Consider the following 72,089-nt stretch of genomic DNA (forward strand, 5'->3'; position numbering starts at 1 on the left):
TACCTTTTTAGTTATCAGGTATAGGTAGACTTGAGAGCACACTTTGATGGAAAGAATTACTAAAGATATGGAGGTGAATGGAAAAAACATTAAAATGCTGCATGGAGTTACTCAAGGTACACTGTACCTCATTAACCCAATATCTTTATTTGATAAGACTAATTACTGCCTGTACAAAAGAAGTGACATTTAATCTATCTGGGCATCAAGACAGTACATGATAGAGAATCACCATGGAAATTACTAATTAAATGGAAGAAGATGGAGATTAATGCAGAAATCACAAAGTGGGTATTGAATTGACTAAGTCAAAAATGGCAATGGGTGGAGCTGAAAGGCTAAGAATTAGCCATGAGGGATTTTACTAGTGGAGTTCTTCAAGGATGATATTTGGGATTGCTTTCTTTAATATTTTGGTTCATAACCTGGGCACACAGTATTTGAAATGCAAGAGTAAACCCCTTTACAAAGTGGAGAGTGATTGCTGACGTAAAGGAGGAACAGAAAACAGGAGGTATAGGATAGCACTGGGCATTATTTTCTCAGTTTGAGGAGGATTGTGAGTGTCAGGCCTTTCCCCACTGCTCCGTTACATAGCAGTGAGGGTCTGCCTGATACTGCTTCTTGGAGAAGTCTTTCTTTCTTGGGCATCTGTGTTAGCACCTTCCAAAACAGTCCGTGCAACTTCACAGTGAAAAATCTCTGCATACTTCTGGAGGGACTCCTGGTGCAGTGTGGAAGTAGAGTGCTAAGGATTCAGGCAAAGCTCGCTATTTAAGACCACAGCTTCTTGAAGAAAAGAAATTCTTTGGTTCATCAGCCATCATGAAATTTCTTTTAACACTACAAAAACTCTGAATGAGAGTTACATGACTTTAATATACTAAAATGCAAATCTGAAGAAATCAGCTTCTGCACTTGAAGACAGATGCTGGAAAATGAAATGTAAGGTGCTTTAAAGCAACCTGTAGTCTGGTACAACTTCAAGGTTGCTTGTTCCCCACTGTTAGCAGACCTCAATATCTAACTTCCAAGGGAATTCATACACCCTCCATTGCTGGATCCGTTTTTTGATGTCCCATACTTACCCTTGCCTCCCTGAGGTTGACACCGGTAACACATGAAGATGCCATTTACTCAAAGAGCTTTGGATGAGTTTCTACAGGCATATTTCTCAGCAGCAAAAACCTTATCCTAACCCTAAATGCTATCCCCTACATTGTACTCATAAAAATGTTTGTAGCGACACAAGGGGAAATGGATCAGAGCCTATTTCTTCATTCTGTCAAATCCTCTTCCCTGGGTGCTGAAGTTTTTCGGCGAATAAAACCTATTGTACATTGAAGAATCTGCTTTTTTATTTCTGAATATTGGTGCTGCCCACTCACAATAAAATGTGATTCTTTTCATTGGAAAACTCATTGGACCTATACAAAGAGTGACTGATGATGAGGGGTGTAACTTCATGACCTAGTCAAAGAAAGAGTAGAATTTGGGGTCCCATTCCAAAATGAAATGAAGGCAAGTGATTGTTACTTGGTAAGTCTTTGAAGGATCAGCTCATCTGGGTATATTCAGTACTTTTCTCCATACCACTAATATATATCACTAATATACTAATGTACATTGATAAATCCAGGTTACCTAAAATTTTTGGTCAAAGTTAGGACAAACAATGAAATGTTTAATATTTCCATGGGGGCATGACTTGTCTTTTATGCTCGGTGAGAAAAACTACAGAGAACAATCTCTGCTGACCTATGCTGATGTAATATAAAGCTGACATATTAGTCTATTAATTTCCACTATGCAAATCTCTAGAGAGTGATCCATTACGTTAGTGGCACACAGCTGTGTGCCAGCCTTCAGCTGTTCTCCACGCTGTAGTTTGTTTCCCAGCATCATTTCTGACATCCAGAACTTATGTGACAGTAGGAAAGTTGGTGCTATTTTGGTGTGAGACTAGGAAAGAAGATTAATCTCCTTCAGCCCTTAGAAGGATGGCATTATATAAGCATCTGCATTATTACTACTTTAATGTGGTTTTACACTTCTACAAATACTAGCTCTTTGTAAGAACAAAATGTTTCACAACACTTTTTGGCCATTTGGATGATGCTTCCATGTTAAAAATGAGTATGTTGAGTTCAGATATAGAAATGATATAGATATAGAAAAGATCCAGCTATAAAAAAGCTATAAGATTCAAAAAATCCAGGGTACATATGTGAAAATTCAAAGGACTGTAATATTACTTTATAGGTAATTATTTCAACACCAAAAATAATTATTCAGCACAGTCTAAGTAGTAGAAGCCTGAAATAGTAACAAACAATGCACAAAGAGTAAATTCCTAGAAATGTGTGCATACTGAGGCAAGATGGAATTTCCCCCAAATGACCAAAAAAATGGGATTCCATCAGAAAATTTGAGATTTGAAGGTTTTTTGTATCCCATTTTTCATTTAGTAGTAACTAAAGCTAGAACCTCTTTTGTGGCAGATTTTCTTTCTTTAATGAAATACCCAAACTTTTTTTGTGGGAAGAAAGGAATAATTTTCTTAGCAACTCTTATATTCCCTTCTGATTTCCTAACTATATTCTTATAAATTGCATAGGGCATAATCTTACACTCAGCTCTATTAGTAATGCTACTTACACACTCAAATGTTTTAAGAAGTGGACCTGACAGGACATATTTAATACAAGCCATAATTTACTATTTTTTGAAATAAAAATCATTCTAAATATTTATGAAGTACAGTAGGAGATGTTAAAGGATAAATATAAACAATTTTGTTTATGAATGGTCTTATACAGAAGAAAGCTAAAACCATTTCATTATTATAGGTTTATTCTTCCCACTTTTATGCCTTTCTTGCTATTGTTGTTTCAAACAAAATGTAAAAGATTAAAMTATCAGGAGCTGAATCTATACGATTTCCTTGAAATCTTTTCCCTTCTAGCAATATGTGACATCATAAGTAACACAGGAAGAGCAAAACCTTTTTCATTTTCCTTTAAGGAATTTTCACAGACGGAAAACTCCCATGGCATAATTCAGAACATAAACTCTCCAAGTCATGGCTGATTGCTTTTCCAGCTCTTGAGCCAGGTGGTAACTCAAAATTCTTCCTGGAAGCCAGTAACTTGCATGAATAAAGCCAGCAGCACAGCTCTCTCGGTGGCATCCAGATGCAGATATAAACTCTTCCTGGCATTTGGTGCCTGATGAGCTTCACATTGCTGGTGGACTTACTTTCATGAGTAGTGATTCAATAACTTAAATCAGTGCTGGTTTACATCATTTTCATTGGTTCTGTACACATTCAGTACTAACCAGTAGGGACATAGGCCTCAAATACTCTTTCAAATCTACTGGGGTATGCTGAGAGTGATCACAGTGTGTTTAGTGTGCAGCTTCTCACCTGTGAAGTATATGAAAAAAGCTTCATTCTGTGTCCCTGTCTGCTGTCCCCTGATACCTTAGAATGGGAGGAAACATCAGCACAGCTTACGTAACCTGTCTGGCTCACTGAAGCCTGAGAGAGTGAGAAGGAAACTTGTCATCTTTAGTTGGTGAGAAACGAACCAGTGCCATTTCCCTGGAACGGGGATTAATTCCTAGTGGAAAAAGTCATAGGCTAATGGTGACACAGTCCTTGAACTAGCAAACACATGAGCAAGCACAGTAGCAACCAGTATCCTCGTTAATCAGGGATTTAAAGAGCTTGGAAGACTATAAAATACTTTAATATTTTTTTTCTCAAGGAAACTTTCTCTTGTGCTCTGAAGGAAATTATTGTCATCTGGCTATAGGAAGAAATAAATATTTTTGAAAACAATTTGAATTTGCACAAAAAGGAAGATTGCATTAGCACAAGCAGTGGCTGTTTTGCATTTTGTCCAAAATGGCCTTTCCTCTTTCTAATGCACTTCTTGGAGTGCAGGTTTGCTATAGTGAGCAGATGGCCCTGAAATCCATTTCCTTGTTAATTTGGATTATGTTGACAAGACTGCTGAGAACTGGTTATTTCTTAAAACGAAATATATGCTCTGCAAACCTCACCCTTTCTTCTCAAGCTAGTGCACACAAGGGGTTTAATTCTGAACTAATATTGGGCCAATTTCTCTGCAGAATCACCTACTGCTCCCACGGAAGAGCACAGAAAGCAGCAGTATTGGACTTGTTGGCTGTCCATGGTTCAACCTTGACAGTGTAGCCAAAGCAGACACCTTTTGCATTCATTAAATAGGAACATGCTAAGCAGAGTTTAGTTAATATTTGCTTGCTTTGAACTCAGACGTAAGTACACTAATATAGTATATAACTGGTAACCAATGTATAAATATTTTTGTACCTAGTGGCCCAGTAAAAATAGTATTGCTGTTGCTAGTATGTTGTGTCTTACACTAATTGTGCCTTATGCAAACTGTGCAAGCTTGTTACCAACTTGTTAAGAAAGCTTGCTGTGTGAACTGGAACCGGGTGCCCAGTGTCTCCTGTCAGGATGTACAGATGAAACATGGGATAACGGCAAAGGCCTTGAAAGTGTGGGCAGGTTGAAAAGAGGCTCAGGGACTACCAACAACTAGCTGATGGTCACCTGATGGTCATTGAAGAAGGGCAACCTTAAGAGCTGGGAAGAGACTGCTTTTGCTTTAAGATAAGCAGATGCAGCTAAGCAAGAAAGAAAAACAGCCGAGCAGCATGATAAGGCACCTGCCACAGCCTGGAAAATATCCCCTCTAAGCATCCTGCAGCATGTAGTTCAGGGGCAGGGGCCACAGGCTAAGAATTACCCGGAGAGTGAAACCTCTTATGGAAGGAGGCGATCTCAGAGGGGAGGGGGCAGGACAGAAGGCTGGTTGCCCTTGTCAAAGAGCTCTCAGGCCTGACTACCTCTGCCTGGGGGACTCAGACCATCGAGGACCAGAGCCACCAGCACTGGGTACATAGCACTGGCTTCATGGACTGTATGCTTGCAGCTAATTCAGGATAAGACTGTTAAAGACTAATTGCTTTGATATGTAGTGGTAATGATTGATAATGAGTAAGAACTAATCATTAGCAATGTGTATTGTTAATGAATGTCAATCTAGTAACTGTTTTGTTTTGAAGTTTAAAGTTGGCTTGATTTATTAGTCTTCTGAATACTTCTGTTACAGTGATCCCCAGTTTGCTGATATATGCATATATTCAGTTGCAACAACAGGCATACAATGAAGACACATTTGGCAGATATTATTATCTATGGACTTTCTTGTAGAAGTGTTAAGATTTCCCTGACTATGATCCTAACTCTTTAAGGTTATATAAGATGACTATAATGACTTGCCGTGACCTCTGCATGACATCGACCAAAGTACTTCTCCCATTATTGTTCCATGTCACTTGTTCGTCTATAGATGGAGCAGGCATGTGTTACAGAGGTGAGCTTCAACTTCTCTTTGCTCTATCTTGGAAATGAAGAAATGTATCCATTTTACTTCTCCATTATCAGGGTTTTGCAGAACAGATGATTCTTATGCTGATCTGGTTGAACTTTATCTTCACTTGTCTTGGATCTTACCTTGCTTTTGATGAACTGCATTCACATCTAACTCTTTTGCAATATTTTAATAACACAGAAACCTGAATGTTCCTTCCCACATATACACACATATTATCAGGATCGCATGTAGTCTTCTCTGTTTCTTGTCTGCTTTTGAAGAAGGTGCTGATAGTGTTCGCCTGTATTTTATGACAACATTTCTACTTGCATAATTTTACATTGTCTGTAGTACCACAACTAATGATGACTTGCTCAGCAATAACAATAAACCTGATTTTCTTAAGATTGAGAAATAACATAAAGAACATTAATGGTAAAAACAATTCTCAACCACTTTATACTCCTCTTCCCTTTCCCTTTTCCCTTCCTCTTCCCCTTCCCCACTCTGTTTTTATTTTTCTTTCACCCTCAGAGGCTATGTATGCCATCAGCTACAGATCCTGCTAAGAAATATTCATGCATGTGAACTTGGCTCAGCATCCTTTGAGCAGCATCATATTTGTCTTTTTTTCTGTCAGGATATCTGTACTACACGTGTATGTACTCATACACACACACACACACACACACACACACACACAAATACGCACACATACTCACCCCCATGATTAGCTGGTTCTTACTAACGTTTCTGATTACATCTTCTATAAGACAGTTTTCCCAGGATACCTTTCTAGGACTGACTCTTTATATACAGGACTGTCAAGAAACTGGAACCCCAAAATAGCCTTTTTATTGCTGATTACCTTGCTCTACTTTTCCAAATCGTAAGTAGACTTTAGTTCTATATGTTTGCCCCAGATCCTTTCTTGAAGAGTATAGTGCATTGTAATACCTATGCACTTAAAAGCCACTGCCGGGGAAGAAAACGCATCTTTTTAGGAAACATCTAAGGACTGGCATTATTTTTCATTGTTAACCAAAAAGTATATTCTCAGTCTGAGAAAGAACATTAAGGATCTTAGAGAAGAGCAGCCAGAGAGTTCACAGTTAGAAACAAAAAGTTTAGAAACCTATCATGAAAGACAAATCTCCTCTAAGCCACTAAATACGCCCTCTTTCCATGATGCCTATAATATTTTTCCTTTGGTAAGCAATATGAAAATGTCTATGGAATTCCAAAGAATCCTTTGTTTTCAATACATTCAAGTTATTTCCTAGATGTTACGAGCTGAAACCTGTATTTTTGATGCAGACATAATTCACAGAACATCTGAATTACATAGTGGGAGGCAGTAGAGGTTGCAGTTAGACAGGGCTCAGCCAAATGATCAGTCATCAGGGATGGAAAAGCTCCATCCAAGCTTGAGCCTTTAAGACTCTTCCAAATAGGGAAAGTATAATGTTACAATAAAACCACTGGCAGCAAAAAATTTTCAGCATATTTATTCCTAACAGTGAATTTAAGAATTTTAGAGGGATGTCCTGTCTTTCAGAGGAGAGAGGTACTGTTCAAAGTATTAGTGAAAACTTATTAAATAGAACTACTGACCTGCAGTGCTCAATATTATTATTTCTGAGTGGATAATGGGGAAAGAGGAATGGACAGATTGTGCTGCAGGAATAAAAAAGCAGCTTGTTGTTCCCAGACAAAGGAATTCCTTATGAATGTGTTGGTTAAATACCATCTTAACTTTGGCCTGTACCTCTCAAATACGCATCTGCACAGAGTCTTGTCCCTGACAGCTCTGAAAGGTGACAGGAATCAGGACTTTCCCAGTTTTGCCAGTGCTGTGCTTTAGTCATATGACCTTTTTGTACTTCAATTTTCCTAGCTATAACTTATTTCCTAAAGGTCTGTGAGGATTTATGTGTTTGTCTCAGTGCTTTGAGATCTTCAGCTGAGAAATACTGTAGGCTGTTGTTTTATTACTGTTATTAACTCATCTCAGCTGGAAATTACTTGCTTCATATTTTACAACTCTTTCAAAACATTCTACACTAAAAGCTGCCTTTAGTATCCTGAGAATCAGATGTTGGACATAAGGTAGGAAAAAAGATGCAAAAGAAGAAATGTGGAAATATAGAGAGAACTTAATTTAATTTAGCCTCTGATTTTCTATGCACTCATATTTCATATCCAGAATTTTTGGTGTAAATAATTGACAACAAAAATTAATATATTCATTCACTTATTATATGTGGAAGAAGTAATTTGTGTCTGCTGGATACTAAAAAGCCATAAAGTCRGAGCACTTGTACCTTAAAGTGCTGTTCCATTACAGGTACTCCTTGATGTGTCTCAGCTTATTAAAGCCCCATTCCTAGGAAGCTGAAGAGTGCATAACTCAGATGTTTACTCATTATTTGAAGAAGAGGAGGGCTGGTGAGAGTTTGTTTGCACTTAAATTATTTGTCTCACTTGAATTATATAAGCAAATCTGAAGTAGTAATCTTCCCTCACCTGGAAATGCTATATCTCTCTGTAAAAGCATTTTATAGTGGAACAGTAACACCTATAGCAAAACAATATAGGGCTGTAGAGGTATGTCTCTTCAGCAAGTAGCTTTACTGACTGATGACACATCTGTCCTTCCAATAAGGTTATGGCCCCTACGGCTCTTCCTGAAGAGTGGTTTATCTCAGTGCACTGCAATTTGCTTCAAGCAAAACTTTTAAAAACAGTTAAATAGAGGGTTTGAATCATTCTGATTGAATAGATTGGGGAAAGCACCCACCTGAGCCATTGAGAAATGGAAGCTGTAGGGACAGTTACCTTCAGCGGGCAGGGGATGACCGCAACCAGGACACAACCAAACCTTCAGTGTCACAGCTGGAGCCAGGAGAGGATGCAGTAAAGCTCTGTGGCTGCGCTGCCCTCTTTATCTCACACCAGTACAAAACATATCTGACAACCCACCTGCATTAGTCTGAATGGGATCTTTCCAAGAGTGGATTCTTACAAGTGGTTGAATTAGCTCTGTAATTAAAGGTGAATTGATTTAAGGATGAGAAGAAACTTGGCGAAATGCTGTGAGTTGCTATTCAATGTTATTGTGTCACTTCACTTCTTAGCTGCTTCAGCTACTAGACTGACTCTCTGAAGTCAGCATTACTGTTGCTGCGCATCTCAATGCCCAAACACCAAAATCTTCCCTTCTGGTATGGGGTCTTATCATTTGTCTTCATCTTCATCTTTTAACACCAACAGAAAGTGAATTGACTGCTGCATGAACTGGAGATTGGTGTGCAGTAAATCTGTAGCCTTGAATAAACTGGCAAACTGCAAATATAATCATGATCAACTTTATTTAAAATAACAAGCCTGAAATAATGCCTTGGGCTTACCAGTTGCTATTTCCTCTATGGTAATTTAACATACTAAACCTGTTATCAGGCATTCATTCCAAAGAGCTTTAGCTGCATTAATGGTTACAAGCACAAGCGTATTGGCTCACTATTTACTGTCAGTGTGTCTAATGGGAGTCATAGGGGGTGTGCATGAAATCTCATTGTTGCTAATGAGGGCGATAATGCTATGTTGAGTTTTGGTGTCCCCAGAGTGTAGTGATTGTCTAGGCTATAAGTGGTATTGTAGGAGTAGTGCTATAGCATTACTGCCAGTACTAGGTACATTAGCAAATGCATTGTATCTACTTTGTGTTCTCTCATATTTTTCCTGATAATGAACTGAGCACAGCCTCCGCTGATGTAAATTAAGATAACTTTCATTACTTTTGGTGAGAGCTGGCCCTTAATGACTGTGTTCATATGTGTATGCATCTAGCATTTATTGCTAGGTTCGGCAGTAAAAAGGGGTGTCAGTGGGCAGCTGGAACGTTTCTGCTTCGTGTTAGTGCTGCTGACGTGAGATCTTGGCATCAGAGGCCAAGAAAGATTCCAGAGGTCCCGTGGTCAAAGTTGAGATGGTGACAGTATGTGGGGGTATACTGTAGCAAACTCAGGCAGTATTCTCTCTTTATTCTCTCAAAACAAATGTCCAAGATAAATTGCTTTGTACAGTTGCATATCTTCTGCCTCCTGATGTGTGTGCATGCATGAGGGGAGTGCTGAGACACAGCCCGAGTGCATTACAGCTCAGCAGCTCCCACCACAGAAGAGGAGCGCTTACAGCCATTACAGTCATTCTCAGTGTGAACTTTGTCTGGAGCTGAACCCGACCTGTGCCCCTCGGGCTTGAGAGGCCTGGAGGATATCTTCATCAGGGAGTGCAGTCCGGGCTTGGTGCAGGCTCTCCCTGGTGCCAGTGGGATGGAAGCGTAATGTGCAGAGACCCAAGCTGGCTTAGCACGAGCTGGTACAGACCGGGTGTAGCATAGCTGCAATCATGCAGCATTACCTTAATATTGCAACTGAGCTGAACACATATGCCAAGAGTCTGTATAAATAGTACAGTGATCCATGGGCAAAGCAGGCTATAGCTGGATCTTAGCTGACTGCCAGTCCTCCTGGCAGTGCTGTGCTATTTGAAGGGTAGCTACCACAGGCTGCTTTTGCAGGGAAAATAGACTTCTAACCTTCTCCTTCACCCTCTATGCTCTGATGATGTATCTGCAGTATTCAGTTCCCTGTGTTTCTGTTTAGAGAAGAGGCACTATATAGCTTTTTAAAATGATTTTCAGTTAAGGTATCTGGGAAGCCAAAACTAACTGACATCTTTTAATCAAGCACTTGCAACTTCCAGTTGACAGCCAGCAGCTGAAATATGCAAGAGAGAGCGCCCTGCTTTCTCTGAAAGTTAATTTAGTTCATTTGATGGTACAGTAAGAAAGTGAAAGCCAGCTTTTTCTAGCAGGCTGAGCTGTCAGAGGAGGATTTAAATTCTAAATGGTAATAGCAAGTGATGGCCATCACTACCAAACAGTGCTTGGAAACTGGCTTCCAAAGTAGAGGTAACACAGGAAAGGGAAAGAAAGTAGGACACAGTCATTAGATTGTTTCAAACACTTACTGGCTGCATGGTGATGATGAACTCTAAAAGCTTCTGATAACCACCTAGATGAGTTATTTTTGTTGTTATCATCTTGTTTCTGCCAAATGGTCTGTGCCTGGCCTATGAAGAATATAATCCACTGGTTCTCAGTGTGTAAGGTCAGGAGGGATCACTGTGACTAGCTAATGTCAGAGTCTAAAAAAGTAAGCCAGATGATTCTGATTAAAGCATATCTGTCTTGTGGCCAAAGACAACTGGTTCTTGATAAACTTCTGTGAGCGCCTTATTATCAGATTTCTGATCTCTGCATATGACTAATTTCATGCTGATTGACTCTATGTCTTTGAATTAATAATGTTATATTAGGCACCAAGTCTCTCTCCAATGCAGATGTGTAAGGCACCTTAGGGTGCTTCTACTTTAGCATCTTAGTTGAGGTTGGGAGTGCACTTTAGAAGTGAATCCTGGTCATCACCACTGACTGTGCTTCAGTTTGCTTTGTGTTTTGGCCTCAGAGCACACAAACTCAATTCCTTCTGGAAAAACTAAACAAAGATGTGCTCCAAGATCTCATCTGACACCCTGTGCCCACTAAGGGGTACTCAGTTCCCAGGGCCAGACTAGTGCCAGTCTGAAGTTAAACCTTCCAGTGTGCAGTTATTGTGCACACTGGGTCTTCAGCACCAGATGTTCATGCCTACCGACCCACTTCCACTGCACTGCACTTCTTTTTAATGTCAGTGAACTCTTAGGATAGGATCCAGAAGAGCCAGCACCCAAAGCAACCCCTGGTCCCCATGCCCACCAGGGAGAAGCACAGGGCTTAATGGAGAAATAGTACTGAGGGCAGGAGTATGTATGGAACTGTACTTGTCCCAAGAACCTCTGTCTGTCTGAGAACTACAGGCCAAGACCTCCTCCAGAAATCAGTGCCTACATCTTTTCTTTTAAAAATGAGAGAAAGGGTCAGTTTTCATAAAAGAAGATAAAACATAAACTGGGTGATGGGGGCTTTGCTGTTGCCCTCTTTCTTCAGTAGTTAGGAAGTTAGAAAACATGCTTGTCATTCAGAACTTTTTTAAGGTAGGATCTGAAGTTTTCCTTGTTGGACCTCTTGCATTTGAAAGTCAGATTTTTTGTGTGTACTTTTGTATTAAGGCTCAGTGGACAGGCCACTAGTTTTCCTGACTTTGTGCCTGGATCACATGTTTCTTTTGTGTCTGCTGAATCATTCAGCAGAGATATTAGACATATTAAATGTATTAAAATTAGTAATGTGACACAAATTCATTTTATACCATTACTACTAATTTATTACTTTAACACTGTAACTTCCATTACTTGAAAATGTACTTAGGGACACCTTCATTTTGATAAAAGCCTAAAAATAAAATCTGAACAGCTGGGTGACTCATTAGATGGGAACATAGTTTTTGCTTCCCATGACCCATCTCCATATTACATCGAACTTGGAGGGTCTCCCTCCAAATTTTCTAATTATTTTTCTGGATGCTCCATTATAGAAACTGAAAATACAAAACCAGTTTTGGTCTGATCCCAAAAAATGCTGGAGAATTGTTCTGAAAATGGAAAAGCAGCATTTTGACCTTGCAGAATACAGGGTGCACAGAGAAGGGCACAGTTGCATGTTGCTTCATGCTCTGTTTATGAGATTGTTTGTTCTGCAGTAACCCAGGTACAGGGTTCTTTGAAATTACATTTTGAAATCTTTTGAATAAACAGACTGTTTGCAATTTCAAGGCAAAAAGAAACCTCCTTCCAAGGTACAAAATCTTAAAGCAATAACAGGCTTGTGTGCTAAGTTCTCCTTGGTATTCTTCTGGTCAGATTTTTTTCTCACACACAGTAATTATACATCAGAACATTAAAGACAGCAGAGTTACAATTATATTATATTGCTTTAGCTAGAAAGTGAGTGAGCCATTTTTTCTTCTTTTTTTATGCAAAGAACAGGGCAAAACTCTCTCTCCAGATAGGTTTTATAGTAAAACTCAAAATCTAGAACTGAGTTTCTCATATCAGTTTAATCCTTAATTCTACTGTATGGAAGAAAAATATATCAGTGGCATCACGATGCTTTTTATGTTTCTTGCACAGAGATGGAACTAAAGTTTGTCTAAACCAAAAGATCTGGGTAATTCCAAGCTGATATACACAATGCTTAAAGAATCTTGTTTTACAGGTGTGTATACCTTTATTTTAAACCAGATTAGACCTGTTCACTACTGACTAGTCTAATGTTTGAAAATCCTTAAGTTAAGTTAGCTTGAATTTAAATTCAAATGTGAACTTCAGCCAATAAAAGATGTTAATAAGAACCTCTGCACTGTTTTTCACAGCCATGGTGCTGACTACCACCAGCTGCTGTGATTTCAAATACTATAATATTGCTAAAGCAGCTTTAAATGAGTTACTGCAACTTAGTGTGTGATGAAACCACTTCCATGTAACTCACTATAGCATGGCCGGGAGGGAAGCCTGATTTTGACCTTATTTATAGTAATAAAGTCAATGGTTACCTTTACAGAAATGTAAATGAAAACAAACCAGCTCCATTCTTAAGTACTTGCTTTCAAATCATCTGTTACAAAAAGTGACATGAAAATAAAATATTATTACAGTTATGCAGCATGAATAATATGAATCAGGGTACATATTAAGATAGGGAGGAAATTACTTTCCTATCTCACAACAAATTTTGACACATTGAAAAGTTTCCTATCTGAAACTATCCTAAAAATTCTTAATGTTTTCATTAGCTAGACTTAAAAATGTAATTAGCTTGAGACAGTAGAAATATTTGCTTTGAATTTAACACTTCTTTTAAAAATATAACCTTTTTAGCTTAAAGTATACTCAATTTTGGAATGAAAATAATTTGACTTAAAAGCAGAATTTTCATATGGAAAATAGGATACTGTGGCAATTATGAAACAATTAGGAGACAGAAGCACAATATTTTATTTCCATCGATTTTTCCATAAGATTCATGCCTAAGATAAAGAGATATTTTTTGACAAAAAACAGTCATTGAAAAATTCCTGATCAATTCTGGTAGATATATTCCACTTTCAGAATACCATTCATTTGGTGAGTCAGTTTGAATCACAGAAACAGTTATTTTCCAGAATCTCATTTCATATTCTGTATTTTTCTCATGTTGCTTCTACTCTTCTGAAGTATTTAACTTGTATGATGTACATTATCGTTCTAAAGACATGAACAACTGCTGTGAATTACCATATCAATGTGTTCTTCATGCACAGGCAATTCTGTTGGGAGAGCAAAAGCATAGCCAGTCAGAGCATTTTGTCCTCTGTTAAAAGAGACTAGCAGCAATGTGCAAGTCCACAGTCTGTTTTTTTTTTTTTTTTTTTAAATCAGAATCAAGTGTTGACATTTGATATTTTGGGCTGATTTTCCACTCACTCTTTGCCTCTTTTAGTTAGTATAATTTGGCCTGCCTTGAGCTCAGGTGCTAGATGTGAAGTGTTCAGTGTAAAGCTGTGGAGCAATCACACAACATAGATGCTGAGAGTTGGGGGATATAAACTTGTTCACTTGTATTAATAATACTGCTTGTACTTGTGGAAACTCTTAACTGTTCCTCAGCAAAATATTGCATACGTAAGTGTTACAGTTTTTGGAGTCTCAGTGTTAAATAGAAACTACAATGCTCATTTTGAGCTTATCTCTGGAAGGGAAATATATGAGTGCAGAGACTGAAGTGACCAACCATATCAGTATTGACAGGTTATTTCCAGAGATCCCTGTAATCAATAGCAAAACTCCTGAGGGTTTAGTAAGACTAGGATGTAGCCCAGCAAGAATCAATACTATCCCTAAAGCACTGAAGAAAATGTTCACGGTCTTTGGAGGCAAGTGGCCTGGAAACCTGAAATGTCTTTTTTATATGGGTGTAAGAGCCAAAAACAGATCAGCATAAAAGCTTTTTATAAATAAGCATTTCCTCTGACCCCTCATCCTGTTTCCTATGTAAATTATGACTGAATCATTAAATCTCCCACTGTTCCCACTCTACAGCTAAATGTGAATTTGAAGATAGGCATGGTGTTCCCACCACTCAATATATGTTTATTTTTTCAAATGCAGAATTTTGGTTTGTCATGTTCCATTTAAGTGGATGAGATTCCTTTTCCTCTGATTTCATTCCAGCTTGACTTAGGGGGAATAATATTCTATGATATGATATAATGGATTCTCATGTAACAGAAAATAGATGCTACTGCCTCTCTGTGAAAACATCACTGGTTTGGGAAAAGGTCAGAGAAGGATTTCTGTCAAAAACAAGTCTTTACCAATCTTTAGAGAATATAGCAAGAGTGGGTTAGTGACCAGCGTGGACATAAACCCTGTATCTTTCTAGATATGTCAGTGTCAACTGTTTGGTTTTAATGATTTGTATGTAATTTGTTAAATGATGGCTTCTCTATTAATCACTGTACCATCTTGATTATCCATCTTAGATCCTCCATAAATAGCAAATAAAGAGATGGAGGTGTTGTAATTCAAAAGGCAAAATATTGGCCTCCTGAATTTCCTAACGTTTTTTGTAATGTGAAATCAGTGTGACCAGGAGTTAGGCTTTGACACTAAGGCAGGATTGACAAGCCTTACCACATGCCCCATGATGAAACTCAGTTCTGTTGCTTAGCTTGTTACATTTTAGATTAGAAGAGCTCATACTACCTTTCATTTGATCATGGACCAAATGTAATTTGGTCACTTTAGTCATTCTTTGCCTCTTTTAGTTAGTATAATTTGGCCTGCCTTGAGCTCAGGTGCTAGTTGTGAAGTGTCCAGTGTAAAGTTGTGGAGCAATCACACAACATAGATGCTGAGAGTTGGGGGATATAAACTTGTTCACTTGTATTAATAATACTGCTTGTACTTGTGGAAACTCTTAACTGTTCCTCAGCAAAAAAATTGCATACACAAGTGTTATAGTTTTTGGAGTCTGGGTGTTGCATAGAAATCACAGTGCTCATTTTGAACTTATCTCTTGCATTAGCATGTGTCTTTCCAAGATGGGGAGTATAAACATGATTCATGACTGTGGTTCAACTGATGAAGAGCAATTTATGAAACTGCAGAAATCATTCCTGCATCCCAGGTCTGAGATAGGAGGTAACTAGTGCTGAGGGTTCTTCAAGATGAGGTGTCTAACCAGTGCTCTCTGCCCTTCCTCTCATATTTGGGGTTAAAAGAGAGAAATCTAAGTTCGTCCTGAGGGAGAGGATTTGCCTTATTTCAATGCTGAATCTGACTGAATATGCTGAAGCAATATTTAGGAGTTTTCTTGCACTTCAAGTTGCCAGCACTATGGTGGCTTTGGGGCAGTGGTCTGTTCCATGGCCTCCTAAGTTCCTGGCTTAAAAGTAGCTATGGGAGGTGAAGAGACTGTAAAAGGTAGAAGTATTCTCTAGAAGAAACTCTGGGTTTGAAAGTAGACAAGTACAAGTCCTGTCTGGTACAGTTCATCCAGATAGAAGCGTTGCCTTAGTTAAGAAGGTGCTAGACTCTGTTTAACAGTTATCGTGTATCTTAGTCCCTGGATATATGGAGCACTGTTATCTGGGCCATTTTTTAAACTTCAAGTAAACGTAAAAAGGTCAGGAGAACTTTTTGAATTTATACTGGCATGCTTTCAGAGCAGGTGGAGAGGATGTTCTTTGGAAGTGACTTGTTCAAATGACTCCATTTCAGGATCATTAATCCTATGCCATAGGCACAGAAAATTTCAAGGGAATTTGAGTAAAGCTCTGAATTTTAAACCCCTCAGACAAGTCACTCTTTGATAGTGACCTTTTTAATCACTTTATGAATTAGAAATAGCAGTGTTTCGCATAGAAAGGAAATGTACAGTACTCTTGAAGAAGATCGCAGTAGGTCGTGGAAACAGATTCTATTACCCAAGGGAACAATTCCCCTCTGGCTCATAGTCTCCATTTGTAAACGCCATGTGGCCTGGATGTCAAAACACTTGCCATCTCTGCTCTAAATGATTTGTCATGATTGCTCTTAAAGCTTGGAGCAATTGTTCATGGCCTCCCTTGAAAGCCTACAATAAATATTATCATTGCAGATAAACTTGATGGTCTTTGAAGTTGTTTTGATGGTAATAAAAAATGGTAATAGAGCCTATGTGCAATATTTCATTTTCCAAAATTATCTTGTATATTTACAGCACAAAAAACATGTACAATTGCTTTTTTTCACCTGAGATTCATTACTCAAGAAGTACTGCAGTAGGCTGCACTCTACCATCACTTTGCATTCCAGTGCAATTTTGCACAGGGAATTTCATCCTGAACAGCAAACAAGACCGAGGGCCTGATTCAGCATCAGTAAAACCAGAAACCTTTACAGCTAGGCTCAGTAGAAGCAGTATCGAAGTATTACAGCTAAACACTGGATAGTCCTTTGGTGGCAGGGCCACTAATACTCCACAGGGAAATCAGCAGAGAGCTTGTAGTGACCAGTTTCTGAGGGATGAAAGCTAGGAAACAGATCTTAATTTTTTTTTCCTTGTGTGAAAAGTAACCTCAAGAGTCATTGTAGAGTAAAACAGTTTGTCAGCAGAAGGACTAACTGTGGGATGAGAACTGCTGGAATGAAAAATGCAGTTATCACTTTTTGGCAAATAACAAAGCATCCATGAAAAGGAGTCTGAGATTCTAACCCACAAAAGGCTTTTTTTTTTTCTTTTTCCTTTCAAACCAGCAGAAATAAAGATCTAAGCCTGGAAAGCAGAACAGTGGGAAGAGTGATTAGAAAAGCCTCAGTTATTAAAAGGAAGTTTCACCTATAGCTGTTTCGTGTATTGTGATTACCAATATTTCCAGCCCCAAATATTACACAATGATAAAACAGGACCTTAGTCACGAGAGTGGCTTAAAAGTTACATTTAATGTATGTATGAGAACACTCAGAACAAAGTTTAAGCTTATCAAGCTTAAACAAAAACGACCTACACAAAGTCACAGGAGCTTGGCAACACTACATTCTCTTGAGATGTCTAAATTTTGCTTTATCCTTCCTAGTTTTCTTTTATCCAATTTGTTTTGCCATACGGCAGCTAGAATTTCAAATAGTGTCTGAAAAAAAAGTCTTGAGGCTGTAGTCTCATTTTGCTAAGTAAATTAAAGTGAAATATTGGTGCTACGATTGTCTAGATGCATTTTTTGCTTTTTGCTTGTTTTGAATTACCTACCAAGGTTTCTTGTTTCTTCCTGTTCTTAATTTGTTTTGATTCTTTCTTAGAATTCTTTGCTTTGTTTATTCCATATTTAGTTTTGTTTTTTAATTATGATTTTGTTGGGTTTCATTAAGAGGAACCATTCTATCATTTTCTCTTGTTTTTTGAAGCAATATGTGCTTTATTTTGCATGAAGGACACTGTATAGAATGAAGCTGCTGCTCTGTACAATTTCCCAGCTGGAAGCACTAGTCAGTCTCAGTCTGATCTAATCTCCTGTCAGATATGTTTAAATAGTAAAAAAAGCTAGGTTCAACTTTTAAGGATCTCCACTAAAAAACTTAAACAACTTCAGCTTGTGCTCCATCCCCAACAGCAAATTACATCTTCTGAGTGCCTCAGGGAAAACAGCACCCACATACAGGTTATGTTTTTAAAGAAAGGTCTTTGGAAAGATAAAGGCCCCCTTTATTTTGGGGAAGGAAAGCAGAGTTATATTATAGTTTTGGAAAAACAACTGATTGCACTAGAACTGGGAAGGAATGGTGATAACTGTCATCAAATGAGTACTCCTCCAGATGAGATTTACTGATGAGGTTAAAGCCACAGCCTTTCTTGCCTGATTAGGGTGTACTAGGTATTCATTGCCCAGCTCCTAGACAGTTCAATATCTTATTCCAAAAGTACTACCTGTTTTGCCTGCTTGCTCTCTTGCTGCTCCTTTTACTGCCTCTGGCCACTCTTCCTATTGCTGCTTCTCATCACTGCCACAGTCCTGCTTTGCTGTTGTTTCTCCCACTCTGCTGAGCACATCTCAGCACTGCTCCCTTGGGATGCGGCTGCATCCTGTATCAGGTGTGGGTCACAACACAGATCTGAGCTCTAGCCTGTACCTCTTCACATTAAAACCCTACAGCCAGGTTTGACTACAGGCATTCTGAATGGAATTTCAAATAAGTGTCTCTGTAAGAGACAGAAGTTATGCCTGAGCTAATCTTTCTTGGTTCCCTCTATAGTAACAGGAGAACTAAATACTACTAGAGCATGATTCAGCCCATCCTGACTGATAGCAACGTCCAAAGTAGGTGAGAAAAATTTCGCCGAATACCATTTTCTCTTTGTTGACTATGATGGGGTTCCCAAAATGACTAGCTCAGATATAGACATCTTTGTTTTGTATGCCTAAATTTAAATGAGAACAGAATCAGGAGAATATTGCAATGAAATATTGCTGGGACCTTGCGGGGCGGCCGGTGGGCGGCTGCGAGCGGTGGCGGGGAGGCAGGAGCTGCGCAGCGTCCCCGCGGCACGGCGCGTCCTCTGCTGCGCAYGAGCCCTGGGGCGCGGGCAGGGCCGTGCGGGGAGGAAAGGCCGGTGCTGGCCAGGGCTGGCGGGAGCRAGGGGGAGCCGGGAAGGGGCGAGAGGGACCGGGAGAGGCRAGGGGAAGGCGAGGGCAGGTCGCGCGTGGGAAGCCTGGAGGCCGGGGCAGGAGGCTCCTTTGGGTCAGCGTGGGGCTGTCGGGGCATCGTGGGGCAGCAGTCAGYGCCAGGAGGGCRTTTGGGCAGGTGGGAGAGAGCAGGCCCTTGCGGGGGAAGGCCTCCAGGACCCTTTCCCAGGCCCCAGCGAGGCGCTCAGTGGTTGTGGCCTTTGCTCTCCCCTCCGCAGCCTGCGTGCTGTGTCGCCGGGCCGATTCCAACCCGGATGTGTMTGGGGAGAAACGTTGGAAAGATGGTGTCTGCGCCCATGAGAACTGCCTGGTGAGTCTCGCTGGGGCTGCCTCCAGCTTCCTGCTGGTGCCCCAGCCCAGCAGCCTGCGATCTCCATGCCCAGCCGGGCAGGACAGCACGTGGGGATGCGCCTGGGTCTGGGGCTGTGGGCAATGCCATCCCAAGAGCTCTGTGGGTGTCGACTCCTCCTCGACACCTCCCGGAGACCCTTTGCTGCGCTCTGCTCGGGCTCTCCTCGTCCGCCCCAGCACGGTGTRTGCTCCGCTCAGCAAGGCCCAGCAGGCCAGCGCTGCCTGCAGCAGTGTCCCCCAGGCCCTGGCCAGGGCACTCTCTGCCGGTGCCTTCCCAGCCCACAGCGCAGCGCAGCCTGCCACCTCTCCAGGCCTCTGCGCTGCTTCTTGCCGAGCAGCGCAAAGGCCCAGGAGCATGGCAGCTCGCCTAGCACCAGGGAACTGAGCCTGGCCCGGCCCGGCCCTCTCGCCAGGCTCTCAGCACCGTGCACCAGCAATGTGCCAGGCATCCCTGACCTAACGAGCTCTGGCACTTTTCTGGTTTTCAGTATCTTGCCAGCGGGCTCCCGGTGAGACACGCCAACGAGACGGGAGCCGACGAGTTCCTTCCCGCGGATATCAGGCGGGCAGTGAAGCGGGCAAGTCGGAAGGTGAAGAGCTAGCAGGGGTGTGGGGAGGTTTGTGGCAGGATGGGTTTGTGGGAGCTCAGCGTGTGCCATGGGAAGGAAATGCGGGGGTTTCCCGTCGGCTCGAGGCAACAGTGCCACAAGTGCCAGGGGCTGCAGCGAGGCTCCAGCAGAGGCGAGAAGCCCAGTCCGTGAGGTGGAGCTGCAGGATGTGAGGCAGCAGTGCCCGCATCATGCCTGCAGCCTTGCCAAAGGTGTGGGGCAGGCCTTGGGGGTCCCGAGCATGTCTCTGATGGGGGGGCTGCTGTGCTCGTTGCAGCTCTGCTATGTCTGTGGTGAGCGCGGGGCCACTGTTACATGCCGGCAGAAGGGCTGCAAGCGCAGCTTCCACTTCCCATGCAGCTGCAAAGATGGCTGTGTGTCGCAGTTCTTTGGGCAGTACAGGTAAGAGCTGAGGAGCCTGGTGCTGGGCCACCTCTGCCTTCATCGCCCTGCAGGCAGCGCTGGCCAAGAGGGCAAAGAAGCTGCTTGCTCTGCCCAGCGGTGAGCCCGCAAGAGCCCTGCTGGAGCCAGAGGCAGGGTGTGGAGGGCTCCTTTATGCACCCCTTTTGCCTCCTCTGGGTGCTRGAGCAGAGTGGGAGGGTCTGCCCTCAGCCCTCAGCCCTCAGCCGTCAGCTGGCAATCCCTTGTTCTTGGCTCCTGGGGAGCAGGGACTGCGGGCTGGAAAGCCAGTGTCTTGCTCAGGCCTCCTCTCTGCAGCCCAGGTGCCCTGCTCGGCGCAAGTGCGCCAGAGCCCACCTCAGAGGGCTGATGCCCGGGCCTCAGCTAGAACGTGCCGGGACCCTTGGGTGGGAGATCCATGGGCAGGAAAGTGATGGGAAGAGCGCCATGCGCACATTGCCTGGGGAGCAGCCAGCCTCCGCAGCCTGTGGGGTAGTCTTGCCCAGAAAGGTGGGAGCACCTTGCCCACCTCTTCCATGTGCCACCCAGGTCCTTCTGCCAGGAACATCGCCCGGAGCAAACAGTGGAGGCGCAGCAGGATGGGGAGACCTCCTGCCTCATTTGTCTGGAGCCCGTGGAGGAAAAGCTCTCCCACCACACTCTGGTGTGCCCCGTGTGTACGCACACGTGGTTCCACCAGGGCTGCATCCAGGTAGGAGGCCCTTGCCGCACCCCTTGGTCATGGCAGGTGGCTGGCAGCAGGCAGTGCCCCGCTCACACTGCTTGCGCCTCTCTTGCAGCAACAGGCTCTGGGTGCTGGCTTCTTCTGCTTCCAGTGCCCACAGTGCAAAGACAGGGAGACATTCCTGTGGGAAATGTCTTCCGTGGGCATCCGAGTGCCCCTCAGGTAGGTTCTCATCTGCCCTTGCCCTGTGCCCACGAGACAGAGGAAGGGCACGAGCCTAAGGGGCAGGGGAGGCTCATGCCCTTGCTTTGCTTCGACCCGACAGACAACCCACGTGGGAGGCAGAGGGTGCCTTTGCCGAGTTGTATGAGAGGCACCGTGGATGTGATGCCAGCCGGTGTCTTTGTGCACAAGGCAGAGAAGAGGCAGCAGAAGAGGGGTAAGTCAGCAAAGCAGCAGTTTCCCCATGGCCCATGTGCCTTAGTGGCCGTCTCGCGCGCTCTCTGAAGGTCTTTGGGAGGTGGATGGACCCCCTCCGGGGGAGGGAGAACAGGCAAAGGCACAGCCCTTTTGCATGGGGACGCTGTGCTGCTGGGGCAGGAGGCATGCCCCTGCTAGCACTGGCCAAGCGGTGTGCCAAGGAGTGGAGGGTTGGCCTGGGGCTGTGCCCAGGCTCTTCACCTCCCCAAGAGCTCTGGGAGCAAGGGCTCTTGGCACTCAGGTGGGGCCAGCTCGGGGAGCTCTGCCGGGTACCCTCTTGCTTGCGCCCCTTTGTCCTTGGCTGCCTCCCTGGCGTCACTGCCAGCGCTGCCTGCCACTTTGGCTACCAACCCGTTGGCTCTCCCAGGCCGTGGCAACTGCTGCTTTGCTCCTCCTGTGCTGCCAAAGGCACGCACCGATGCTGCTCTGCCTTGAGGCCCACCACAGCCACGTGGGAGTGTGACGACTGTGCGGGCCTGGGCACCGGTAAAAGGAGAAGCTGGGTGCCCCCAGGTGCCCCCATGCCACAGCCAGGGCCAGGCACAGCCTTACTATGGCTGCTCAGGCTGGGCTTGGTAGAGTCTCTCTACTGCCTGGGGGCCAGTGCTCTGGCCTCTCCTGCCCTGGGGGCATGGGGCCACGCTGCTGACCTTCCTGCCTCTCCTTGCAGCCTCCAGCGCACAGTCGGGGACAGCCAGCTCCAGCACCAGCAGCCAAGCGGCAGCAACGCCCAGCTCCCGGGCTCCTGAGAGCAGCAGCCGGTCAGGCCAGACCAGGCCAGAGCGAAGGCCGGGCCGCTCGCGCTTAAGGCGCCACTCACAACATCCTTACGGCCGGCCCTGAAGAGCCAGCGCTGCCCCAGCCCACACGGGCTCCTTCTTCTTGGCAGCTCTGCGGGTCTTGTGGCAGGCCTTGTGGCAGTTCCCGGCGATGCCGCCGGTCCCCAGCCCCTGCCAGAGGGAGTGCGGTGGGGCCTGTGTCTGCAGCCCGGATGCCCTGCCTCCCCCAAGAGGGACACTGTCTTGCAGCCACGGGGAACCCCCCAGTCTCTGACTGTCAGTAAAGAGAACTGTATTTGAGCACTGTAGCAAGAGCTGTGGCATTCTTTAAGTTACGAGTGAGCTAGAGGGATGAAAGCCAGCTTTGTGCGAGAGTTCAAATTGCTGTAGAGCTGCGACAGGCACACTGGCCGCCCAGGGAGCTGAAGTCCGGAATTGCCGGGGTGGCCCAGGAGCTGGCCAGCTGGTGTCTGCACTGATGAGCCAATGGGCCAGTTTGTGACAATGGACCAAGGGGAGACAAGGTCACCGACTGCAGAGGCTGAGAGAGCTGGGACTGTTTAGCTTGGAGAAGGGAAGGCTCCGGGGGGATCCCATTGATGTTGCGAAGTATCTGATGGGAGGGTGTAAAGAAGATGGAGGTGGGCTATTCTCAGGGGTGCCCTGTGACAGGATGAGAAGCAATGGGCACAAACTGGCATGTATTATTATTCTGTGAGGATCATGATTGACGCTTTGGTCTAGATGGACCAATGCTCGGCCACAGAAGGCCTTCACACTGCACTATGGGGAGAGCGCACTTGACGTGGGCCCACCTGTCTTCCTCGTTCCAAATGGGCCAGCCTCAGCTTGAACCCTCCGATGTAACAAGACAGAATTCGAGGAACACAGCAGTTGATTCAGGAAACCAGAGTAATTCCTGTAACCAGAACAACGAGGGGACAGCATGTCTGGAATACCTAGGCAGGATATTTTGGGGAAACATCCACCCGAAAAGAAAGCAAGCACATGAGGTGCGCAGGCAAAAACCGTAGCGTCCTTTGGGCAGGCACAATGACGATAATGACTTTGTGCTCTGTTGATTTAAGGGGTTGTCCTCAGTCTGGGACGAGATCTGATGGCAACCCAACTGTTTCAGCTGCCTGCTTCTCATCAGGAATTTCTTGACTGGCAAGGTGTGGGCATGAGGCTTGTCAAGCAGCCCCTAGGTGTGTGTTGCCTTTCAGGAAGAGGGCGCAAAAGGGTGCTTTGTCACACTTCTCTTTTAACAGTGTAAGGACAGGGTTGACCCAAGGGAAGAAGTGGCAGGTACCTGCCCCCTGGGTAGCCAAGGGCTTTGGTTCCTGCCTTTTATCCTCACTGGTGGTTGTGGTGGTGTGTAACAGTGGGGGTCTGTGTCACCCCTGCTGGTAGTAGCATGTCACAGTGGCAGTTTATTGGAGCAGTACATCTATAAAGGGCCCTGATTTTCCCCACTGTCTCTCACCAAGACTAAATTGCATGAAGAAATGCGGGTAGTGTTGTCACTGAGAAGCTGACAGTTTACATGCTTTTATGTCTACTACATTCAATGTTTTCTTCTTTCTGAAGAACAGTTAATTATAGCGAATCTATTTTCTATTACACTTGACCATGGAAAAATCAAAAAGCTGGAGGAAACAGAACTGTGTTCCAAAGAACTGTTGAATTACATTCTATCAATGTTTGGTAGATGGAGAATATATATAGAACTGATTACTCAGGCAGAGGGCTTTTTTAGTAACTCTATTAGTTGGTCTGTTTTGCAGAAAATAATTTTTGATCTGCTCTTGTAATATTTAGCATCTTTAAAATGTTCTTTCTTGTAAGTTATAGCACTTTCCTTTGAAGATGTTTTTCTGTAAACATTATAGGAATTTAGAATAATCATATTATGAATGGATATATTTTGAATGTTATGAATTCACCAGTAATGCTGTCAGGGGAGACCTGGAAAGTATCAGTTGTGACTACATGGCTCTGGGAGCAAGGGCTCAGGTGGACAAGGGCATGGGCGCCCAGGCAATTTTCTGCTCAGTTCTTCCAGTGAGGGGGAAGGGCTTGAGGAGGCATGGACAGAACCTGTGAGTCATCAACTTGTTGTGCAATTGGTGTCAGCAATAGCTTTTTGGTGTCTATGACCACAGAATCCCCTTTGAGGACCAGTGTCTGCTTGGAATAGATGGGATCCATCTGAGGAAGTGGGGCAAGAGCATCTTTACCAATAGTCTTGCCAATCTGCTATGGAGGGCTTTAAACTAGGAATGGAGGGAGAAGGAGAGAATGACCAATGATCAAGTGAGGAAGTAGTGGATGGACTTAGCAAGAAAAGGGTGCGGGTTGATGTGAACAGAAGGGACCTCTTAATCAACAAAACAGGGCATCATCATGGGACCCTCTCTGAGAACTGAGGACTTCGAGGAAGAGACAGGATCCACCTGATAAGGCTGGGCAAGAATATCTTTGCCAACACACTGGCCAGACTGGTGGGGAGAGTTTTAAGCTAGACATGGCAGGGGAGGAAGATGGCATTCCACAATCAAGTGAGAAACGGTGGACTGGGGTGGTGAGCAAAGGGTAGAAGGTCTTGTGTACACGAGAGACCTCATAATCAACAAAACAGGTCTCTGTGGGGCCCACCTCAAGCATATGCACACAAATAAGGAAGTGGTGAGAGGACAGCATGATGGTGGAAGCTCTCAAATCCTTTCTGGGATATCAGCACAGCAGGGTGCCTCTCTGAAGTGCTTGTACAATAACATATACAGTATGGAGAAAAAAAAACAAGAGGAATTAGAAGTCTGTGTGAAGCTGCAGGGCTACAGTCTCATTGGGATCATGGCGACATGGTGGGACAGCTCACGTCTGGAGTGCTGCAATGGATGGATACAGGCTTTTCAGGAAGGACAGGCTGGGAAGGTGAGGAAGGAGAGTCACCCTTCATGTGAGAGAGCAGCAGGAATGCATGGAGCTCTGCCTAGTGACAGGTAAGGGGCCAGCTGAGAGCTTGTGGGTCAGGCCTAGCGGGTAGCCCAAGGTGGGTGATGTTGTAGTGGGTGTTTGCTATGGACTGCTTGATCAGGAAGAAGAAACAGATGAGGCCTTCTTCAGACAAATGGAAGAAGACTCATGTTCGCAGGCCCTAGTCCTCATGGGGGACTTTAACCGCTCTGATATCTGCTGGAGGGACAACATAGCAGGGTACATGCAATCCAGGAGGCTTCTGGAGTGCACTGATGACAACTTACTAACACAGGTGATCGAGGAGCTGATGAGGGCTAGCTTATTCAACAGGACTAATAGTTAAAACCCTGCTCAGCAAAGTATTCTGGCACATGTAAATGGACTTGCGGGCTTGATTCATGCTTTTAGTTATACATATAGTCACTTATTTTTCAATTCAGATCACATATTCTGGGTTCCTCTCCCCTGTATGAAACCCTCTGTAAGAGGGTTTTGTTTGTATGTCATAGCAATGCACTTCAGACATGTCTCTTTGTGAGTATCAACAACATATTCCCAGAGATTTCCAAAATATGACTACTGTGGGTCAAGGTCACTTGAATCATATCTCCCCAGGAGACACGTTTTGAATATTTGTCACTAAGCACCTCACAGATGTTGTTTATTATGCATCCCTCATTTTTTGGCATTATCATTTATTTCTTTGTAACAACTGCAAAAAAAAAAAAAAAGTCATCATTTCTGGCAGTAGTTGGAAAGTTACACAATGAAAGACCCATTACCAGATTGTCCTGCAATTCATCATGCCTAAAGTTATTATCACATAGTTCCTCCCCACCCTATATCGTGGCGGAACCCCAACTCTGCGTCTTGGGTTTCCCGTCTCCCCATCCCCCAATCTCAGTGGGTACCTAAAACTCCTCCCATTTGGACTGCCTTCCCTGTCCCATAGGTGCCCTGGTCATCCCATGCAGGAGTGTCACCTACCTGCAGGTTTGTGAATGCAAACTAAAATCTATTGTATTTCCCTTAGTTGGTAGGAGGTCTGGGAGAAAAGCCTAAGGGGGTAAATTTGCATGTATCTTTGAAAATCAGCAATAATATAAATAAGAATCTCACTGTATTTCGATAGAAGTCAAAAGCTAATGAGCTTATTTACCCTTGTACAGAGTTGTACACTTGGAATAAACAGAAGTTCAGAGAAGAGTTAAAAACTCTCCTAAATTTGAGATCAGCTCATCTGCAGTCAGAAGAAGATGCCAACTACTCAAAGTGCCTCACAGGCATACTCAGGTGCTGAAAAATACCCCACTTGGCTGCTGCCGGAGCCAGCAACTTCCATTATGAAGTATGACAGTGTGATGATCTTTATGTGACTGTGTCTGATAAACTGAGAACAATAGTGACATTAGTCATGAGGCAACTGAGTGACTGGTGATGCCCAATGATTTTTTTCAGGTAACTTGATTCTTGCATTAAGAGTCAGATTTTCAAAAAAGTTCATAGCTCAGTAGCACCATCTGCAGCTCCCACAGCTAGGGCCAAGCTTGGAAAACTATCTCCCTGTGGGCACCTTCTCCCAAAGGCTTGGAAAAATTCACTAATACTGCACTCATGCTAATTAGTCTTCCTGCGGATACAAGAATACTTTTTGTGAAAAGAACAATACTAACCTGGTGGAGAACTGAGTTAGTATCTTAGCTTTCTTATGGCTGGTTTGGGAATATCTAATCCAGCATTGTCCTGGACTGTGTAGAGAGGACTTTAAATTTTGCATAATACAGTTTGGCTTCTAAAGAGGTTCTAGAAGAGAAAAAGCAATTATGTAATTCAAAATTGAAGTGCATTGACAGATTTATGTGGGAAGTTTTCACAGTGCCTTTGCTCTGTGCCTATATTAAACCAAGTCTATTAATAGGGTGGAAATGTTTTGGATAACTCCCATGAACTTTCACATCAAACTCAAACTGAAACTGTTTTAAGGTTAAAAAAACCTTTCTGTGTACTTTCTGAGATTTGTTTTCTTACCTCTGTGCTTCCTGCTTACTAGACAAAACAAGAAATGGAAGGTTAAAAATGCAACTTGAGAAGCTATTCTCATGGTGTGCCTGACCTATCTGGCAGCCAGCACCATCAGAAATGGCCAAAGGACCTAGTTCTTCTTTGCAGAAGAAAGGGCTCAGCACGTTCCTGATTAGAACTGATAATCATAACAAATAATTAATGCAGTAAATATAGCCCTATTTTTGTTGGTAATTTTCTGAGATGTGTTGATTTCTCGAAATTCAGTGAATATCCTAGCCAAAGTGTTTCAGTCAGAAGTTTGACTTCTGCCAATGATTTACTGGTTATGATTGCATGTATTGCTTCAAGTGTTTGACACTCTAAAGTTAAATTGAATAGGAGGATTAGGATAAGTGGTGAAGCCCCTCCTGTGAAAACCTGTCATTTTAAACCTGAAATTTGCTTTACACCATGCTGATCCATCAGTTTTTCAGGCTGATCCATTATCATGAAAAATCTTCTTCAGGTACTAAGGTATATGCTATATGTGTAAATTTAGTGCTAAACATTTATTCAGTGAAGTTCTTCATCCACAAAGAATTCTTCACACAGCAGTTCAGCAAGTACATTAATGCTTGGACTACACTTTGTTGACATTTGGCTCCCAGGTGTCATCCAGGAAGACACTAATAGATTTTCCAAAATGGGTGAATTTTCTGAGATTAAAAACTGTCGATTGCTGTGATCTTATGCCAACTAATCAGCAGAGTTAAAATAATGTTACTCAAAAGATGTATGACTTTGCACACAATGAAAGTTCTCAAGCTGCCATTTCAATCTGCAAACATGTTTATTCATTTTTCCAACACATAATCCCAAGTTACACTTAGAACTCTGCTTACCTTGGTCATGCACATACATATCAACACACTTGAACATGCACGCACAGTTTTACAGAGGGTCAGTTATCTATTGTTTGTTCCCCTTGGCTTTTGCATGAGGGATGGTTAGCATTCTGTTTCAGACATTTCTAGCTGGATATTCCTTATACTCATTAATTTCTTTCACTTATGTACTTGATTAATGAATCACTCTGCTAATTCAAATAATCAATTTAAAGTGTATCACTGTGAAGCAAATGCTGTTGAAAACATTCTCTGGTCTCCTCTGTGTGGAGAGACTGTAGGATCCTGTTTACAGAGAGCCTTCTATGTGTCATGTGATGTATATAAAGCAGCATCATTCAGATTTTCAAATCTGGCCATTGTTGCATCCTTCCTTCTCATCCACACTTCTATTTTTAAAGTTGGGCTGACTTGTAAGTCCCACTTTGTCCATACTCCTCAAGTTAATTTCTAATACCTTTTCTCTTGCATTTTATCCACTCACCCAAAGAAGGTGTTGGCATCATCCAAGAGCTTCTGCAGACATGCCATTCTTGATCTTTTTCTCTCATATTCCCATCTTTACACCTATACAGTCTGTCTTATAGACTTCATTACCAGCACAGAAAAGATGAAAAGACTGTCAAAGAAAAAGAAAAAAAAAAAGATAGAACTGATGCTAGCAGATTGAACAGAATGATGGTTTAGAAATGTTTTATTTTTATTATTGTGGTTTTGCTTTTTAATCATTTTTTCTACCTTTCGGATTGTCTGGATTTGGCTTAAAATTTCTTATGTTTGTTTTTTAATTTGAGATGAAACTTGATAAAATGATTTGTTTGGGTTACCTCAAAATCACTCAATTTGTTCTGTTTCCAGATAGAAATTGTCTATTCTAATTTAGATGGTTCTTTGAAGCTAGCAAAATTGAACTTACTATTAGTGAGTGGCAGAATTAAGGACTAAATGTTTCAGGTAAAGTGGATCAAATCAAAGTGATCTTTTGTAATTCTGATTTAGATTATCGTGAGCAACTGACTGCTCAGTATAGGTAATGACACAAAAAATGTTTATGATGATGCTTTGTAAAAATGCAACATTTCAGGAAATCACAACATGTATAGTAAAGCAGCATTTTGAATTCTCAGGTAAACAAGAAAACAACACAAAGCCAAGAAAGACTTGAAAACCATAGCATTGATTCAAATCTTGATTCAAAAGTCTTAACTCTTGTTTTGGAGCATATTTCACATATGTCTTGAGGCATAATTGACAGAAAACATAGCACAAGGTTTTGTAATGTCTTTTTTCAGATATAGTATCCTAGAACCCTGCTCTCAGCTGTGCTATAATGTTAGCTGTCCCTCCAAGAGGTGGTAAAATCTCAGAAGGAAAACTGCCTCAATTCAGCACTGTGCCTAGCTTTGGCAGTTGGCATAATTGTCCGTATACCCACAGAGAATTCAGGTTACCAAACGCTTCCAAGAGAATGCCTAGAGGCCTGCAGGTCCAATTTGACAGTTCATAGACAGGACTAAAATAGACAATATTACTTGCATTCATGAATCTAGTTGACTTCCAGTAGATGTTTTTTTAAGGGATGCTATGAATGCTTGGCATCGACATTATGCTTTAGCTTGCCTATCAATAAATAGGAAGCAGGAAATTAATATTGTTTTGTTAATTAAATACACTGTCCTTAGCTCAGTACCCAAATAGCAACCCAGCTGCATACAGTAACTCTCATATGTTACTAAGTTTCCTGAAATAAGGCTACGTGCTGGATGACTCTTGCCTTTGCAACAATTTCCCTGTTTGTTGATATTAAAATCCTCTTGTAGATTCCCAGGAACATAAGTATTATGCATTTCAGAATGGCATGTACTAAGCAGAAATCCATGCTGACTTTTGAAGAATCTTCAACACAGCGAAGATAGCCCCAAAAGTAATTTTCCCATTTTTTATGTAGAATTACACTGTTATAAACACAAGAAAAGCATTTATTAAACAAAGCTTCTTTTACCCCAGTCTCAAGTACAATTCCATGCAACTTGAATTTCAGCTGTAAAAACTTTTCATTACTAAAGACTACATCTTCTCTGGAAATCAATGTAGTGTCTGAATAATGTGTTGTAAGAACCCATACCAATAATGCATGTCTTAACAGAAGCGTGCAGTGTTTAAAGGGCTGGGCGTCTGACTGGGTCTTTGTTAAAAGTGATGGTGTTCTTTAACAAAGATAATTTTGCAGTCCCCGTAACTAGATATTTCAGTACTTACATCTTTCCTAAACTTAGACTACGAACTTGAGGACTTCAGCCATTTCTTCCTTTATGGGTCTATATAATTCCTATAGTAGGATCCCAACTAAGGATTTGAAGTGCCTGTGGCATACTGTAGCACAAATGATATATCACTAATTAAGTGATTCAGGAGAGTAGGAAATTTTTGGAGGCTGCTAACTGTAGAAAGAGGAATCATTACAATCACAAATAAGTATAATGTAATCAGGACACTATACTCACACTACAGCCCAGTGAAGTGTCTCATTTACAATGAGGTTGGACAAAATATCCTGTGGTTAGAAGCAATCTCATACTGGCAGGGAGATTAGAGCTCAAAATGCCAGACTTCTAAGATTGGTTTGTTCATGTTTCTTGTTCAAAATCTAAGCAGCCAAAACTAGAGCAGTTTTTCAGTATATCAGGAATGGGTTTCCTGCATGTCCAACCACAAGTCCCTTCATAATCATGGTACTAGTCAATGGGCAGGAATATCAGCAGATAAACCCATTCTGCACTATTCGCTTCTAGCCAGAGGTTCCAGATCACAGTGACAGACACGATGACTCATTTTCCTCTGGTCAGTGTATTCAGAACTATAGTAGACATTTGTCCATTGCCTGGGAAGAAGAAAAAATGTTGCATGATTTCTCCATCACCTTGTCCTCCTGTACAAATCCAATACAAGTGTCCAGTATGCATGAATCACACTATATTTGTCCTCCAAATTATTTACTGACATACACACTGTGCAAGTTCATTAACTTTTTAGTGGGACACTTCTAAGTACATAACCTGCATCAAATATAAATCTATAAAATTTTTAAAGAATTGAAAGGAAATATCTGAATGATGCTTTAATTCCTTGGGGAAAATACTAAAAAAGCCCATGAGAGAACAAAAGTCTTTTGTCAAAGAGGCCTGTGATCAGTGCAGAGTTAGGTATCACTGCTCTGTCAGTCCTTCTAGGACACTCACTATTTTGATGTCATAGGTACATTCTTAGTACATAGGTCATGTGAACATGACTTACAAAGCTGTATTTTTAGCTTGAATGAATACATATTTTATGAAAGGAAGAGTTTCCTTCACAAAAAGAGCTTGCAAATGATGTGAGACTTATTTTTTTCCCACAGACTGTTACACATATGTTGCAGACATCAAGAGTAACAAAAGCTTTTAATCCAGCTAGCTAGGACAGCTGCATGAGTTAAAACATAGCTCTAAGTTCATTGATACATGTCTCTGCTACCAGATGTTCAACTTGTTTGCTCTGATACTCACTCAGAACTCTGTAAATTAAAGAATAATCTGTGATTACATTGTACTATGTACTCTATTACACTAAAGATTGCAGCAATTCCCTCAAAAAACTGTACAACAGTTGAGGACTAATTATAGTACAACATATGCTACGTTAGCTCTGTAAACTTTTTTTTCTCATGCAGAAGATGGTTCAATTAACATTGGCTAAATGATATTTCTGTTGCCTCACTGATTCCACATGAACATAACATCCAACCTAATGCTCTATGTGTATGTGTATTTTGACTCGCAAGTAAAGGAGAGTCAGGTTCACAGATCTGAAAGTGCTTATATTAACTTCACACCATACATCACTCCTTCTTCTCTCCCACAAGGGAAATATAAATCCCCTCAGACAGTCCCAAGGGAAAAATAAATTAGAATTTCTTTCAACATGACTTTCCAGTTTTTACTTTCCTGCTTTCTCATTTTTTTTTACCCTGAAGCTCATGAAGTCCTTCTCTCTGAGAGTGGGCAAAGTTATTAAATGGGAGAAAAGTAACAAGGGTGTCCTGCTATGCTTCAGTCTTCTAATACAGTAATGGTGCCCTGGGATCTCATCAGTGAGTTTCACAACATTTAATGTAAGAAATCCAGAAAATAAGCCAGTCTGCAAGCGCACATCCTTTTAACAAAGCCTAAGACACTGAACGTATCTACACAGTAATGTTAATTTAGTCCTGACTTAATGTGCTGGGCAGCAATATCTCACACTAAAAAACTGCAAAATATGTCATGCTTTGACCCAATATGAATCAGGAAAATTGAATCTTAACACTGAATTTGCTATTTGGATGTGACATCTGCAGATATCCAAGGAGAAACTTCTCACATCTCTTCTTAACTCTAACAGATGGTCTGAGGACCCCTGGTGTCTTCAGTGCCAGGACATGTGGGTTAGCTTCACCTGCCATTGCAAGCAGGGAACAACTGCTTAAACTGCTGCTATTAAGTTCTGCAGAACAGCCACACTTCTGGGTGCACTCAAGAGGGGAAACTTTGTGTGGACTAAAGAGACATGGGGGAATTCAACACATTTGGGAGAAATCCTAAGCTCTGTGATTGAAAGAGCCTCTCTGGTGGCATATACTTTGCTTTGTTGTACCTCAAATTAGGACCAGGCACATAGCTGGATGGCCCTATGTATATGGTCACTGTGCTCCACATGACCACTCTGAAAATCTCTTCATATTATAAAGTTTTGCTAGTGTATTGGAGGAATGAATGTGATGGTAGTGAGGGTGATAAGGAAGTTGTAAAACTGATAGGATGTTTTAACTCCAAAGTATTACAGATGTATCCTCTACAGACAAATAGTGCATCAGAAAATTATTACTCCCACGTTGCAAAACATTAACTCAGACTAAGGGCCAGCAGTTGTCTATAGGAATAGAGCATTATTAGATAGGGTGCAATTTCTCCTTCACTTACCTTATTACATTTACTGCTTGCAAAAATGGATAAAGAACAAAGTCTCCTTTCCTAAAAACTTGTGACCTCATCTTAGATGTGAAATGACAGTGAGACAGAATCTGGCAAAGAAGGGAAGAAGTGGCGCTAAGGCAATAAGATTATGTTGCTATGCAGCATGTGCATTTTCGGTAGTTTAGGGGCTTTTAAAATATTTTTATTGATTCACAAATAATGTCCAAGAATTAAAACTTTTAGTGAAACAATAGAAGTGGCAGTGGGAGAACTGACAGCAAGTTTCATGTGGATGGCATAAAAGGAAGGAGATTTTTGGTGGGAGCAGAGAAACTGCATTGATATTAGCACAATTGGTGTATCAGGAATTTGATTTAATAAAAGGTTGGATTTGGGTGGAGGATTAGTTATATGAAACTTTTATGGCAAGGACAGATCATTTAGACCAGAAACCGCTGTTTAGACAAAATGTTGTGGGAATAAAAGTCTAAGCTTAAGCCATGAGTCTAATGGGTAGCCAGCTAAGAAACTGGCTACAATCTACAGAAATGATTACTTCAAAAAAGGAGTGATCAGAGCTGACTATAGAGAACATCTTTAAAAAAGGAGACTGAATTCATCAGGATTACATTTTGTAGCAACCATGACTGTTCAGGCAAGTCCTTCACAGTCTACATTATTGATCACATTCACATACAATAACAGGAATATGCAAGACTTTAGTTACATATTCAGAACAAACTAAATCTGTTGTCACAGTGATCTCTTCATTTTGAACTGACACAGCAGTGTCTGCACTAGAAGGCACATTAGTGACCTCAGCAGGTGTGTTAGAGACTTTGTGCTGTGGACCACAGAGCACCAGGAAAATTAATGTTGAAAACAGGGAAAACGAAGTTACTTGAAGGAAAGTAGTCCACACTTATCTCAACGTGAATCACAGAATCGCTGAGGTTGGAAGGGACCTCTGGAGATCATCTAGTCCAACCCCCCTGATCAAGCAGGGTCACCTAGAGCACATTGCACAGGATTGCATCCAGGCGGGTTTTGAATATCTCCAGAGAAGGAGACTCCACAACCTCTCTGGGCAACCTGTTCCAGTGCTCTGTCACCTTCACAGTGAAAAAGTTTTTCCTCATGTGAAAGATATGTGAAAGATATGTGAAGATAAGTTGTTAGCCCTGGGAGAGCAGAGGGTTTTGAAACACAAGGTTAGGAGAGCCAGGACAGAGGTTTGGAATTTTAGCAGTTTAAATGCTAATTAGATTAGAGTTAAAACCCATTAAAAATTCTGATTCAGGCAAAAGCGAACATATCCAGAGCTTTGTTACATTTCTTCCTATTCACCTTTTGCTGAAAAACACCAGTTTTTCTTCCAGGCTACCCAGTTCTGTACTTCCCAGGCTGAAGAGGCAATGTTAGGAAACAAAGGAGCCTTGCAGAAAAGTTGGAATGAGAAATGGAAAGAGAAAATATATGCCTAGTTCAGAGAAACAGGATTGTTTCTGGTTACATTCTTCCCATTTGGGAATGTGGTTAAGTGCAGAATTTATTTACAAATAAAAATACTGGTCTGGTAGATGCGGATATTTTTACTGCTATAAAAAGCAGCCAGAATACTCAAGAGTTGCTTTTATATATAGTTTGTCATTTGGCTTCCCTTTGAGAGTGCGCAGAAGAATCCTGAGAGTTTTAAATTACTAATATATCAGAAAGAATCTACACAGCCTCAAGAATTGGGCTCATTTAGTGCTTAAAACACCAAACTCAAAGAAAACTTGCTTCTGTTGAGCATTTGCCAGTTCAGCTTTTCAGACATTGTGAAAATTAAATTTGATTGGACAAGTAAAAATCCATGGCATATATATATTAACTATATATAGACAGAGCAAGACTAAGAAAATTAATGGATATTTATATAAAATAAATTTTCATATTCAGGAATGATTTTTTTAATCAAGAAGGTGAGAAATAACATCTTATAGTTGCTTTCTTGTTAAAAGAACAGTGCAACATGTGCTCTCAAAATAGTAATTTTTTTCTTTTGGGGAAAATTAGAAGACATAAGTGTCAGAGGACAGATTAAACATTTGATGACCTGCCCAGCTATCTGGGTCTTTTTGTATCTTTACAGATAAATAGTGTTCCTAGCATTTATAAGAATTGATAAGGATATCGACAATTTTGGGAAGATGGATATGACCATATTAAAATACTGGATTTGCTGAGCTACCTCTGTATGGTGCCACCTGTTTTTATTCTGCTACAGCTTTCAGTACTCGCTATTTTTCACTTGACACATCTCCATAAGTTCCATTAACATTAATGAAAATTACATGTTCTTGTCAGATGGAGTCTAAATCTTGAAGACTGGAAACAATAGCTTTAATATTTCCTGCAGAGATGTCTGGGGAGAAGATAGGCTTAGTTCTACGAGCTGCTTCTTCCCTCACTGCTCATTATAACCATATGTCTACCTCTTAATATAAATTCTTGTTTTCAGAGCCACTGTATCCTTACTCAGAGGGGAAATTCATTAGATTTAACCAGCAGTAGTATTCAGAAAGTCTGCAAAATATGAAACAATGTATATGCTGTTTTGGGAAGTCTTGGAAATGTAGTTTAGGGTAGAGAGAATCCAGCACATACAGACACAGATTTCTCAGAAGGAATTACAAGGCCTGGCCTATGACAGGGCAAATCCAGGTCTTGTGATGCAGTCATGGGTCTCATGGCTCCTTATTTATTCATGGTTGCAACTGCTCCTGACTATTTGGGTGCCAAAAATCAAGGACTATTAAGGAACTGCATTGCAATCTGTTTATCATTTACCTACCTATTTTTGTTTATCATTTTAGGCTTAGATAAAAATGTACAAAAGTTTATTTGCAATCTATTGCAGAAAGTGTGTATTGACAAAATTTTTCATATCTACAGGTGGCAAAAATGTTTTTTGCATTCACTCAGGGTAGGAAGCAGGCTGCCAAAATCCCATTTAATTTGGCATGTAGACACCTAATTCAAAGCTGTGTGCATTCCTTCTAGACAGCAACCTAGACTTGCTACTTTCAAATACCACCTAAGTAGGCACCTACCTACTCAGCCTGAAAGCCCTCTGGGTATGCAGCTTTTGCCATTCAAACATGCTCCAAAGTGCTTGTTCTGGGAAGATGAGCACATATCCCCTCGCTAGATTTCCATCATAGTCCAGGTTTAGGTAGACAGACATCTACAATCTGTGCAGCTCCTGGAAAAAGTACTACTACATGTGTTTTTGCACTAAACTGCTAGTGGATAAAGCATTCACTGGCACTTTAAACTTTCCCTTAAACTTTTCTTTGGAGGTTTCTTTCCCTCTCCCTCCTCTGAGAAACATGCCCTGACCACAGCCCTGTGGGATGCTCGGAGTGGGAATGCCTCCTACAGCTCATCAGGGAGCTGAGCCTGGGAGCCAGGGATGCAGGTCATGAGGCCAAGGGAGGAATGGGAGCAGGGATCCTGTCTCTAGCCTGAGTCTGGGCATTTCTGTGGGGTAACGTTGGGAATCTGGACTTAGTTCCTAAAGCCATTTTGTCGGTAATCCATAACGATCTAAGGTTAAATGCATGAGCATCCCGAGGAGCAAAGATTATATTTTATTTGCATTTCTTTCTATGTTAAGTGACAGATTCAAAGTGGGATATATGCAGCACTACTGGTGAAAAACATGTGCATGCTCAGTCTTCCAGTGCTTAAGGGTTTGAACCACAAAATCTGATTCTACTCAAATGTCACTGAAGGGCTTCACAAAGCTCTAACTTCGTTTTTAAATATACTTCTGATTGTGATAGTTCTTTAAAGAGGAGCTGAATATTTTTGATCCCTGCTTTATCAGCCAAGATTTACCTTTACTGTTGCCAGGACACTGTTGCAATAGGTGAGATGTCACCACAGTGTGACTTGTACGAGGTCAGGAAGCTTCAGAGTTTGTATGTTATACATAGTGGTGTGTTTAAAGACAATTTCCTCTGATAGCTCACCTCTCCTTTCACTGTATGATAAAGTTCTAACTTTTGCAAGTGTTAAATGTAATACTCTGAAAAAAATATTAGGATAGCAATTAAAGAAAACAGATTAAAATAACCTCCACTGTAAGATGTTTCCTGTTGCTTACCTTCTTGTATTTTATGTTTTTTGCTGCTTCTTTTCTTTCCTGAATTGTAGGGATTTGTATTAGTTAGAAACCACTTCCCCTACATAACTCATAGCTCCCAACACTACTTGCCTTTTAGTAGCAAATTCTCTGGCATAGTTTTCCCATATTTTGCTAATCCTGATTTCACAAGAACAAAACCAAAAGAACAAAAAAGAAAAAGAGAAAAACCAGACAAATTAACCAAGCAGCCAAACCCACTGGCTGAGCAAAGCAAAAGTATGATGATCACTTTCTTTTTTTTTTTGTTTTTTTTTTTAGGGAGAAAAAATATTTTTGAGCAATGGAAAAAAAGGGGGAACCCCAAGAGCATCAGACGTAGCCAACAGTAGCACTCTTCTTCAAGATTACAGATCTGGAGGCCTGTAAATCCTCATGCTGACAAGGGTCTAAAACTCAAATCTTCCCCTTCCCTGAGCGCACTGGTCATTAGGCTGCTGTAAAACTTATGACTTCATTTTGAAAATAAAGCAACAATGACCAGATTTTGTGAACAACCAGTGCCAGTTAGGGGATCTCAGAGGATATAGTGTCACTTCACCTAGCTTTTGGCTAATGATCAGCTGTAGGCAGGAGTTCAGAGTCCAGAAAGCTAATTCACAGTGTGAACTGATGTGGAACGAAAGTTCAGGATCCCAAAAGTTAAGCAAGAGGCACCTGAAACTTTTGGTGCTTCCAGGATTAATGGGGCACCAAGCAAAGGCTTTCTGGATCACAGTTCTGGCCTTTGGATCCAAAAGTTCATCTAATTGGTCTTCCAGAGTGATTCAGCCCTTCTCTTGGTTCTCCTCTACCTAATACCATCTTAGACAGTGCTCCAGCCACGGGAGTCCAAAGTACATTGGTCTAGGGCTATGCTCATGCTGAGCTGTTAATACTCACCCTCTGCTCACTCCACAGCAACGGCATATTAATCCTGAGTTGGAAGACTTTCAGCTTTCTATATGAGTACTGCAAAGCAGTTTAAAGAAATGAGACCTGTTTAGAAGCTGTGATCTGATCTATTTCGGGGAAATTGTTCCAGCTAGCCACAGGGTGGCTATTATCTTCCACTGTTCAAGCAAGAAGAAACAATTAAAAAAAAAAAAAAAAAAAAACCTGGTAACGCTGGGGAGGAAAATTAAGTAGCTGTAGCAACAATTTAAAAAAAAGCAGCTCAGCAGAGATTAAAAGAGAATTAAAAGCAGCAGGCCCTACCCACTGCCCAATTTTAAATCAAAGATACGTGTGGTACTTGCTGCTGAGATTTGTGGGTTTGAACTAAATTCTGGAAGAAAAATGTTTGCCAAGTTGAGTGAAGGTAATCACTCCTTTGAAATTAAAGACTTGCCCAACCCAAACCCCTGAATCCATGAGTTGCTGACAGTGCTGGGGATGTTTCAGTGTAAACTGCAAGAAAATCACTTTTCTTTCCCTGAAATGAACCACAAATTTCGCCAGGGACTGTCCTGTGCTACACACTTCAGGTGAACCCTAGAATGGAGTGTTTAAATTAAATTCCAGCTACTTGGTTTGCTGAAGACTGTTACATCCTCTTTAATTTTTTCAGATAAACAGGATTTACAAAACACTCAGCTTTGGCTTATGTTCTGTTCCTACCTATTGCAGATGAAGCTTCACCACTCCTATAAATGCAGTGAAAAGTCAGCCAAACATCTGTCTGTAAAGCCTCCACAGACTTCAGTGGGGAAACATCTGGGCCAAACAGGACTGCTACTGAAAAAAGAGACTCTTTAGATATAAAAAGAAAAAAAACAAACCAAAAGCAACCCTGCACCCCAAGCAAATAGCATATACATGGCGAGCCTGAGGACGCACCCCAGGTGAGAAAGGCAGCTCATAACTGAAGATGTAGGAGTAAGAAGCTTAAAAGTTGCCCACAGATCCACTGAAGTGTCTTTTCTCACATAAACTGTCTTTTCAAATCTTTGACAAAATTAACTGCAGGCCTTTAGTTTGGAGCGTGTCACTTCTGGGCTATTGCCCTGGCTGCAAAACCCAGGTACCCTCTTCTGCCATGACTGCTCATGAGATGGTCATCCACCTGGGGGCAGGTCAGCCCAGTATTTCGCTCAGTAAAAGTACGCAGGATCTAGATGCCCTTTTCCTTCTGTGTCACATTTGTTATTTACAGATGCTTTGGCTTTGGCTGGATGGAATTGGATTGAGTTTATCCTTTGATTTCCTCACTGCACTGGCATTGGAAATTAATATGACTCGATAAAAAAGAGCAGTAACTATGGCTGTCTTTTTTGGCTGCCATACATTTATCGTCTTTGTTCCGAAGTGATATGTTGTCTTCAAATCATGCGGTAGAAATTGTTCAGTCATCATCATTCGAGGCTAATTAAACTGAGTAAATAGTTTGCATTTAAATAGTATTTAAGCTAAGTGTCATGGTGTTGTGCAGGCTGGCGGCTCCTGGAGCCGGTGTTGGTGGAGGCTCCTGGTGGTGACAGAACCCGTCCCACCACCCATGAGGAGCAGGGCACTGGGGGCAGCCCCAGCCCCAGCATCRGGCACTGCTGTGGGGCCAGGGCTGGGATGAGCCTGGGCTAGGGGCTGCCCTCCACGCCAAGCTGGCCCCAAGCCCGGCGGCCAAACATCCTGACAGTAAGTCTGGTAGGACCTGGGTTTTCTCCTATTTTTTTCATTCCACAGCCTTTTTTTTTCTTCTCTCATAAACAAAAGAGGTTACTTGAAGATTTCCTAAATCACTCCCTACATTTCAAGCATTTTGGCCTAACTGTCGGTGGTATTTGATTTTAGCAATAATGGGAAATTTGTGTTCTTGAGATCAGACGAGGTGAACTTGACTTTCATCTACAGGCACAGAGTTTAGTTTGTCTTCTCATTTTTTTTCGTGTTTGTCCTTCTGTTAGGCATGATGAATAAATAAAGCCTCAGGCTAAAACAAACAAAATTACCAGCAGCATAAAAGAGAAGATGACAAGAACATGGAGAAATAGCTTTCTAATTACATTGCTTTATGGATCCTTTTGTTTAATCTCATGTAGAAATATTTCTTTAATTAAACTGTTTACTCAAGATCATTGAAAATTGATTCCTAATCATTTAAATTGTCTATTATTAAATTTTATTGGAACTAACAAAGTAATTTCAATCAATTACTTCCCCACCTGAAGAACAACTCAAAAGTGTGCTTTGACAAAGTGTTGGTGAATATTGTTTATATTCTCCATTTGACCTATTACAATTCTTATTTCAGGATTTGACTCATTAGATATGGTGAAAGCCTTCTAACTTCTGTCTAATGGCCTCAACAAGAACTGATTCCAAATGGATTCTCAAAGGTCTTGAATCTGTTGTTTTATAGCACGGAGCTGATGGCTGAATAAAATCAAGATATCTGTAAAATAATTACATTTGTCTGCTGGACTAATGGATCTTTAAAAAGTGCACAAATAACATCTTTGTCAAACACGGTTTCAGTTAAAACCACTTAGTGATTTAACAACACATAAAACAAAAACAAAATAGTCATGGTTTATACAAACTATTGTTGCTTAGCTTGTCCCCCCCACATTTTTTGGAGTTGGCAGTGACAGTTTATAGATAACTCCTTCCTAAATTTCTATAATTCTTGATCATCAAGTGCAACATATCTATACAAGGTCACTGCCTCTCATAAATGAAAAGTTGTCATTAAAAAGCCTGGCAGGAATAAGCAAGCAAGTAATCTGATCTCTCCATAGTATTTGTGTAACATATTTGGATTCTGATAACTAACATGGGACTGTAAAATTGTTACACCAGGAGATTACAAAGATCCACCATCAAAAACCTGAACCTTTCGTCAGCAGAGGTTCTTATTCCACATGACTCCAAGTAGCCCTTGAAGTCTGCAGTGAGATTCTGCATTCTTCCCTTTTTTTGTCTCCATTCAAGCTCACAACATAAGCATTCTGGTAGATTCCCTGGTGTTACTAGATAAATGGGGGGAGGTTGAGAATATCTTTTTTTTTTTCATTTGCACTATAGCCATTTCATTTCATAATACTGACCTTGCAATTGTCATCCTACTGTCACTGCCTCTCAGGAAGGCCCAGAACCAAAATGTCTAGAAACACAAGTGCAGTTTCACCAGCTCTTAACAACATATCATGGTTTCCTGTCAGCAGACCTAGTTGAAAAATGAGGAATATTCCACTCTTTTTAGACAAAATCTAGAAGAATTGAACCAGTTTGGGCTGTGACTATAGTCCAATAACATTTGTCATCACCAGCCATCTGGGTAGACTTTAAGGTGTGGGCTGAGATCAGCAGTGTGACTTGAATGTACCTTCTTGTCCTCTTCCCCCACATTGATGCTGCTTTTCTGGAGGCAGTGGGAGATCTGTACTGGGCTCCTTTGGGGTAGGAGAGGAAACTCTTAGCACAGTATTTGTATCAGGTCCTCTCTGCTTGTGTGCTTGAGGTTTAAACTTTCCAAGTCTCATATTCTGAGGAGTATATGAAAATTTCCTTCATGATGAAAGGGGACAACTTTGTCGTAGCAGATGGAAAACATGTTTTGTTTTGGAGAGTATTTTTGGAGGAGGTGAGGAGGCAATAGCTAGCTTTTTAAGTAAGGACTGTGTGTTTTCAAGCATTGTGTTTGTGACCCTGCTTCAGAAGGGCGATTGGACTAGATGGTCTCTAGAGGTCCCTTCCAACCTCAACCATTCTGTGATTCTGTTGCCCAATGCATTTCCATCAGGGCATGTAGAGGCTGTTTCCGCAGCATGAGAAGTTTCATTCTGTTAAATCCTGCTGCATTTCTTCAGCTGATTTCCTTGTTCAGCAAGATGTGCCACTGTGCACAGGCTGCTTAGTGAAATCCTGCACAGCTCAAAGATGTCAGAGTTGCAGTCTTCCCCATAGTTTTTATTTACATTTGGTTTAGGAAATAAATAAAAAGAGAATTTCAAATCCCCTTTCTCTAGGATCCTCTAAGCACTGTTAGTACTAGAGTTGGAAGTTTCAAATGAGGCTCTCTTCATAGACACTATTATGTATCTCTAAGTCTTTGAGACATCTGGCTTAATAGGAAGATGAATCACTGTCAGCCATTTAAATAGTGGAGAACAAAGACCATGTCAAAGATGGTGTGAGAGCCTCTCTAGCACTTACCTTTGAATCAAAACTATTACAGGCTCTATAAAGAATGGCTTCTCTGCTGGCAAGGTCACTCATATTAACTTATGAATTGCCACCAGTTCCTTGAATCTCATGAACTATGCAGTCAAAGGAGAGCAATAAGCCTCACTGATTCAGCGTTGCAACCTGTAATGATAATATCCACAGCTTTTATGGGCTCAGCTTGGTTTTAATGAAAGATTATTGAAAATAATGCATAACAAACTCTAGAGAATGTGAGTAAATAAGTAAGGTCTTTAATGGACAAAGTAATACAGGATGAGCAGACAGATCACTGAATCTATATCTGGTTGTCCTCTGTGCCAGAAAAGATTATTTATTATTTTTGAATTGCATCAATGAGAATTCCACAGGGTCAGTCTCTCTCATTAGGAAACTTTAGGAAATTGCTAAACTACTGTATTTTCTCTTTAGGTTATTTTGATCCTCTTTTCCTGTGTTTCCGTCATTCTCTTTGTGATTGCAGCTTATGCAGACATATCCAACCTAGCTTTAAATTCACTAATGTAATCTCAGCAATGTGAGGCTGCAACACTTAGCCAGGTAGCTGTTGGGCGTGTGGAGCAGTTAGCCTGCGCTATTTGCTGCAGCCATACTGCCAGCATTACCAAGCTGGCCTGTTTTCATCCAGTTTGGGTATGTTTGCATGTACAGCGGTCGATGTTTTGGTATAGGGAGTGTAATGCAATTGCCTAAGCATAGGCATCTCATATTATTTGAGAGAGCTTTCTACTTAACCTCCAGACGCCAGTCCTCAGGGGCTTGGGGCTCTCACCAGTCCTGTGCAATATCAGCCTGTGGTGTAACGGTGCCTCAGAAACAGCACCTATGAACTGACACATACTGGTCACCGGTAACTGAACTGAGCTCAGAGTGTGGAGGTAGCCTTTGCTGAGGAATATACTAGGAATTGGACCTTTATTCTGTAAATCAATCTGCCCAGGGAAGCTTCTGTGCCCATTTAGAGCTTTTGGTAAAATACTAAGAGTGGGTGACACTGATATTAGGAAGCAGTGCTAACTTATGGTTATAATAGTGCTGTCTCATGTGCCACATCAGCCACCTTTGAGGGTCAAAAAATTACAGTCGTTTAGTGTTTACCTAATTTCTGTGTGAGACCAGTTGTTGCACTCATACCTAATACAAGAGAAACTTCTGAATTGCAATTTTAGTAGACTAACAGATAAAGTAACACACTGATTCTTGCAATACTTTGTCCTATCTCACAACTTATGCAACACAACCATGATATTCAGCCAACTTTAAACTTTTAATTCTGAATTTCTTTTAAGTCATAGTCTCAGCTAGAAATACATTCTATGGTTCAGGCTAGGTCTAGAATTTCATGGTTTTTTTCCAGTCTGAAAAATAATCTGTCAATTTCCACATGATCTTTTACTCAATTTGAAAACATGAAGTCACCTCAAAATCTTGTCATTTTTCCTAACAAGAATAAAGGCACTTCTCATCAATTATCTTCATAGCTGGAATAATTAAGACCTACAGTTATTATGTTAGCCTACATTGGTGTATGAAATAATAGCTCCAAAAGCCTGTGTGCTATGAACCATCTCATTTAAATGTGACTTTCTAAAAGAGCAACTACAATTGAATTTTGTAAATTACTGAGGAGTAATAAAGTGTATAGAAGATTAACTTTTTTTGTGTGAGTAAACACTAAAATGATTGGATTAAACAATAACTGTTTATTTAACTGTAAAAAAGGTAGCAATTCTTTTCATGGGAGATCTGTTTTTTTCTCACAATTTTTATACTGTGCTATGTTGAAACAACTTCCCTGAGAGAGAACACCATAATTTTATAAAATTTCATGTTGAGAGTCCAAAAACCAAATCTTTACCATGTAGTCTTTCAGAAGATTCTTACTGGTATTTGAAAATGCCTGATAAAATTACATGAGAGAGACATGCAATGCATATTTCATGATATCAAGGGCTTTACATAAAATGATATTTTGTGATTTCCCCTTATGAACTGTTTATACAAAAACCTCAATATAATATCCTATTTACTTAGGGAGAACTTTGACTGTAAAAAAATGAATTCTGATTGCTAGCAAACAAATCACTGACTGCCTGGGACATAACAGAAGACAGAAATTTTTTCTCCCATTTCCCAGCTTTTCTCTTCTCTTATATCATCTTTGCCGTGTGCCATTTTGCACACATACTTAGGAAAAACAGCAGCATAAAGCTGTGTGATTACTAACAGGGAAAGCATTGAGGCTTATATCTTGGGCAAAGCTGCACAGGATCACAGGATCACACAGGGATGCGGACTTGGCCTCCCTGAGAGCCCAACTGCTGAAGCTCCTAACCATACCTTAATCTGGGAGCACATGCTGAGCAGGGTAGCAATGGCTTTTCTGAAGTGGAGTTTTATTCGTACTCTCACTGCAGTCTCAGCAGAGTAGATACAGAACTATAAGCCCTTTCACTTTAGTCCTGTAAAGCAGGAGAGGACAATGTGCTCAAGACAACAAATCTCCCATATAAACATTGCCTGGCACCTGGGAGTGGAAAGGGTATATGATCATGGATTCTTCCTTTTTTTTTTTTTTTTAAATAAAAAGGGACTTAAATGTGATTTACAGATGATAAGGCTGGCTTTACAGTAAAAATTGAGCAATTAGCTAATGTCAGTTATCTACTTCATTTGCTGCTTATGCAGTGATGCTGGTGCTTTATGTGACAGATAATTATTGTCTAGCTCTAGTCATTGCTCATCATCGTGTGACAACCACTTTCTATATTTATATGAAGTTAGTGTTGGTCCTGTTGAGATATTTACTCTCCTACAAGGATACTAGTAGAGCTAAGCCATATAACATGACCTTGTTATTTTGTCCAATATTGCCTAGAGATATATAAAAAAACAGGCTTCATACTAACTCTAGTCCTAAAAGGCCCTTAAGCACCAACCTTGGTGAAATTATTGCACAATGTTTTGCTGCTAGGAACTCCAGCAGAGGTGAAAAACGAGAGTCCGCCTGTGTTTGGAGAACTGCTGCTATTTGCTTATGAAATAATTGCTGACATTACAGCTGGGAGCAATGATGGTCTAGTGATGATGGATGGTCCAAAACCCAAACTTCTCCTCTGCCACTGACTTACCTTGAGTAAGTCATTTAAACTCAAGGAGCAATTTCACAGCCCAACAACCTGCACCGGCCAAAAGGGAGTGTCCTGCTGCTCTCCCTTCTCTCGGCCACACTCCCCTTGCCTGGCACTGGCGCTTGTCACATCCCATGACAAGCTGATTCAGCCCATTGAACCGGCAGAAAACTGTTCACTTGTTTCTGCCTGCCAATGTAGTGAGACGGATTAGTTCATCAGGGGGCCAGATGGAGATCAGAGTGGTGGCCAGGGAAGGGCTGGGACGTGAAATCAGGGGTGCTGGGCTGGGGAGGGAGGAGAAGGAAGGGGAAGTGGGTTGTGCCTTTCGGTCAGAGCTGTTAGATCTGCTCAGGCCTCCTGTGAAACTTCGAGCTCAGCATGCGTCACTGAGGCAGTTCCCTTTCTGTGACGTGAATAATATGACTTCCATCCTTCACCCACTCTAACAGGACTCCTGGTTGCCTAGGAAGTTTAGCCACAAAGAAGGCAGAACGTGCTATACAAGATAAAACATGATTCTGTCTAACATAGCTAAAATGTTAGGCATATTTCAGTTATGCCTTAAAAAAAAAAAAAAAAAGCACAGCTAAGAAAGAAGTACAGAAAAGAAACCCAGAAACAACTTTTTTTTACCTAGAATGGGGGCAAAGAATTCATTAGTGTCTGGCAGCTCCTACAAAAAAAGTGTGTCTTTACAGGAACACAAATGAAGCAGAAAAGCAGTTAAGATGGAAACTGAGATAGCTTAATATGTTTAAGTGCTAGACAAGAAAATTCACGGAGGGAAGAGAGAGGCAGTGGCTGCGATGGAGTGCTGGATCCTTTCTGGTTCACTTCTGTAGCAGGGGCTGACGTAACCGAGAGCCATTTAATTCCTTTCGCAATGAAAGGGAGACAAGGGCATCCCTGAAGGAAGCATGAACCAGAGAGGTAAACTGAAGGTGGCGTACAAAAAGCTACAGGAGCAGCCTAAAAGAAAAAGCTGAGGTTGATGATGATTTATTTTGTATACAGGAAGAAAGCCAAGCTCTGGCAAGTGAGTATGTGAGCAGACATAAGCCTAAGGCATGGGTCTGTTCAGTGGGAGACAGGATAGGGATGAGCAAGTTTAGACCTTTTTTCTTTTCTCATAGGCACATTATTCTTAATTTTAAAATCTGTCTCCATCTGCAGCTAATGAGCTTGACTGCATTTAATTGTAAAGTGTTTTGGGGATAGCATATACAGCACTGCAGATTTTATCCCTGTAATCTTTATGCCTGTGAATGAAATGGGCTTCCTACCGTCTAATAGCTGTATTGTATCAATCCTGCTATATCAGCTTGTTGAAAAGATGTATTTGCATGTATGTGGAAATTCACAATTTGCATCTAAAACAAGACTAAATATTATAAAATACATAGAGGCAAGAGTGAGAATTCTGAAACACTCCTGCGCTTATTGAAAGTAAATAGTCCTATTTCTGTTATGCAACTCTCACTACATACGATAGCTAGTGTATTTTACAAAATATTCTGTGTGCAGACAGCACCTACATCTCTTCTCAGACAATAACAGATATATAAGGCCATATTTTCAATCATTCATCTCATATGCAGTTGGCAAATCAGGTGAATATGAGAGAAAGAAAAGAGAATATCCTGGACACCTGGCATTTAAATGGAAGGAATTTTAATGAAACAAATTTTTTAACTGCCAAAGGCTTTTACTTGTAATGGGAAAATGAGTTGTTAGGCTCCAGGAGGGCTGTTTTCAAATACCAGTACAAAAAGGGCAATTCATCACTCCTCGGAAGCACAGTGTTCAAAGTGCACTGCAACAATGTTTATCATCAGTTCAGCCTGAGCTTTTATCACAAATAATATTTCAAGGGATATTCATAATAATAATGAACTTACTCCTTGGGACTGTGAATTTCACAAATGAGTAGATCTAGGTATCCTAATACGTGTCTATGTTTACTAAAAAAATAGATAAAAGAAAGTCACAGGTCAGTCAAATTTTTGACTGAATCAAGCATGGTGACTAGAGTTACAGATCTTCCCAAACAGCAGCAGAGTTTTAGCAGGCTTTCAGCAGTTTGTAAACCATTGAGGAATACTGATGACATAGCTGTGAACATCTGTGTGCTTGCTTATTAAAACTTCTATACATCTAGAAAACAGATGTGCTTTTGGCATATCACTTCAGTGACTGTGAGGGTTAGTTTTTGGTGATAAGGAGTGGATTACTTCTAAGCAGTACCTCCATAAGCAGTATACAGTTCCTAACACTTGTCCTGAGACATATAATGGCTTACACAAAGATTGTAGGTATGTCAGGAGCTCCACTGCAGGGTCAATATTCAGGATGTCAGGTTTCACACCAGGTTCAGTGATGCTCTCTGAACTGCATATGCATTTGCATGCTATGCACAATTCTCCAGGAGAGAAAACTAGTAGAGAGCTACAGGGTTTCTACAGTCCTTGCAGCTCTACATTGTACGCATACTTTAAATTTCTTTAGGATTTGCACAGAAAAAGAATGCACCTTCAGATCAGGATATAGAAACAAAAATGGTAGGAAATTCGAGCTGTGGGAAAAGAAATGAAATGTTAAGCTCTTCTCAACAATTTAACGTAGTAAATGCAGAACTCTGATTTCTGAGCATACTTTTTCTCCCTAAGCATGTTTAAAATCACTTCTCAGTTGAGATCATCAAGGTTTCCACTTTCTCCCGCCTCACACCTGTTTCCAGTTGTGCTGAGCTGGCTGGCACTCATAGTCACTGGGAGAGGAGGGTGCAGTCTTCCCCAGTCCAGTTGTGCTCCTAACTGCATACACAGCTGCAGAGGAGACTTAAATGACTCAGGTGTATCTCCTTAAAGGAGATTTTAACAGTTGCTAATGGCTCTATGAAGCAGTCACTGTAATCTTAATTAACATGCAATTACTTTTTTTCAGTAAAATGGTTAAGCTTAGCACTGAGCAAAAAAGAATATTGAAAATGCTGCTGTAATGCCAGTGAAATTTATTTTGCATTGACAGAAAAATAAACTGTTGCTAGAAATAAGTTACTTGCTGATTAAACTTCAGTATCTCCAAGCAAACACAGGAAAAACTCAGCTTCTAATCAGCCTAAAGTAAATTACCATAAATAGTAGTTAACAGTAAATAAACCTAATGATAAAGTGGCTAATTTTAAACCATTTATGCACAAAAGGTAAACAAATAAAACTCCAGTCATATCCTAAAGGATTTGCTCTCATATTTCAGAACATCTGGAATTGCTCAGAGTTTCCTCATACAACATAAAGGATAGATGTAGAGAAAGAGAAGGAGGGACTATGACTAGTCTCAGTCAGAAAAAAGAGATTCTCAAGGTAGGCTCAAGCTTTCTTTTGCTTCTCAGACAGCTGTAGGCATAACATTGGTACTAACAATAAAAACTAAAAATATATTAGTACTTTGAAGTGACCATAAGCTGTTTTTGCAGTGATTTTTTTCTTGTGTTTTACTTGCATGGTCTGAGAATAAACACATGAAGAATAATCTGTAAGTTTTTATTCCTGTGTAGGCTTCTCTGACCTTGGTGCAAGGCTTTTCTTAACTACAGGCATTAAATTGTCATACCAGGTTGCACAGTTATTATACAACCACTATAGAAAAGATATCAAAAACAATTTGATATGGCACAGACCCTCGTGCAAAACTCATTACCAGGTAATTAACATAATCAGCTGATTTTCATTTGATCAATTCCCCCAAAATTTAAGATGTTTTAACTGCATTATGATTGTGCTACTCACAGACTCCTGTGTGCTCACAAAATGCACTTCAAAAAAATAATATATGGAAATTATAGTCTGCATTTCTGTAATTAAGACTTTTCATCACAGGAAATAATCACCCAAAATCTTCACAGATTTCTGAAATTCCACAATAGAGGTCAATTATCCAAGGGTTGTAAGATATGGGTGATGCGATTTTCCCTTGTTCTTCGCTGAGACAACACAAAATTTAAACCTTGGGGTCCTGGGGAGGGACTAAGGACACTTTAAGTTGCCTTTGTATCTTCCTATTTCCGTGTTGTAGTAGAGACACACTGAAATCTTGAATTTAATTCAAACAGGCCTAAGTGGCTGTCTAAATTATGATGGCTTACCTCTAGTTGCCAACAACCAGCAATAATGTCTGGACCAGGACTTGTAGCAGGGACCTTGTAAATCAGCATGATAAATTGCAGGGAGGAAGGACATGAGGAAAAGTCTTCCTTAGCTGAAGTATGTAAGAAAAACTTACAAAATCAATATATATTGTGTATTTTTCTCTGTGGAAACAAATGAAGATGTAGGTCCTATTATATCCTGTTATGTTGTTATACAGCACTAGACATCATAACATCAGATTAACTAGCTCATGGAGTTAAAATAGTTTGGTTATTTTAATCTCAAATTTGTTTCCTTTTAGAAGCTTGACCTTGTTGTAAGTGTACTTGTAACTGCTGATTTTCTAAACTGTTTTTGTTCATTTTTAAGAAAGCTTTAATTCTTGAAAGACTACATGCTAAAAACAGGGATAAGCTGACATTCTTAACTTCACCTCAGAAATAATTTACATTGCTTATTTCTGATGATTTCCAATGTTCTTGCTATGTTTCTCTCTCAAAAACTGGAAAAATCCTGTGATATCCCACTCAGCCTTATATCAGCTGCATATGATGACATAAAGCTTTCTGTGTTCTGTGCAGGAAAGCAGCTATAGCAGCAGATGAATTTACAATGTATGTGTAAGAAATTCAATGTTTTATGAATTTAACAAAGGAAAAGAAATGCAAAAGGGTTTTAATGAAAGGACTTGTAACTTTATTGTTTCCCAAGTTTCTCTTCAGGCATCAACAAACCTTCAACATTCAAGTAAGCAAATCCTTTTAGACATCTGCTTACTTGCTCAAAAAAAAGAGCATTTGCCTAAAAAATAGTTCATAAGGGTGACTGAAGTCAGACAGCATGGGACAGGCTAAGAGCTGTTATCCTAGAGGCAACAGCCCGAAACCTTGCAGTGTTTTTCATGATGCTTCTATGAACGTCACTAGTAGTTTCCCAGTGCAGACTGGATATTTCAGGAAATTCTGCAAACACCTATTTGGTGAATGCAAGGAGGCATTGGGTTTTCTGGAAATGCTAGGGATAGTATCAGCCTCTAACAAGAAAGAAAATCCCTTTATAATTTTGTGGTGGTGAGAACTTAAATTTCCATTCACTGCACTGGCTAACAGTGTACTTCAATCCAGCAGAGCTTGCTCAGTTAAAGCTGGTAGTAGCCCCACGGGGCACCATGGGATCAACCTATGTGAAATATCTGTTTAAAAGGACTAATATGATCAGGATTTCATGAGAGCGAAACACAGTAACATCCTGGTTAAACCTATTAGCAAGCTATGCTAAGTTACTCTTTAATATATTAGCTGTTAATCTTTCACTTGGGATGACTCTTCTCTGTGCCAGCTGCAGCAATTCAAGATATAATTGCTTGTGAAGTGGCTAAAAAAAAATAGAGCATGCCCAGGTGCAAGCTGTTCATGGGTAGGAGGCTCTTTTCCAAACAGATTCCAGGCCAGATGTTGCTTGCAGACAGCACTGAAGCAAGAGAGAGTGAAATGGAGTAACCTGAGGAGGGGTGAATTGGACCAGCAAAAGCTAAAGGTGCTGATGTTGTAGGCTTTCTGTAAGCTATAAGGCAGGGGGAGAAGAATGAGAGAATTTGTCCAAATTTTTTTAATGTACTTTGTAACAGTGATAGCTGGGAAACTACAGTGTTGAGAAACAGTGATGTTTCTCTATTCAGAAATTTCTCTGATCTTTGGAAAATACCTGTTACTGGTGCGGTAGGGGAAAATATATGCTGCAAGAATTGATTGGATGAGAATTAATCATCAACCACTGCAGTAAGTAGGGAAAAATTCAGCTCCGATTTGGCATCTCTGCATATGAAATGGGCTATAATTGCAGTGACTAATACTTCTAGCACTATTGCTCTGAATCTGTGTTTTATCCAGAGGTACTTCAAGGACTCATATAGTGTTAACAAAGTAAACCTGATTTTGGACAACATGCAGACACCCTTGCTGGACATTAGTAGGCAGCATGGATTTAATGCTCTTAGGCTGCATTGGTGCACCTAGTTTGTTTTCTAGACTATTCCTTGAAATGATAAGGGATAAAACTATTGTAAAATCTGGCTGCCACACAGTAATGCTTTATTAATAAATCACTGCTGAATGAACAAGCAGGTATGTTTGAAGCTGGAGTTTCTGAGGAGGACTGCTGTTAGGAGATGTCTCTTTCAAGCTGGCTTCAAGAGCAAGTTAGAAGTAAGATTAATGAATGTGTTTAATCATGAAAGGCACTGATCATCATACCATGTACAAGCTTTCTGTTAGCACCTGACTGGAAGCAAAAAGGGCCAGGTTTAGATTTACAGGGGTCGCTGCTAACATGCTGATTTGTGCCTCCAAGCAAAATCTAAAAAAAAGAGGAAAACTAAACTAACATTTTGATACTAAATGATAAAATATTCTTCCCTTACAAATTTGAAAAATTGGCTTAACAAATATTTTTACTAACAGGCAAAAGAGAAGTCTTCCTCCCCCCGTATAGTAAAGGGCTCATGTTTAAGGTTTCCCTGGTCTGCGAGACTTGGCGCGAGCTGTGCTGGTCTCGTAGCACAACTCGTGCTGCTGGTGGTTGCTGCTGTTGCCCCACAGTCCCTGCTCCACGTTGTTAGCCTCCTCCGTCCTCATCCAGCTTGGCTATGCCATGAACAGGCCTGGTGCTTATCACCAAAAAGGAAACACGGCTCTCCAGCGTGAGGCTTTCAAATTGCTTCGCACAGACACTCGCCTGACAGGACACCTTGCTTTGCCCTGCAGTAACCGCTGTGGTTGCCCGGTGTGGACACCGTGCAAAACCAATGGGCGCTGGGCCTGTCCAGCAGCCTTTGCCATTTCCCCCTTTGCTCCGTCAGAGAACAAGAGCGCTCACCTCCTCTTGAGGGCTGCCCTCGGTGGGGAGGGAGAGGGGGTTATCGCTATTGTGTTGGGTCCCAGCCATCAGTCCTTCCTCTGCAACTGCGCAGGTTTTAAACAGCTCCAGCAACAATCCCAAACAGGTCGCCCAACGGATGCTTGTACTGAAACCCTGATATAATCATACAGATCTTCCTGTAATAGGCAAAAGGAGAAAAGCAAAAGCGCCCTTAAACGATGTGCTTTCCTTTCCTTGGAAATGTTCACCTTAGTCTGAGTACTTTAGAATATCCTAAAAAAGCCAAACCAGCCAGGAGCTTTGTGGGTTGCAGGGGTGCAGCAGAGGATGCTCACAGACCAAGAGAAAACACCCAGAATATGAGAGGAGGAGTCAGCTAAGGAGGAGTGTTGGCTACTTAAAGAATTTCTTTATATGAAGTTTTTAAGAATGTCAGTAACTTTTTTTGAAAATCAGTAGCAAACTAAGTGTGTTTCATGTTTGTCTATAAACCAGAATGTATGTAAGTATGTCACAGGAAACATGGCCTCTTGTACAGTAGGTGGACACGCTCCACCCATCTGTAATCTGCAGGAAAGTGAATCTTTTGGCTGTTGTTTATAAATACCTCAGAGGGACATGCTTCAAGGTGAGAGTAAGGTAAAGGGAAATATAATACCAGACAAGAATAAACTGGCAATGACTAAACTTAGGCTAAAAATCCAAAGGCTTTTCCTAAACATGAGACCAGATAAGTTCTGGAACAGTCAGAGCAGTGAGGACAGGAATAAAAATGAACCTACTTTTAGGTGAAATTCCATAATAAATTTATGAAGGGGACTATATGACATGGTACATTCAATAGCCTAAATGTAATGATTCAGGAGGTCTTCTGCAAGCCTGTGGTTAAATGATTTGTAGTAAAGGTATTCCCTGGAAATGGTTTATTGAACAACTCCACAGTGTGCCATATATCATTTTTATGGATGAGAAATGTCTCATCTGTGTAGCATCTGCATCCAGTTATTTATACAGAAGTTGATTAAAAATTTGATTTTAAAGAAAATATGCTGTTCCAGATTAGATTTCAGTCATAACAGAAATAGGAAGCCTTTTTGGTCCTTAGGCTGTTTTGAAAACAAAAGAGAGAGGGGGGGGAAAAAAATTCATTATTCACAAAAGAAGTGAAGAAATATAGCTAAGTGTCTGCAGCCCTTCTTGTCCTTGCATCACTAAAGGTGTTTAGTACTGAATGTTACCGAATGGAACAAAGAACTGCATGTTCATGTGCTCTAGACTGAAGTCATTGGCTGTACTCATGTACATGGAAAAATTGGGAAGTGGGCTTGTATGTGTGGATACTTAGGCACAGAGAAAATGGGTCACCTCAGGACAGATAGACATGCTTTAAACTCTTCTGTTAAGGCCTGGAATCAAACTTGAATGCTGAACAGGACTGTAATTGATATACCTTTTTTTTTTTTCTTCACAGTAGGCTAAATTGTTCCTTGAATGGCCCATAACATATGGATAATATATGCAAAGTAGTGCTTGCTGAAGAAGTCTGAAGCTCTGAAATGCTGCTCCTGCTATAAGAAACCAAGAATAACCTTTCTTAGAACCCACTTCTGAAAAGCCTGAGAGAAGGACCAGAGGCCTTTTAATCTTGTTTTGAATGAACACCAACCCTAAGGAAGCTGTTAGCATGTCAGGTATCTCGACTGGAAACAGAGCCTGTGGCTGGACCTGGAAAAACTGAATTCCTGGAGTAAAGATAGAGAGAAGAAGAAGAAGAAGAAAAAAAAACTGGGCTTAGGGTGGGGGAATGTGTGTTGATCATAGCCTCATTTCTTGGTGAGAAACTACTAGAAAACACAGTAGTAGCTCAGCTTTCTATGAATATCAAGTTAATCAGGGAAGCTTCTTTTTCTATGCAGTTTGTCCCCAGAAGAAAACAGGAAACACATCAGCTGTTAGGAAGAAATGGAAATCATGATTTGGGGGTGTTATAAAAGAAATGGTGCACAGTATGAAGCTGAGAATTGAAGGATGCAGATACCTGGGACCTACCCAGAAGCCTAAAGGGCGCCTCATCCTGCCAAAGGATGCCAGTGGCAGAAGAGCCAGTAAGGGTTGTCCCATCATCTTTTCAATAAAAGGCTCTTATAAAATGCTCTTTGATTTTTTTTTTTTTTAAATTCTGACTGTGCAAGTAATACTCAAATATTCAAATGCATTTATTGATTTAATTGCACTGGGATGTCTTCGTTTCTATGCTGGCTGCTGAAATGTTTACTCTGTGTCTAGAGGATGGTGATTTTTTGCCATATTTGGAAAATAGATCGTTTTATGGAGGCACTGTGGCTGATGCCTTGCACTAGCAAAACTGTTGCTATTGAACAAAATGTTAGTTTAGGAAAACTACCTCATGAAAGTATAAAGAAAACAGAAAAATCTTGTTGGGGCATAAAGGTTTGCCCACAAGAAAAGGGAATAGGGAGAAATATAATCAAAGTAGATGAAAATGTAAATTCTTGATTTCAATCCTAGAAAAAGATAATATTATTTCTCTAAGTGTTTGGTTTTTGCTTTTACTCATGGTATAAGATGTTATCAACAAAACATGTCTGTCAATTGCTTTGCTGGCCGTGGGGCTAACTGAACAGGGAAAAGTCCAATAAACTGAACTAAGACCACTGGCTGAATCAAGGATGTGGTTAACTCCTGTTTCATAAGGCATTATGTATTCAGTAATACATGGACTCATGTCCATCTAGAGTGGTGAATACCATCAGGGCCTAGAAAATTACATTTAGAACACTCTTTTTAAAACCACTTACTGATTTTTCTGGTTCAGTTTGGATTAAACTCTACAAATATGTCAAATGTTCTACATAATAGCAGAGGAAGAAGGAAGGAACTGATTTCACCTGTGGCAATTTACTTCATTAACACTAATATAGTTATCTTAGATCTAGATCAACTGCCCTAGAATGAATAAAATATCCAATAGGGATTAAAATGTAATTTTTTAATCTCTGTCATTGTATCATGTGATAAATACAAGAAGCATACTTTAGTGAGACTTCACTGTGGATCCTCTTGTGGCAAAATCCTGTACTCACTGCACAAATTGTCTGGCAACACGATGCCTCAGCGCAGAGACGCTTTATGCAGACAGAGGGCTGTTTGGGGACGAGGGCTGGAAGAGTAAATGGGGGATGCCACAACATCTACGCTACACTGACATCAGAAGATCAAAATTAGGAGTCCAAGTTCCATGTGTAGTCATGGGAGAGAGGTAAGTGCCTCTGCAGAGGTTAACCAGAACACCTTAGTTAGAAGGTTAAATAGTTTAATGGAGCTATTAATTGAGAGATAGTCACTGGTAGGTGAAATTCAACTCTTATAGCTGTACCAGCTCGAAAGAAATGTAAACAAGATGATACTGTGCTTTATTTCAGAGGGTGTGCAGCCCTGCCACTGTATAAATTTTAAGCAGTTCTGTCTGTACATTGTGGAATCAACAACCTGGAAATTTTTTGCAACATAATACCTTGAGATGTGTTCAGCATAAATTATTTTAGATGGAAATGAGTCATACTTCTGAAGTGAAATGCCTTTCTAAAATTGCTCAGTAAGAAATAATAGGGAGTCAGTTTTATGGTGATGAAAACAACACTCCGAGAGGAAGACCGGTGAGGCTAAAAGCTCCTCTAGCTTTGACATCCTTGAGATGTGGAAAAGACTTACTCACGCATCACTCTGAATCTGCAAGCAGTGGGTTGCAGCATGAAAGCAAGTAGTCTCAGAGTAATGGTACTTCTGGTGGTGATTTTTCAAACTATTACTTTTAACGGCTCTCAGTCACTGGGGCAGTGTTGTGGTTAAGAAATTAGATTTGTTTTGGATGCCAGTAGGAGAGGCAGATGCGAAGACTTGTACTACAGAATTAACTCTTCAGAAGCCATTATAATTTGCCACATAAGCTAAGATGCCCCCCTTCAGGCTGAGGCTGATGAGACGTGGAAGGTGCTCTGACACTATAGATATGACAGGCAACGGAAAATAGAAGAAAAATGACTGAAGGTAAAAGAGCCAGCATGTATGTGCCATGTGTAGCTCCAGGACTAGATTAGCCTTTTTGTGGGTGGGGAGGAGAGATTGGAAAGGAGAAAAGGTAATAGCAGCAACAGATTATATTATTTGGCTGGCGTTTGCAAATGACAGCAGTGTGCACAGCATGGGCTGGGGGATTGAAAGCAGTGCCCTTAATTCAAAAGAATTAGGCCTAGAGGCAAAAGGTTATGTTGCAGCAAAAGACAAACAAACTAGACGCCTGAAAACACACAGGACATTTGCTAATTTTAAGTTGAATGAAGACAAACAGGCCAAAGTTGTGCCAGACAGTGATATTAACACTGCAAGGAAGATAAACAGTTAAAAGCTGGGCTGTGCAGTGTTGATCTTAGCTTTTACAATAGAGGATGTGATTATACAGGTAAATAACCATCTAGAAAAGAATCTGTTTTGTAACAGTACTGGGGAAAAAAAGATACATTAGATATGAGTAAAGCTCTTGTTTTCATCTCAAGGGTAGTCACTAGCAGGGCATTAAAATGACTGAGGAAGATACTGAGAACATTCCAGCAGACAGGACCTAAAACTATACAGAATAAAGCTGAAAGAGCTCAACTGTCCAGGTTAAGAGCTCTAGGAATGCTATAGCAATAACAAGTTATTGTGGGTGGGATTCAGGCTGAGATTAAACACTTCAGTTAAGAAGCCAGGTTTGCAAAGTTTTGCACAGGCAGAAAGTGTCTAGGCTCCTATTAAAGTCAGCAGAGCTTTTAGGTTTAATTTGTTGCTGCTACATAAGCATCAAGCTCCACGCCCTCTCCAGTGAGACATGGGTTTCTTACAGGTCATGTTTCATAGTTGCAAACCCCATGTGATTGTCTCCAGTATCCTCAAGGAGGTACGCACTGGGCAGGATTTGTTTGCCTAATCATGAATGTTTAACACTGTTGTAGGTGCTATGGTTTATTTAGCCTAGTCTCCAGAAGCTATACCAGGAAAATATGGATTTCTAGTGCTTTCTGTGTCATATCTGCTAGTCCTTTGCAGATGCTTTTGGATACAGCCAGAGCACCTCAAATGGCTCTAGGTGCCCAAGTTCAGGAAGCTGAATCCTGCCCCTAGTAGCTGGGCATGGTATTGTGCAAAGACCCTCAGATAAAATGTGCTTCTGATTTCCTCAACTACTTCATAGAGACTTCATAGGATAAAATCCAGACATTTAGCTCATCATAATAAAATATTTTATCTCTGTATCTCCATACAAGAAGATGAGTCAATACTGGTATTCTATTCAAAAACAATAGGGCAAAGACTTTTAATACTTTTCTTTAACACTTTAAAAAGCATATGTAAATGCCATGCATAGATTATAAAAACTCTGGGAGGAAACTCTGTGCTTTAGTCTTGCCTCAGATAAACCGCAATGTTAAAAAAATAGTCAAGTAAGTTAAATATCTCAGAAATTGGGGCAGGGAAGTGGCATGGGGAAGCCAAGCTGTACCTGTGATCACCCCAGCGTGGGGCCAGCCCGCAGGGCCCCCGAGCCCCTGCACCCACCTGGCATGGCAGGATTTCTTCTGCATTACAAATTTTTTCTTGCTGAAGTCACGGCAGCACTTGAAATGCTACTCACCTGGTGAAAAACCAATTTCATCAGGATAATTAAGTAATGAGGCAAGCAATGCTTAATGTATTAAAAGAAGTCATTTCATGTGCTGTAAAAGTACTTTATATTGTTTATGTGGCATACCTGCAGTTTATTTTAATGAAAAATCCAGCTGCTACAAATTATACTCTTAGAGAATTTTGCACAGTGAAGAAATGATATTCAACTCTTAATTAAACTAAGTCCATTTAATGAAGAGTTGATATTGGCTTGTTAGACTACAGATACAAAATTAATTATAATTTATAAACCACTGGCCATTCTGTTTTAATGTAACAACTATAAGACAATCTTAATAACTAAGTACCAGAAAAGAGATAGTCTGAAACAAACAAACAAACAAACAAAAAGCTAGTGTCTTGATCCAAAACAATGCTTATATATGTGTACGCTTCACTGATTTAAGTGACTACTCAAGAAGTAAGGCACTGGCAGTAAGGATGCAACAAGAAAATTTCAGAGAGCTAATTCTGCAATAAAATACTACAAATATTTCCAGTCCAAGAAGCTTCAGTTTCAACTGAGCTGCACAGGCCTTTCTGTGTTCCTGCTTGTGTTGGTTTAAATAAAGAATCTTTTCATCTCACTTAAAGTAAGGCATCAGTGACGTGAGTTCACAACTGAGCAAACTGTCTGTATTTTCATTCTCAGCGATGAAGATTACCTAGACTTTAGTATTACAAGAAGTGTACTCCTGGACAAATTTAATTCAAGTGATTTAATGGAGGGAGAAGGACTTTCACAATGTTCTTTTTCTCTGTTTTCACCTCCGTAAGACAGGGTGACTGCTGTTTGGATCTTATATGTTTATCTTTTTTTCCCTAGTCTCAAAATGCCACTCAGACCTTTGCTGATAAGAACTGGCACAGCGAGCTAGCCCAGCTGAACATTTGGCCTTTCTGGCCCATTATTGTATTTTGGATTACTTGGGCCCCAGGGAGACATTTTTAACTTGTATGTGTTTCCTACTAATTTTTCTATTCTTTCTTTCTTTCTTTCCTTCTTTTTTTTTAGGTGCAGCTTGCCATCTGTCTAGTCTGAGTAATCGCTGGTGTGCTCTGGAAGTGATGCTAGAATTCACCTTTCCTTTAAACTTCTGCAGCAGAGAGCAAAATTGATGCAGACAAATTTAAAGACTTCTAAAGATTTTTAATTTTTGTTCTGACATAGACCCACCATGATTCATGAGAATAACCTAATTTTCTTGGTCTGGCAGTTTGAAGGCTTATTTTATTTGTTAGCAGACTCCAGCACAGCTGCAAGCAGAACTAGTCTGTGTGTAATTTAACTCTGGTTAATTTTGACCAAAGAACACTGCAGCCTTGTTACAGCAGTAAAGAATTCTTTCCACATTTTGCAAGTGATGAATCAACATGTGAATAATTGCCTGCTGCGGAATTATTCCCTTTAGCTCACCTCTACCTCTGATAACTCTTATACCTCATATGCAGCTGACTATAAGAGGAGCAACAGATGGCTACTTCAGAGAAAAAAAAAATCACAAGAAAGTGATTCCTGTTAAAAAATGAGGTCTGAATTATAAAGCAGTTGATAGTATCCCCCTAACTGCACAAGGAATTCGGGAGAACTTTGTATTTCTCCTGATTTACATCCACATTTGCCTTCTGCGTCCACAGAAGTTTTGGAAGGATATGATAGCCGTGTTTGCTTTCTTCCAGCTGCAAGAGGATGAGTAGTAATTCTCCTTTTGTAAAATTTGTATATTGCCCTCTGGTACTTCTTAATTTATTCTAAGCTTCAAAATTGCAGTTTGTTTCAAAAAGGCACCTTTTCTAGACCATAACATGTCTTTTGTGCTTACTGCGGCTGCAGTAGAATCTGTCTGACATGCCACTTCACTCACTTTGAGCTCCTTGAGAAGAGGAAGTCTGGGTATTTTCCATGGCTCTTCTCTTCACACAGCTGATATGAACATCTCTTAGCTGATTCCAGTAATTCAGTCTGTAAGCTAGTCTTTGTTACAATTTGCTATAAATAATGACCAAGGGAATGAACTGGATTTGTCAGTTATATTAAACTTTAGGGCAGGGCAGATATGGAGCACAGATATGAAAATATGTACTCTAAAAGCCTGAAAAAGCTCTCATAAACCAGAAGGTTTATTACGAAAGAGCACTGACTCTCAATACAAACGTATACTTATTACACTAGCAAGTATACTAAGGCACAAACTTCTGCAAGACTTGATACTCATCTGATAACTTTTAAATAGTTCCTGAAGAAGTTACAGTGCAACGCGCTTCATGGCAGTGTGCAGACACAGAGGGTGTTTGGAAACACCCTCCTTTCATAAACCATTTTGTTTTCCTCTCTGAACTATCTTCAGTATTCAATAGTATTCCTTAAAGCGCAGTCTTCAAAACTGGACACGGTATTAGAGCAAAGGCTTTACCGGTGGAGCGTAGAGAGTAAGGACTATATCACGCGTCTTGCAGGCCATACTCTAATACACTCTTTTTAACAACAGTATGATGTTCCTACATCCTCTTCAGCTTGTGACCTGCCACGACCCCTTGAGGTTCTAACAGACTATTTCTAAGCTATTTCTAATGGTTATTTCCCTAGCTGGATTTGTAAAGCGGCAATATTTAAATAAATACCTTGAACTTATCTCTGCAGAATTTCAGCCTTGTTTTTCAGACCCCTTTACAGTTGTTCAGACCATTTTGTGTTCTAATTCTGTCCTCCAAGGCAGTCATTTTTTCTCAGCCTCTTGTCATCTGTAAATTTAATAACATGTGCTTTCTGTTCAGATACCGATGCCCATATGGTAAATGAGGTTATTGAATAGTACTGGATCCAGGACGTATCCCTGCTGAATACTACATCCCTCCATTTAGAAAATGAACAAAGCTAACTCCTATCTGAGTGAAGTTTTCTAACTACTTTAGTGTCCAACATAGAGTAGCCTTATCACATTTTAGAACAGGGAAAGATGATTCTTGTTTTGCTTATGAAAGGCCACGTGATAATTGACAGACATGTCAAATGCTTGTGTCAAAATGATTGTTTCTGCTTACAGTCACAGGAAAAGCTATGCTGGTTTCACAGTATTTGTTCAAAACAAGTTTGAGTTGGTATGTCTCCATTTAAGTACTTATTTACTGATTTTTAACAGAACTTTCATGATAAATTGATTATTTTATAAGCCCCTAATTCTTCCTGTTTAATGACAGGCATGTATTTGTCCTCTTCCTCTGGCCTCCACAGCTTCTCAAATAGAGCAGCTACTTCTCCTGAGACTGCTTTAGCGGGGTCCGTCCAAGTCTCCTAAAATGGCATTGATCAAGGACAGCCTTCCCGTTCTCCACTGGGTCTCAACTGTAATTGCAGAATGAAAAGTGACCATGTGAAAACATTACCTGCATGTTATCATATCCTGCCCATATGTGTTTTCTGTCAGGACATAGAGCTATAGTGATGACTGGTGGTGTGGAAAGAACGGGTTCTGCATTCATGCAGCTGCTTTTCTGCCAGATGTCCATGGGTGCAACCTGCCCTAGGGAGTCCTGGTGTGGGATCTAATGCCTCCTTCCCCACTCTCTCTTAAAAAAAAGCGAAACTCAAAAACCAGGAGCATGTTACATTTTGCACTGCAAAGACAATATTGCTTTGCAAATGCCAGCTGGATTCTCTTCTGAACTGGGGAGTAGTTGCCTGAACCACCGTGATCTAATTGCGAATTCCTTATTGACTTTGTAAGAAAGTAGTTAGAAAGCAGTTTGATTCTATTTATTTAATTTGCTACATTCTCTATTCACTGTCTACTGACCATACAATAAGATTATGTCCAATTAAAATACAATTTCGTTTAGACATTCTCAGACAAACAGCTGCACAGAGGAGACCTTTTCATGCTTGGGGAAAACCCTTCTTTTCTCTCTTTCTCTTGTCTGTCAGAGTGTGGTGGGGTTTGGGGGGTTTGTTTGTTTGTTTTTCTAAATGAAGATAAATCAGCAAGCAATGTCAACTGGTGGAAGTAGGTGCAGGGGTCATCAAAGGAGAGGTTTTTGAATATTTAAAGGATTTTTTTGTAGTTGTAGCTAGACTTTCCCTTCTATTTTGGCACCTGTGTCTTCAGTCCCCCTTCCATACAGCATTGTGATGTTAGTATCCTCTCACAGTCACTGCTCCAAGCTTTCTGTTACCTTTTCTTTAAAATAACACTACCCTCTTCTTTTTGCTTTTAACCAGATGTATCACCAGAAAACCTTCTCCTCCTCACTCTTCTGCCTTTCCCCAAATTGTGAAATTAATATGACAGTGTCCATCACACTTTTCTTTCTGTTCATATGTGCTGTTTCTAATCCTGCATCCTGATTTATCTTTCTCCTGGATTCTTTAGTGAAAGGGTTTTTCTCTTACTCTTTTTGTACAGTCTCCAGCACAGCAGGTTTTGGTTTTGGTTGTTTTGAGTGATCATTAATAATAAAGAAAGAAAGCTTATGGCAGTTCAAACTGGTTTAGTCTGATGCAAGAGTTGGGCTATCTGTGAATTTCATGGAAAGAGTGTTAGTGCTTTTTCTTTCACTGGCTTGTGTCCTTCCTCTTCTGGAAATCTTTCTTCTGAAACACTAGAGATTTGTGGCAGCTCTGTAAAATTTGTGGTGACCAGGTTTCATTGTTTTCATAATTTGGGGCATTAGGTTCATATTTCAAGCAGTAAATTTACAGCTTTTTTTCCTGTTCTCCATATTTTCAACATTAGCTTAATTCTAAAGCAATCTTTATGATGGGGAATGTTTTTTCCAGAGGCAGCAGGAGTCTGGAGGGAGCTCATCAACTCATATGCAGGTTTGGGCTATCCGTGACCAAAGTGAGGTTACGGGGGAGGAATTATTTATATGTTGAAACAAGGAATGGCATTTTTACAGGCCTGCTCTAGTCAGTTGTACAATAAACCTCTATCAGGATGATACTCTACTAGTTTTGAGAAACAGGAGAAAGTAAAACAGCTGCTCCAAAGAAAGTTCTCAAATATACAACATGATTTATTCACCGAATATGGGAATTGTCTGTTTTTTCTTTCCACATCACTGACCTTACAGATAACAAGCAGGAGATTCTTTGGAAATGAAAAATATTTCTGACTTTAAGAGAGGCATCACCAAGGGCCTAGAATACCCAGCAAAAGGCTGACCTTCCTTAATAAAACTGATTTTGAATGCCAAACATCAGTGTATTTCTAAGGGAAAAACAGGTTGTCCTGTGGACATTCTTTCTTTCATCTCCTTCCAAGAAATGATATTAGAAACATAAAAAAATAAATGCACTGAGTTTCATATTCTGGATCTGAGAAGACCTGACAAAGAAACAGGTATCCTGATGACAGTAGTCTTCATTTGGGTCTGCGAATGAACAGCCTATGTTTGTTGTGTTTGTCTGAGTATGAGCATGTACAGTAGACATTACTGGCATTTGGAAAGTTAGGTCTTGGGAAAGCTTGGAAGGAGATTTGTATTCCCTTTCCCATGCTATTGCAAAAGTCTGGATGAAGCTTTCAGTGCAGCTGTAACCAACTCATGAAGCACAATAAACTATATTTCTGTTCATCTTGGCATATCTCCATTTATTAAAAGAAACTTCAAAGCAGCATTCATGTGCTTTAGATGCCTTCATTTCCTAACGGGATGGAGAGCAGCCATGGAAAGATGTAGTTTCATTTAAGTACAGCCAGCAAAATGTTTTGACAGGACATATTAAATATTGTTTCTTTGCATTTGGATGAAAGTTTTACTTTAAGAAAAGTAAAAATAGGAATAAAATGAACTGCTTGAAAAATTGCACACCTAAAGAAATAGTTTCACTGCCTCTTCTGGAGGATCAAGCTGAAGATGCACTCTTCTGTTGGAGCCCATTCTCTTTTTCACTGTTATAGTCAATGCAACTAAACATATACAAATCCTAGGATGCTCTTCAGTTGCCTAAACATATCTGGCAATTGCAATATGAGATGTCTTGTTTAGCTTCCCAGTAGAAGGGTGCCCCATAGGTTTGTCATGTTTTATTGTCAAATATGCCATCCCCATGAAGATTTCAGATGCTCTAGGGCATTGCAAACAGCTACTTGAGTTTAGGCGACTGAACTGAGCCCCTGATGACTCAGTTACCAGTACTTCTGTTTCTCTACAGGAAACACTTTGACTGATATACACTAGAACTGCATTTCTTCTGTTATGGTTATACAGACTGGTGACTCACCCTTATGCCAAAATTTGATTTATACAGCTAGATCTCTCTCCTACTTGTCAAAATCCATCTAAGCTCCCTGTTGCAGTAAAAATCACATTTAATAACCCTTCTTTTCATGATTTGGATGTTATAGAACAACATTTCATCCTATTCCTAATACTCTGATCTTCAAAGTATCTAGCTTTCCTACATCTGAAATACCAGCCTTTTTTCCCTTTAACAATGTCAACCAGCTTTCTCATCAGGAAATTTCTGGCACGATTTTTAAGCCAACGTGAAAATATAAGATATTATTCCTAAAGCCATTCTTTAAGAGACCTCATCAGTAATCTTTCCAGACTGATATGTCTCTTACTGTTCCATATTCCTGTGTTTTAGTCTTGTATCCATTCTTCAGTTCTTTCAGTAAACCTCATTTTTTTTCCTACTCAAATAATTTTTCCCATTTATAGTCTATCAAATACTTATCTGAAGTTCAGGCTAAATCAGAACTATGATGTTTCCTTTGTCTAGAAAAAAATGTATCCAATCAAAAGAGGTGTCAGGTTTGTTTGGCTGTGTACTTCTAGTAGTATTATATGATATCTTGTGCCATATTCTAACTTTTTTCATTTGATAATTTCCTTAGAAACCCCTCCCTCCCCACCTTGCAAATGTTTGCATGCCACTGAGTTACAATAATGGGTCCTTTTCCAGCACTTTTCCCTTGATCTTTCTTGCACATAGATATTACAGTTGCCACTCCCCCTTAATTTACTACTAGTTCAGACTTGATCTAGACTTTAAACAAATCTTTGATTCCAACATATGTTTTCCTTGCCAAGACAGCTTAACTCATTTTGGTAAAAAAAACTCCTGATGTTTGTTACATCACATGACTACTTTACATCTTACATTCTTACATCTCCTGTGAGTAGTAGGTCACATAGCTCTTGAAACTGTTTATCTGGCCAATTCAAGAACTAAGGATGGTGTGTAATTTTCAAATGTCCAAATGTCCAATATGAGTGTGCATGCCTTCATGTTGGCTGTTTGATCAGTCAAAATATGTGTCAATGAATTTGTGTGAATATATTTTCTTGAGTAAGCAGAATACATTATGCTATTTCTAGCTATTAAAGTTGAAGTACATTTACCCTCATTCTCAATTCAGGAGAACCTACGCTGCAGTCTTTCCAACAAATTCATGTAACTTCACATACTTATTGAAAATAACATTCAGTTTCACAGTATTTGAATGCTTCATGGTTGAGGAATGAGCTGACAAACTGATTTTGTATAAAAGTTAATAGAAAATATGCTGTCAGCTGTATAGTACAGAATATGCAAAATCAGTCGTGCTTAACTGAAGATGGTCATGAAATTATGAAGTATTTTTCATATGGCTAAACTGCAAGACAAGAGTTGTTGTTAAAAGCAAGAAGGCTTCTTTCAAAAATTTAATGTTGTGTCCAGATGACAGAATATTTGGCCAAACAGAAACATACAACTAATCAAAAAAGAGCTTTTGGAACAAATTGTGAGAGATTTAAAAAATGCATCTCTCAATCTCATGTCAATAGATGATCAGTGTATCAAAAAAGCACCCAAAGAAGATAAAATTATAACAAGAAAAATTTGTTTTTCTTTGCATTCATATTCTGGCAGAGGAGCTCAGGGAGATTCCCATTCTTTGCAGACAATATGTCAGAGGATCTGTTTTGTATCAAAGCATTGGCAGAACTTGTGCAGCAAATAGACAAAATGAACAGTAACTAATCACTGCTAATCACATAACTAGACGTCATGTGTCCAAGAGATCTAAAGGAATGATAAGATGAAATACCTAAATTATTTAACTATGGTCTTCAACCATTAACTTAAAACCTTTTTGATACTATAGGTCTAGAAGGTGGCTGATAATTCTTCAAATTTTAAATACTCCAGGGGAGACTCTGTGAACTATCAAACAAAGAATTAGTGGACATAGATAAATACAGTATGCTGTGGAAGAATGAACACAGCTTTTGTAAGGGAAAGTCAGGCCTCATTTGTCTATTAGAGTTCTTTGAAGAAGTCAACAAGTGTGTTGGCAAGAACAATTTATTTGATATGGTCTACCTGGGTTTCTAAAAGATAATCAACAGATAGCCTCAGCAGAGGTTCTTCAAGATGACAAGTTGCTGTAAGAAGGAAATAGACATGTGAGACATTGTTCACGTAGCATTTGATTGCTTAAAATAAAATCCAGAGTAAAAGTGGGCTCAGCAGAGCTCTCAGCACAAGCGTCAGGGCCTGCAGCTGTGCCTGTTCAGCACATGAATAAATGAATCAAAGAAAGGGGTGTAAAGTAACCAAGTTTGTTGATGATACTCATTGAATTGGAGAAGGAAAGGAGACCAAATACTGGTCCAAAGGAACCTGGAGTCTGACTTTGTATGCCTCTGTCTATGCTATCAGGTATTCATGGTATTTGAACAATTTTGTTACAGAGTTTTACAACTTGATGATGATTTGCACAAAATGACATTTATTTTGTCATTTATTCTTCTTCCTGCTTAAATATCTCTTCTCTCCATCCAAAACAGTTCACTCTTTTTTTGCCTCTCGGTTTTCTTTTGCTATTTGCTCTTTTTGTTTTCAGCTAAATCAATGTGCTGCTATTCAGGCTACTTTAATAGGTTTCTTTATTCAATTGCATGTTTTCCTTATCTTTTTACTGACTCTATAGACTAGAAAAAACTACTACTCAATATTTCTAACTTTAATGACTATTGATAGCCATGTCTCATCAGTACCCCAGGCTTCACTGTTCTTACTTGAAAGCAATGACCGACAACTAAATTCCATTTTCTTTCCCAGAGGCCTGTCTAACTTTAAAATTGCAGGATTTTTTTTTAATCTCAGTCCCTCTTCTGGGCGACTAAAGTAAAAAACCTTTTTACAGTCAGATGACACGTCTGATCCCGTGTGTTATGGCTTCTAAATACTTCTCCTGAACAGCAGCTTCTAAACAATCCAAAACATAATCTTTTGTAAATTTTAATAAAAATTCTGTTCATAAGTGTATCCTGAAATTCTGTGTATAAAAAAAATGATTCCACTTCACACACTACTGTCTAACTAAATTACCTTAGCCAGCACTCCTGAGGCCTTTTGGAAAAGCCTGTATTAAGGATAAACATGAAAATACAGTTCCTGACTGAAAGAGCTTAGAAAATAAATTCTAACTGTATTCCTAATTTGCAGATCAATGTATTTTTTATACGGCTTGTTTAAGTTAAGACTAAGACCTCGCTTGATGTAATGGCTCCTTCTGTCTACTTATACCAGTAAGTAGTTTATTTGTTTTCATATTCACAGCTGCGTTTTTTGAGGTTTTTGAATCCGGTAATCTGCACTAGTGGTAAAGTGCTCATGGTCAGTCTGTGTGCCAGGAGAACCACATAAGAACATCCCACCCAAGGTGCCAAAACATTTGTGGTAAGCTGTCACTATCTACTGATGGATCTTAATGGGATCTTATCAATGTGTAAAAATACCTTATTTAGGGGTGGGGGAGGCAGTAGAGAAGATGGGGCCAGACTCTTCCCAGTGGTGCCCAGTGACAGGACAAGAGGCAATGGGCACAAACTGAAATACAAGAAATTCCAGCTAAACATAATATGTTTTTACTGTGAGGGTGGTCAAACGCTGGAACAGGTTGCCCAGAGAGGTGGTGGAGTCTCCATCCTTGGAGATATTCAGAACCTGACTGGACTTAGACCTGGGCAACCTGCTTTAGGGGACTTTGCTTGGACAGGAAAGTTAGGCCAGATAATCTCCAGAAGTCCCTTCCCAACCCAGCTGTGCAGTGTTTCTGGGATTTTCTAAAGTTTTCCAGCCCGAGAGAAAGCAGTCCAAAGTAGGGCAATTTTCTTATGTATAATATATTATGGATTTTCTTATATATAATTTAATTAAATGAGTCTGTATATTGTTTTATGCAGCCATAAATGTGTAAATACAGAAGATGAAAAAGGGGCTTTATTTTCTTCATGTGTGATAAATACATGGACTTTCACATTTCTGTGTGACTGTGTTTCTTATTTACCAGAATGTTTTTTATCCCTTATTATATCTATTATCACCTTGTATTGTTACAGGTAGAATTAGTTGAATGTCTACCTTAGTCAGAGATACCAGAGCACTTACTCTGAGAACAGCATCCTTATTTCAGCTTTCATGAGCCTTTGATGTTGAAACATTTGAAGAAGTATTGTTATGGACATGGGAGAAAATGAAAGAATATTTTCTCAGTGAGCTAGGCCTATTTACTGAGGTCAGAAATGTTCCATTTTAGATTACTCAAATTGTTTGTTTTATGATCTTTTATGGTTCCCAGTTTAGCAAGACGGTACTTGTTCCAAGATAACCATTTCCATAATTTGAAATATTATTTCATTTGAATGATTTTAATAGTTTATGTACTTAAAAAGCATACATGATGTTAAAATGAGGAGAAGAGGAATTTTAAAAAATGTGTCTAAAAGTTCTTGTATTTCTGGTATATTTCCATGGATGTCATTTGAGCCTATGTCCTTTGAAGGGGACATCAGTCTGAACCTAAACCTTTCCAGCACAGTATTTTCTTTTTCTTTATCCTGCAATTTTTATGACATGTCTGATGACTGTAAAATCTCATAGAAAATTTAATGACTTAGCTGCCTAAACAACTGGTACAACTTTTAGCTGTTTCAAGCTAATCTTCCTGAAGTAAATTAATCAAAAAGCTCCAAAGAAAAAACTTGTATAGAAAGCCAAAGCAGAGAGGCAGTCAGGGGCTGTGTCCAGTAAATAGAACAAAGAAACAAGCAATTGCTCAAAATATGTATTTTAGATCGAATTGTCATGCACAGAGAATATGTGAAAGTTAGGAATGTGGTTTCATTTATGCAGGTTTAAGACCTGAAAATGTAAATTCTCCAAGAAAGATGTCTCTCTGGTTATCCAACCCTGTTATTACACCAATAAGAAAATTATTTAATTTGATAGCATTCAAAAACATTTAGATGAGATCTAACATTTAAAAGATAAAAAAAAGAGCCTGTCTTATAATTAGCTTGCAATCCAAAAGAACAGTTTATAACCTGAAAGATTACTGTAATACCCACTTTAAAGTACTGTAAATTGATACATAACTCAAACATAAAAGCACTATGATGAAAACAATTGGGGTTGCTAAGAGACAAAAATACCACCAAAAGTAAATCACTACTTTCATTTATCTGTTTATTCAAACAGTAAAGCCACAGTGTTCTTGTATCACTATCTCATATACGCATACCAAAATCTGAGATTACACCCTGAGAACTTACAATTCAGGCACATATATTCATAATAATAACATTCCTTGATATAAGCATTTCACAGTTTGAAAAAAGGCTAAGGTTTCAATCATAGGAATTCATATTCGCCATACTTATCCAATATGTCTCCAATTATACATTGAAATGGCTGACATCTTAACTCCAATAAGAAAGCTAATAGGTCTATGTGCCTTATGCCTGAAGAGTAATTGTTATTTAGTACTATTTTTTCCCAAACAGGGAAAATTTTGCTTTCAATCTGTAACACAGTTATGACACTGAACCATATTTAGAGGGCTGTAATAAAAACTAAGAACTAATGGAAAACAACTGATGAATAAAATAATCAAATATAAATTATTGCTTAACATGCATAATTTTAAAATATTAAAAATCTAGGAGAAGAAAAGTGCCACAGTATTCTCTGTGCATTTATCTTCTCTGGCTTTAATCTGAATTCTCTCATGCTAAACGTTGATACAGAAAACGGCTTCAGTACTCCAGACATGCCACCAGTTCAGGTGCTTCTGAATCAAATAAGCTGCAACAGAGTACCCCTTGGTGCTCTTCTGCACACCCTGATCACAACAGCTTCCGAGCACCACACAGCTTTATTGCTCTGACTCTAACAACGGCACTCTCTTCTATGAGATAGGAAGATACTAGGATTTTTAGTTTTTTCTAGTGGGGAGCTGAATCTGGCACAATCAAGCTTTCAGGTGCTTCACTAGTGAAATCCCCTGTACCTGACTATGTGCCTTACATCCCTGTTCAGTGCCTGGGGAGGAAAAGTGGCATCCCAAAACAGGGAGTGCATGAAGCTGAGAGCTGCTAAAATACATTGGCTGGAAGACGCCTAAGGTCTGCCTGTGGGGGAACGCTGTAAACAGGATGTATATTAAATGTCACTCTACCAGAGCTGAGGTGCCTTATGCAGAACTGCAGGAAAGTGCTTCTCTCCACTTGCGACTCTCCTCTCAAAGTCCTTCCTCTCTTGCTTTCTAAAACAGAGCAGGAACAGTTATTTCTTTTTAAAATTGAGTCTTTAGTATTATGCTGCCATTCCTCTGCAGTATCTTAGCACTTACTCAGAACGTGGCATCCTCAGGTTTAATTCCCTCTTGTAACCAAGAGGATTCAAACCTCTTTCATCCCTAGGGACATCTTCATTTTAAGCTATTCTTGGGCTATGACATTTTCTGCCCCTCCAGGTTTCGGTTCTTCTGTGCAGCAAGTGCTTCCAGACTTGCTGGGCAACACCATTGAACACAGATGGAATATGATTTTCTTACCTACCCCACTCAGGTGGGCGTGGGGAATTTAGTTGCAAATACTTTGCGGCTTTGCTCCTACTAAATTAAATGGAAGCAAGAGCAGGCCCTATAATTCTCTAAACTATAATTCCCCTACTCTATTTGCCAGCTTTGGTTTATCACTAATTACAGTCCTCCACACACAATTATAGGTCATGATATTTTAACCAAGGCAGCAAAATTTTCCGCAAGCGAGAAGCTGTATGCCGCTGACGATGGTGGTTCCTAGCACCTTTGTGTGGCGAAGCTCTGTTAACAATGCAGCATACAACCTCACATTATGAAGTGCAGCAAAATTGGATATAGTGGGGTTAGGGGATAATTTTAGACCTTTTACTCGGATGCCTATGTCAGGAGCCCAGAATCTCTTTGTAGTACATGGAGCCTTTAGAGAGCAATTGAGAGCAGTTGTGTAAGGAGCCTCCCTTACTCCTTTGCTCCACACAGTACCTGGTCTCCCAGCTTCAGCACAAAGTTAAATGCCTTAAGTAAGGAGTGTGGATACTTCTATTTTTATTAAATGTAGTAGAAATGACAAAAAGGTCAAATTATCTTGTGATGATGCCCTAGTGACATTTGAATGCAGTGTCCTTGCTGTAACAGAAGAGAATTTCATCTGATAAGATTACTTCTACTGTTTGCCAAGAGAAAAGCTGGGAATAGATGAGAACAAATGTC

At 40.3% G+C, this 72,089-nt stretch overlaps 1 protein-coding gene across 1 annotated transcript; it reads left to right on the top strand.

The window, feature by feature from the left end:
* Positions 1 to 20,143: 20,143 nt before the first annotated feature.
* Positions 20,144 to 23,471, top strand: LOC112969936 (PHD finger protein 7-like). Its single transcript, XM_026073781.1, has 6 exons — positions 20,144 to 20,496; positions 21,043 to 21,205; positions 21,294 to 21,400; positions 21,504 to 21,617; positions 22,026 to 22,144; positions 23,182 to 23,471. The coding sequence occupies exons 1-6, from the start codon at positions 20,144 to 20,146 to the stop codon at positions 23,469 to 23,471; spliced, it is 1,146 nt and encodes a 381-aa protein (XP_025929566.1).
* Positions 23,472 to 72,089: the final 48,618 nt, after the last annotated feature.

Source organism: Apteryx rowi, unplaced genomic scaffold, assembly GCF_003343035.1.
Source record: "Apteryx rowi isolate R43461 unplaced genomic scaffold, aptRow1 scaffold_378, whole genome shotgun sequence".
Lineage (NCBI taxonomy): Eukaryota > Metazoa > Chordata > Aves > Apterygiformes > Apterygidae > Apteryx > Apteryx rowi.

What these genes read in the sequence shown, in the direction of transcription:
- LOC112969936 (XM_026073781.1), top strand. Translation starts at nt 20,144, where the DNA reads ATGGGAAGGAAATGCGGGGGTTTCCCGTCGGCTCGAGGCAACAGTGCC. An exon ending in GAAGAGGCAGCAGAAGAGGG is followed by an intron (nt 21,618 to 22,025) that starts GTAAGTCAGCAA and finishes TGGCTCTCCCAG; the next exon opens with GCCGTGGCAACTGCTGCTTT. An exon ending in CTGTGCGGGCCTGGGCACCG is followed by an intron (nt 22,145 to 23,181) that starts GTAAAAGGAGAA and finishes GCTTTGGTCTAG; the next exon opens with ATGGACCAATGCTCGGCCAC.